General features: G+C 36.9%; 2 protein-coding genes and 1 pseudogene across 3 annotated transcripts; 1 reads left to right on the top strand and 2 right to left on the bottom strand.

The window, feature by feature from the left end:
- Window positions 1–7496: 7496 nt before the first annotated feature.
- Window positions 7497–30800, bottom strand: LOC143554075 (casein kinase 1-like protein HD16). Of its 2 annotated transcripts, XM_077043933.1 has the most exons (16): window positions 30678–30800; window positions 30467–30592; window positions 29818–29891; window positions 29656–29725; window positions 29516–29571; window positions 29354–29425; window positions 29140–29234; window positions 28609–28675; window positions 28397–28526; window positions 28089–28307; window positions 27857–27987; window positions 16018–16192; window positions 15843–15933; window positions 15589–15746; window positions 13137–13325; window positions 12637–13065 (listed from the first exon to the last, which is right to left on the bottom strand). In XM_077043933.1, the coding sequence occupies exons 1-16, from the start codon at window positions 30747–30749 to the stop codon at window positions 13006–13008; spliced, it is 1785 nt and encodes a 594-aa protein (XP_076900048.1). In that variant the 5' UTR covers window positions 30750–30800; the 3' UTR covers window positions 12637–13005. The 2 variants fall into 2 exon arrangements, with proteins under 2 accessions (XP_076900049.1, XP_076900048.1); XM_077043934.1 differs by lacking the exons at window positions 12637–13065; window positions 13137–13325; window positions 15589–15746; window positions 15843–15933 and adding exons at window positions 7497–7843; window positions 7944–8034.
- LOC143554049 (GDP-fucose transporter 1 pseudogene) lies at window positions 14817–15484 on the top strand (annotated as a pseudogene).
- LOC143554076 (casein kinase 1-like protein HD16) lies at window positions 24971–26752 on the bottom strand. Its single transcript, XM_077043935.1, has 4 exons — window positions 26671–26752; window positions 26430–26587; window positions 25435–25623; window positions 24971–25359 (listed from the first exon to the last, which is right to left on the bottom strand). Exons 1-4 carry the CDS (start codon window positions 26750–26752, stop codon window positions 25300–25302), a joined length of 489 nt encoding a protein of 162 aa, XP_076900050.1. The 3' UTR covers window positions 24971–25299.
- Window positions 30801–55131: the final 24331 nt, after the last annotated feature.

Here is a 55131-nt window from a genome sequence, read left to right as displayed (position 1 = left end):
GCAAGCAAAACTAAATAAAAAGTGGATTATGTACCTCTGGCTTAGGGTTTAAGCACACAATATGTAACCCTCTTTTGTATTCACAGGGAAATAAAACCTTCGGTTTTTATATTTATAAGATTTCGGTAAACTTTAAATTTCTATTTAGGAGTTTTGGGATTCTTTATTTTTATATTTTTAGGATTACTGGATTTAAATAATCCACCTCAGTTATTTTTCTCTGGCAGTCCCACCTTTTCCATTTTTTTGTTTTATGATCCCCGTTAAAAAAATTAATGGGGTTAAGTTTTTGTTGATGTGGCTAATGATTTTGCATTTTTATTTTCCTACATGGCTTTTACCTATATTTTTATTTTCCTACAAGGCTTTTATTTTCCTATATTATTTTCCCACTTTCCAATTTCAATCTTTCTTTCTCCTTCATCAATCAAACCCAGATTCACTCTTCAACTTATCCAATTTCAATCTTTCTTTCTTCTTCATCAATCAAATCCAGATTCGACCCGACCCGGTTCAGAACCCGGGCCGGGTTTGGTGTTCGAATTGGGTTTTTGACGGAGATTAAGGGCGTATGAGATATTGGTGTCAACCGGGTCGATTGTTGTATTGACGGTTTCGAATTGGATATTCGGGTCGTCAAATTTATCAGGTAAATCTAGGGTTTTTGATTTTTTATGTGGTCGCCAGTTATTGGCGATTGGTGTGATTACATGGGTTTTGGAATTCGGTTGATTAGGGTTTTTGACGGGTCGAATTCTGTGACGAATTCTTTGTTCGGAGAAGACGAGGATGGTGATGACGGTTGTTGGGTTTGAGGTTGAGGTTGTTTTAATTGAGGTTGTTTTGATTGTTTTGAGGATGAGAGTGAGAATGATAGTTTCATAGTACCTGAATTATGTGACGACGGTTGTCGGATGGGTTCACCGGATCTGTGTGTTTTTTGTGGGGTTTGATATTGAGCAAAGTCACGACGGTTGTCGGTGGGTTCACCGGATCTATGTGTTTTTGGTGGGGTTTGATATTGGAGCAAAGTCAAAGGAGAAAGAGAAAGAGAAGGAAGGATTATTGGAAAGTGGGTAAAAGCCATGTAGGAAAATAGAAAGACCAAGTCATTAGCCACATTATGAAAAACTTAACTCCGTTAATTTTTTTTAATAGATGATCATAAAACAAAAAACATGAAAAAGGCGGAGCTGCTAGAGGAAAATAACTAAGGTGGGATTATTACTGGCCAACACATTAAATGTGAGATTATTTAAATCCAATAATCCTTATTTTTACTGGCTTATGATTTATAACTAATGGAACTTTTTTACTCACATATTAAACAATCTCAAATATATTTTTAATTTTTCAATAAGTTATAAGAGCATTCTCAACCTATCTTTCATCCTCATCTCTATAATTACACTAAAAACGTTAAATTTCTATATGATGTTTAATTAAATAATACTATTTTTAATATTTTTATCATTATAGTTTTCTCTCACCCCAACTCACAACCAATTCAATAAATATTAAAAATAAATAGGGCCAAACAAAATTTTCCTGAATTTACAAAAATCACTACATTTTCTCTCTCCACACTGTAATTTACACTCACAACATCATCCTATAATTTGCAAAATCTCCTCACATAATTTTAAAGGATATGATAAGTAAGGAAAAATAAGGAATCCCAAAACGCCCCTAATACTGATCAAAACCTTATTTCTGCTTTCTACTTACGGAAACGAAAAGACGTGTTCAACTTTTGTGTGTAGGATGTTCATAAAATAATAAATAAAAATACAAAACGACATACATAAAACCATCCCTTGTTATTAGTTTAAAAAATCACACCGATTAAAGGGTCGTTGTAAATATGTAGTAAACACCGGTTAAAGGTATGCTGTAAGAGCATTTCCAACTCATTCCTTATATTGTTGTGAGAAGAGTTTGCAAAATATGAGGTGGAGTTTTGAGTTTAATTATAGGGTGGAGAGAGGAAAGGTAGTGACTTTTTATAAATTTGGGAAAACTTTGTTTGTCCCTATTTATTTTTTAATATTTGTTGAATTGGTTGTGAGTAGAGGAGAGAGAAAAATATAATGATAAAGTTATAAAGTAATATTATTTAATTGAACAAGAAAGAGAAATGTAGTGTTTTGTAGCGTATATATAAAGATGGGGATGAGGGTCCAGATGAGAATGCTCTAAGTATTTAGTAAACACCGTTTAGGAACCGTCTTAAATAGTGAATATCTTGGCAGTTATTACACCAGGCTGTAAACCGTATTAAATAATAGATCTTATGGTTTGCAAAGTGGTTTTTAAAACCGGTTTTGTAACCACTTTTAAAACTCAAATGAACGATTATATAAAAAACACTTTTACGTAAGTAATATTTGTACTTCCCTGTAAAACGCGTTTCATGCAATCAACCGGAAGGTATTCAACAACCCGATCAACAACATGCCAACTCCCATCACTATAAACGACGACGTTAACAAACATATTTTTTTTAAAAATGAGGATATTGTGATAAGAAAGTAAAGAAGTTTGAGAGTGTGAAGATGGTTTTATAAGATGGAGTGAATATGATTGTATAGTTTTATAAAAATGGTTGGTGAAAATTAAATTTGGGTAGGTAAATGTATTTATTTCTGATGGCTAAAACATGTCGGCTAGGAGAAAAAAACTGGCGGCTAAGCGAAACTGGCTAAATAATTAAGTGAGTAGGTAAAAATAATTAATTTTGGGAGCTAAATTTACACCGGCTAAGAAGACGGCTAAGTGAAGCCGGATAAATATTTAATAGAGTTGGTAAGATTGGTAAAATATTCAAATTTTGGCGGCTAAAATTAGACGGCTAAATGAAAAAAAGAAGGCGGCTAAGTGAAGTCTTAGCCTACAAGCCGAATTGGAGCCGGCTAAGAAGGAATATTTGGAGCCGACTAAGTAAATAGACACGTATCCCGAAGTCGGCTAAGAGTCAAAGATGCCGGCTAAATAACCATAGATGTAGGCTAAGTTTAGCCGCATTTGACACTTGTCGAATTTTTATTGACTAAAGGTGGGACCCGTTTACTTTTCATAAAATTCCGTGCCCATAAAGTGGCGGCTAAGGCTTAGCCGGCTTCGGTGACGTGTCAGTTGTTTATTGGTCAAAAAACTAATGATTAAAGAGATGTAGGCTAAAATATACATTTCTATTTTGGTAAAATTTTGATCAAACATGTCTATTTTGGTTATTTTCCCACCCCTTTTACGTAATAGAAGATAAAGAGCATATATGTCCTTTCTAAAAAAGGTAAATAAATACTTTTTAACTATACTTGTGATGACGCTCATATCAAAATAAAAGTGTCGTTTGAAATGTGACACTCAAACATGTCCAAAAAGCTTATAGGAAACTATAAGCTTCCAAGTTTTTAACGGAAGAAGCTCGTATCAAAATAAAAGATTAATTTGTTTGAATCACTTTTAGAAAAATAAGCTAAACTCTTAAAAGAAATACAATCTGAAGTTAAACTTTTATTAAACATCACCCGAGTCATGCTGATGTGGTCTAAAATATACATATTATTATATAAATATTTTCGACACTTTAAGTAATTTTGAGTCAAGTTTTTATTGAATATTGTTCTCAATTGATTCATATTTGGATTTTAAAGATTTGACGTAGATGTCGTACTCTAATAAAAAACAAATGTTTATGAAGCGTAAATACCTATAACTAGTACGGGTAAGTAAGTCATCTCCACAAGAATCAGTGGAAAGTGCAAGTAAATTTCATTACTATTAATTATTATTCTAAGCGGACAATCGATGTCAAGCAGTTTATAAAGATGATTATAAGAACACACGGTTACTTGGAAAAGTTTGTAAACAATAATGAGAAAACGATTCACTTCAGGTTCAGGTAATGTGATGACCGACTAATCACAGATTCAAAAGATTAATTGCGTAGTAATTACTAAACCTAACAGTTGGGTTGTGAGGACAAACGATACCCTAACCGAATTGTTGACACAACTGAACTCCGGTTTACCCAATTACCAGTTTAAAATATGAAAATCAATTATAAGCAATGACTAACAATGACATAAGAGCTAACCCTACATGTGATGAACACAACCAGAAAAGTGATGCAAAGTTTGATAATCAAAATCATAAACTGTTTAAACAATCAATTCATAATGTAAAACAAGATTAAAAACAATCAATCAAGTTCATACTCATTCAAAACATAGAATCTGATCAAAGTTAGTTTACACAAAACCCTAGCCTAAAGTGAATACAGTGGTTTAGCCTGACATCGGCATCACGAAGGATTCGCTTATCTGATGAGAGAATGAAAGCATGCGATGAACGGACGAACCGGAGGCTTCGGGATGGTGGAAAATCGTCCTAGGGCTTGTACTTGGTTGAAGGAATGAAGGATAGGTCGAATGGGGGCTGAAAACTCAATATAATAGTGTTAGGTTTTAATTTCCCGTCCGAGGACTTTAGCGCGGCGCTAAAGTCCAGGGGTGAGGCTAAAGTCTGTGTTCCTGATGTGAGTCTTTAGAGTATCTCTAAACTCCCTTAGCGCCGCGCTAAGGGTGTCTGGCAGAATTTTCTTCATTCATTTTGCATCAGAAAGCTTGCCAATCATCATGAGTCTTCTACATCTTCGTTCCAAGCCCGTAATTCATCCCGATAAGCGTCCTTAACGTCAAGTATCCTGAAACACATAAACACGCTTGAAGTACCAAAGTTCACATAATTTTTGAACTAAAATTAAACAACTAATATAATAATATACACGACTTTTGCCCGACCATCATGGGTTCGAGTGGAGATTGTTTTGGTTCAACGCCTACTCAACCAAGCATCATCACTATTTGGTTTGAATTTATTATTTTAATTATGAGCTTGATTGTTGAACTTAATTATTTTAGTTTCTTTGATTTTAAGATGCTAGGCTAAACTTATTAGACGGCCCAGGCTTGTGATGAACCATTGTTTAAAGTTTTATTTTATTTGGAATTTGCTTTTCGTTATGGTTTTATGATTCAGTAAATTGTTTGGTTTATTTGATTGATGCGTATGTGTACTTGGTTTTGGTTGTTCTAGTTTTATTATTCCACAAAATTCTTGGTGATTGTTTCATATGATAAGATTTTGTTAGGTCATCTACTCTGTGTTTTTGGCTAGTTTATGATTGAATTCGAATAAGATCACAGGAATAATATTATTAGTCAAACGAATAAAAGGTGCTGCTAACCTATAAAGCTGTAAGGTGATAGGTTATTGCTAAATCTTTGTTGATTAAGATTGCTAGATTTAGTTCTTCGTAAGGAGACCGTCTAGGTTTGATTAATTAATATTGTCTAGCGAGTCAATTAAGTTCGTCAAATTACCTTGATTTCCATGTTGTAAGGTAGGAGTTCGCTATAAAGGTACTCTATCGTAATTAATTAGATAACCATAAGGAAGTCTAATATTAAAATTGGTGTTTTCAAGAACTTAAAAGAAATCCATAGGTGTCTTCTTGAGAAGGATCAGGGGTCCTATTTGGGTTTTCTTTTAAGTGACTATTTTATAATCCCGGTTGCATAACAAGTATTTTCCGAATAATTGATAATTAAAACTTTAGGGATTCTAGCCTAGGTGGTTTTTCATCGTCATCTGATTTAAACTCTTAAAAATATTCTTTTCGTTTTTACTTGTTTAATTTATGAATCAGATTTTAATATTAGTTTAATTAATAGTATTATAATAAACCCCCTTATAATAATAATTAAATAGCCGTGTCAGTTAGTCGAGTCTAATTAGTTAATTCACGTAATTTAAAGAGTCTCGTGGGTTCGATATCCGGACTTACTTAGCTTTACTAGAGTCGATCGGTTCACTTGCCAGTTGGTAGTTTAGTCAAGTTTTAGAGAGTCTAAAGTATTACTTAGTGTCTAGATTAGCGTAATTTAGTTAATAATTATTAGACTACTTTTAGCACATCACATGCCAATCTTACACCTAATTTATGCGTACAAATTCAGCACAAGTTGCATTATACAAAATCCCATTACACCCGAGCTTGTCAATGATGTAACACCGCCATCACTTTTTGTTTCGGTTCGTTTGAACCGGGAAAGAATCATAAACCATAGTCCATAGCCCAGATTGAAAGCATGCTTTACTCATAAAACCAAACATAACAATGACAATCACAAAACACAAATAACAAAACATATTAGGAATAGTTGAACGATTTGAGTTTTGCCATCCCATTAATTATTTCGAGTACTTAAGTTATGAGCCAGACTACAAACCACATATTCTTAATTTATGGCACACATTTCTCTAGCTTCTACCGGTAAATGATTGACACTCGCCAGTCGCCACTTAACCGCCCATACAAAAAATGCAACCAAAATAAGCCTAACAACGTACGTCCACTTCAACAAATGATCGGACCATAACATAAGGACGCAATGTAAAGATTCTTCGACCATTTTTCCTACAAAATTTACATAAAACCGGTGTAGGTAAAATATGTACTTACAAAGATAGTTTATAATACAATTGTACCTCAATGCGAGTACTTGGAAAGTAGGATGTTTTCAAAGTTTCTTGGGTTTCATCTGTCACTTCGTGTTTCGGGATGCTGAGTACGCAAGCAGCCTGATCAGGTGTGGCAGCCATAGATGTTATCATGTACCCATTCTCCCATCTACACTGCATTCCTTCATTCGGGTACAGGAAATCGAGCTCCACCACCTGAGGCGTGAAATCAGTAGTGGGTCAAAAAGGTCGAGCGCTTTATTTTATTTTAAAAAATAAATAAATAATTCACTACTTATGATTACAATACTGATATAACTAGAGATGTGCATTTAACCGATAAAAGTAATCCGTAAACTGAACCAAAACATAAACCAACGATTTGATTTATGTTTTCACAAAACACCCGAACTTCGGTTTGGCTTAGGTTTTGCGTGTAACAAAACCGAAAATACAAACAAAATTTATGAATTTTCATTTTAATTTAAAAAATTAAAAGCAATTGACGATAATTTAAGAAACAGTGTAACCATAATATTTTATCCTAAATGTATAATAATCAATTAAGTATTATTTAACAAAAAGAATTAGCCCAAATTTTTAGCCCAAATGGTTAACTGAAACCAAAAACTTAAAATCCGAAACCAATGGATAACTCAATCATCAATGTGATGCGTTTAACCCACTTGACCCATTCCTTTTAGCAAAATTTTATCTTTTGAATTGACCCTTTTGATATTAATAATAATAGTATTAATAATAATAATAATAATAATAATAATAATAATAAATCGACACTTTTATAAGTAATCTATACCTATACTCTATAATAAAAGAATCGAACATCCGTCATGTGTCCTATCCCATCTTTTGGTTCTTTTTTTTCTCGCTCACGTCATGGGTTGTAGCGTTGATCTTAAGTTCCGTGTTATGCCTAGTTGCTTTCCTAACTTAATTTCATGTCACATATGACCTTTTACAACCCAATATTTCTTTAGACATCATTCGATTTCATCTCTTTCATTAGTAGCAACCGATTACAAACCCTAATATTCTATTGTTTTTAGCTATTTTATTTATTTTTTTCATCTAACAAGTTAAAAAAAATGATCAAATGCTAAAATGGTAAAAGTATAACAGTGAAGTCAAAGTCAAACCTGGTCAGAAAACCCGGAGTTTCTGGACAAAACAACGGCCCAACGACTGGCAGCTGTTGCCATAGAAGTCACATGAAAACCTTGTCTCCACTTTTTACTAATCCACCTCAACGGAAACGACTTGCTCACTTTATACGACTGTTGTGTGTAACGTGTTCCTGAAATAACGAAAACAGATACAAAATGACATATATAACGTGTCCCTTATTATGAATATATATATAAGAAATCACAAACTATTAAACACAAATTTCTAACCTCTAGACATAACAACCATTGAGTTTCCATTGGCAGCACCAGCAACCGAGCTGATGTAATAATAATTTTCCCATTGTTCTATAATCCACTTCTGATGAAAATATATATATTCTTACAAGTTATTTATTATTTTAAGTCGTTTAATATGAAAGATAAGGCGTTATAGTATCAACAAAACCTTGTTAAGGAAGACAGGTGATAGATTATAAACTTGGGAGCTAAAACCAGTTCCCGCATCCATAACTAGTGCCCACAGATTAGAAGCAGAAGCAACACAGCTTATGTATAAACCGTCTTCGTTAGCCTCTTCTACAAGTTGACATAGTCTCGAATCTGCAACATCGTAGTGATATCTGTGCAAAAAAGAAAATGAACATAAACAGATTTTATTGAATGAACATAAATGAACAAACGAGACACAAGTTCATGTTTGTTGTTTAACTTAATGAACAAAACAATTTGTTCGTTTATTGAATAACCGAGCCTACCTTTGCTTCATTGAGGGACGCTCATTGTAAACCGATACCCATTGTGAAGCAGGGCTACCTACACACACTTTCTTCTTTGGTTGCCCGTCTTCGTCTAAGTTTATAAGCAATCTACCTCGTTTTTGTATAACCTAGTAAAACTATACAATGTCAATACAAGTATAAGAAATGAATTACATATTTACATATTTACCCTACCTAAAACATATATATTACATATTTATCCATTTCATTAAACTTAATTTTAATGAAATGTATAAATATGTTTTAGCAAAGGGAAATATGTAAAAGTCCCTATTTACCATAAACTTAATTCTTCCAACATAGTCAGATTCTTGAGACGGATGACTTTAGTTGGAAGGTTATAGCTACTGATGATACAAAGGGCAGAAGAAATCCCGTTTTGTTCCATCAAACGCACAACCAAAGTCAGATTCTTGAGACGGATTACTTTAGTTGGAAGGTTATGCGGCATGCCACGTGCAGAGAAGTCTTTAACCGAATATGAAACTCAAAATTAGTAAACCCGATATTGTCATGTTATATGTACGTAATTAATCTTTTATCTAAAATATTACCCGCATATAGTAGCTTGAGATAACCAATGATTGAATCTTAGGCATACACCGTAAAAGATCAGCAAACATAAGCTTATTTCTTCCTGCTGCAAAGTCAACTTTTGAACGTCCATCGTGTCCCTGCATTAACATACCTATATATAAGATAATGTCACCATTCAAAAGAGGGTGGCGGGCAGCTTGTTGCCCGTTTGTCTGCCACTTTATTGTAATTGTTTTGAGTTCAATGAGAAGTCTATATTAAATGTATACTGAAGGAACTTCATAAATGATGCTTACCAAATAGAGAGACTCAAGCAACGGGCACTTGGAGAGAAACCGTTGAAGCATTTGAGCAGACGCCTCAACATTTATAAAAGTGATGCTTTTCAGCCGACTAAATACGTTACATGTCAATGGTGGTTCAAGAGTACAGTTTTGGAGATCTATACGTTCTACTCCTTGCAACGAAAAGAAAGAAACGGGAACCTTGTACAATCTATTATCATTACAAAATATCAGTTCTTTCAGTTTATTCCACCTTGCAAGATAACCCATTATCTGGAGAAACTCAGATTCCGTATGAAGATGACAGTTAAACTCTAGTATGCCCGGACCGTCATGTAATAACAAAACATTGAAGATGGCACTGGCCAGCTTACAATTCAACAGTTTGCAACCAGAATAAGATGGTACTCTGACCAGCTCGTTTGTAAATGCAAGTTTAGGCATGCTCCGCCAGCTATACCGCCATTTCTTTGACAAGATGCTAGTTCTCACTGCATCTCGAAGCGGAATTAGACTTAGAATACTGTCAGTTATGTTTTGAGGAAGGGTGGTGATTATATCCGAATTTAGGCATTCGCATCTTGTTGGGTTTTCGTACTCCATAATGCTGCAAGATAGAATTCAAAATCAAAATCGAAGAATATAAGTAAGCCTGCAAACAAACCAAACGAATATAAACAGTGGCATGTTCGTAACTGTAAACGAACACGACCACTTAAACGGACAAATATTTGTGCTCATGTTCGCTCATTTAAAAAGGGAGCACGTTCGTGTTTGTTCGTTTAAAATCTAAATTGTGTTTGTTTATGTTCAATCGTTTAAAATCTAAACAAAAATATATGAACGTAACTGAACAAAGATATATGAACATATATAAAAAAAAAAGAGCGTAAACGAATATAAACAAACATAAATGACTAAATGAGCACAAACGAACGAAACATGTGTTCATGTTCTTTTGTATAATTAAATGTAACACAAATTTTAAGTTCATGTTCGTTCGTTTATTAAATGGACAAACATAAACGCAACTCCCGGCCGAACGGTTCACAGACAGCTCAGGTCGCTCATTTACATGCCTAAATAAAAATATGGTCCACTTAAACCCTAATAACAGTTACGATGTGAAGATATATTACAACACATGCCAAGGAAGTCACAATTGTACGACTAATTAATATAATACGGATTACGTACTATGGTTTATACTTTATGCAATGCAGCCGAATGTTGTGAACTGTGATCGAGAGAATGCAAATAAATATGTATCTTTTTATTTTTTATATAAACAATAAGGTCTAATCCAATTAAAACCCATGTATAAATTCCAAGGCCCAAATAATATTAGAGTTAAACGACATATATATATGTTGAATTTTCACCGTAGTATATTACATGATACAAATATTAGAATAATAACAGTCTCAATGTATGTAACCGAAACATACATACATACATACGCGTTTACTAATCCAGATTTCACTTGACACAATGTTTTACTAACTTAGGAGCTTGTTTAAGCCACAACTTGCTAATTTATAAACCTTGTTAGGCATAACAAATTAGCCTTCAGGTTGTTTCATTTAAATCTCTTAATCTAGCTCAATATTCAAGAATGCAGTTTTAACATTCATTTGATGAATTAGTCACTCAATGACAAATTATACATATACATAAATCATTTGGCTCTCGCCATAAATTCACTTCTCACGACTCACATGAAGCATCATTGATAGCAAGATCACCGGTAACGGATATGTAATTTGATTCAAATATAAAACGGATAGATCAACGGCTCGTCTTCGGATATAGATACACCACAACCGAAGGGCTACGATAACCAACCGGAGATACAGATTCACCACCCCGCCTAAGAAATCGTGTCTAAAATCACCACTCGAGAAGCCAAAATCGAGCTAGCAAAGACAAATCAACTTTACTCAAAATCCATTGAGAAAAATTAACCAAAAAGTGTTTAAACATAAATCATCTCCCTTGTATTTCACATCCCTGATCTTTAAATAGTTACGATTACAAGAAAATAAAAACTACTCATGATCTCCACTAACCTAAATACCACTATATAAAAAAGTAAAATAAAAATAAATAAAAGATATAAGGGTATGTTTGGTTGGAGGTAATGAAATGAAGGAGGAATGGAATGGGAGAAGGAATGGAATGAACAAGGTAATGAAATAGATCATTACCAGTCCTTTGTATGTTTGGTTAAATATAGGAATGAAATGAATTATTAGTTAATGTTGTTTGGTATCCAAAAAAATTGTAGGAATAAAATAGAAATAATAAAAACATTCTTATCTCAAAGTAATTTTTTAACCAAAAAAAAAATAAAAAATAAAAAAAATAACTGTAATGGCGACGGTGGTGGTGGTAACTTCGGCGACGAAAATGGTGGTAGCGGCGGTGGTGGTAGTGGTTATCAGATGGCAAGGGCGGTGGTTGTGGTGGTAGGAGGGGTGACAATGGTCAAGAGATGGTAGCATTGGTAGTGATAGCGATGTTAGCATGGTGGAGGTCACGTGTAGGTGGCGGTGAAGGTCAGGCGGCGACAGAGACAATGGTTGTGGTGGTTATGGTGACAATGGTGGCGGCGACGGTGATAATGGTTGAAGTGACAATGGTTGTGATGTTACGGTGACAATGGTGGCGGCGGCGATGGCGGTGGTAGCGCTAGTGGTGGTGGCGGCAATGACGGTGGTGGTGGCGGCGACGACGGTGGTGGCGGAGGTGGTGGTGGAGACGACGACAGTGGCGGGGTGGTGGTGGTGGTGGTAGTAGTTGTGGTTGATGTTGTTAGGTGGTGGTGTTGTTGAGAAAGTAGAGTGAATGAGGAATGGAATGAAAAAAAAGAAGGGGGTAGGAAAGAATGGTTTTGATGGAATGGGATTCCATGTGTAATGGATGATTCCATTCCATGAAGCAACCAAACACTATTTTTTTCATTCCCAAGCAATGAATCATTTCATTCCTCCTATGATTACTGCATACCAAACGCTACCTAAGTATTATGGGTTACTTTATAAAGAATAAAAGTGACCTATATCCTACAGGATATAAGTGTTAGTTTTTATAAGAAGCTTATATCAAAATAAAAGTGCTATTTGAATGTGAGAAAGTCACTTCTTAAACATGACCAAAAAGCTTATAATAAGATACTAAAAGATTAATTGTTTCAATGTCACTTACAGAAAAGTAACCTAAAAACTCCTAAAACATAAAAAACTATCTGAAGTTGAAACTTTTATTAAGCATCACCCAAGTCATGCCAATCCCGCAACATTTTATGCTTGCAAGTTCAACACAAGCTGCGTTTTACCAAATCCCGATGGAATCGAGGAGTTTCTCGATGGTACAACGCCACTATAAGTTTTCATTCACGTTCAAACGAACCAGGAAAGGACTTTACTTATAAAACCAAACATAACAATCACAAAAACAAAACATTATGAATAGTCAAAACGATTTTAATTTCAACATCCCATTACTCCTTTCAAGTACAGAAGTTACGAACCAAACCAAGCCAGACGACAAACCGCATGTTCATAATTTATGGCACACATTTATCATTTCAAGTACAGAAGTTACGTCCAAACCAAGACAGACAGACAACAAACCGCATGTTCATAATTTATGGCACACGTTTCTCTAGCTTCTATTGGTATCCTTTCTTCCTTTAATTTCTTTCATTATCTCGCTTCAATGTCCATTTTACACGACGGTTGGACCATAACATATGGACGCGATGTAAAGATTCTTCGACCAATTTTCCTACAAAATTTATATAAAACCGGTGTTGGCAAAATTTGTACTTACAAGGAAAGTTTATAATACACCTGTACCTCAACATGAGTGCTTGGAAAGGAGGATGTTATTAAAGTTTCTTGGGTTTCATCTGCCAATTCGCTTCTCGGGGTGCTGAGTATGTAAGCAGCCTGATCAGGTGTGGCAGCCATAGATGTTATCCGGTATTTATTCTCCCATTTACACTGTATTCCTTCACTCGGGTACAGGAAATCGAGCTCCACAACCTGAGGTCGTGAAATCAGCAGTGGGTCAAAACGGTCAGGCTTTTAATTTTATTTTACAAATAAAAAAATTTATTAATTATGATTAAAATGCTGATACAACTAGGGATGTGCGTGTAACAAATATGACCAATCCGTAAACTGAACCCAAACCGACTATTTGGTTTTGCGTTTTCACAAAACCGAACTTTCGATTCGGTTTTGGTCTTCGTGTAACAAAAACCAAAAATACCAAACTAACTGCTATTTTCATTTTTTTTTTGTTAAAAGTGGCAGCAGCCATGGCTGCAGTAGCTTTGTTTCCTTTTTGTTGTTTGTAACATCATTCCAATTGCTAATTAGATAAAAACTAACTACTTATATGAACCTTTTAAATATTTTGAGATGCAATATTTACACTACTCAAAAAGACCAAACCGACTTTCTCTTACACTTCCCTTTCTTATGCTTTTATGATGTCTGTGATCTTTCTAACTAATTCCTTCTTCTGTTTCCTAAGTGTTCACATGATCTATTCACTCTTATGTTGACCCGACCCCTTTACACAGATGCGCCATAAAGACCCAGTTTTATATGTTATCTAGAACCTCGACCCATTTGCCCCAGTTAGAAGCATCTTACTTTTCAGTTGATTGTTTGTTTTTTTCCTTTTTCACCGCTCGCTGTCGTTTCTCACTTACAATTCAATCAGCGTACATAATCCAAAGTTGTTGGGAGTAAATTTGAGTTTAAAGAAGCTGCTTAAAGCCTTAAACAACAAAAGGTGGAAGAAAAGGCAAGTATTTTTCATTTATTGATAATTTCTTTTCTTTGAAATTAGACTATAGTTATAGGCTGGTTAACGGTGTGTGCACTATTTGAATAGCCTGTCTATGTTATATAATTACTGGTTAAATGCATCATTTGGCATTAATTTGTTCCCTTACTGAGATATATATCTATATTTATTTATCCCATTTTAAAGTAAAACATCTGTAGTATTGGGTAAGTAGATATCTTGGAGATAGTGTTGTAAAGCGTTATTTTTTCTATGTATTTTACTTATCTTATTTTCTTTTAAATGTGTTCACTAGGGTTGTTTACTGTTAATTCAAATGGGTCAAATTAAAAAAGTAGGCTAGAATAAATCAATTTGTTTACCGTTTATCATGCTTCCCTACCTACACACCACACGAGTTGACCATGAAAGTCAAACTGTAAATATGATTCCCGAACTTATGAATGTAAAATATTATTTAAGTTTGTAAACTAATTTGAATCTCCCTGTGAGTTGGGATCATATAGACTCTTGAGGCAGGATCCATATGCAAATTGAAGCACATATTTATAAAAACACTCAAAGTTATACTCCACCCTCATATTGATGATTGACATTTGACAAGCAAACCCCTGACGAGCTTTAAAAGTGCTATAGCGATCATTAAACAATACTTTCAAAGATTTATAAAATCAGTAACTAACTTTCCTTTTAGCTCTTTTTTCATTTGATTGGTTTGGACCCACAATATGTTCGTGTAGGCAACTGCTAACAAATTCTTACCAACGCCTTTCTTAATCTGGCAATTTTCACGAACACCCATATGTTGTGCCGTGCCAATGTTGACACATTTATAGTTTTTAGATCATTAACCCCTTTAGATAGCACTTGCTGATACAATATTAAGAAGGCAATCAATTTCATTAAACAAATACATTATTATCGATTTTAATAACACTGGGTGGTGGCGTTGGTTATGTTGTAATCGATTTGGGCTTTACTTTGACTGCATATCCAGGGGCTTTTCGCTTTCTGATCCCAGTTACTACTTAAATGGTTACAAATCTTGGGTTGAATACATGAGGTTTGTTTACACTTTACAGTATCAAGTTGTTATCTTTGATGATGGTTCCATTGTTTTGGGTTGTAACAGGTGAACACTCTGATGTATTTCCTGCCATTGCATATGATAATGGGAGTTTGTTTAAAACTGTAGTGTTTACTTGGGTTTCGTTGTCGTGTATTTGCACATATGATCACCTTTTTTAGGTTTGTGTGTGGGAAAGCTATATCCGCAACTGCATTTACGGTTACAGGTGTTGTGCATTAGTTTCTTACGGCGGGTAGGAATGTTTTGATTTGGGATAAACATGCTTTTTATGTTTTCCAGACGTTATTAGAATAATGATATAACATATGGAATACAGACATTCAATTCGTTTCCGTTTTTTCGACCCATTAAAATGATGATCAAATGCTAAAAGTGTAACAGTGAAGTCAAAGTCAAACCTGGTAAACAAATTCAGAGTTTCTGGACATAACAACGCCCCAACGACCGCCAGCTGTCGTCATAGAAGTCACACGAAAACCTTCTCTCCACTTTTTACTAATCCACTGGAACGGAAACGACTCGCTCACTTTATACGACTGTTGTACGTAAGGTGTTCCTACAATAATAATAAAAATACAAAACGGCATATAAAAAACCATTCCTTGTTATTAATATAAAACATCACAAATTATTATATACAAAATTTTCAAACCTTTAGACATAACAACTAAAGAGCTTCCATTTGCAGCACCGGCAATCGAGGTGATGTAATAATCATTTCCCCATTGTTCCATAATCCAGTCCTGAGAAAAATAGAAATCCTTATTACTTATTTATTATGTTAAGTCGTTTAATATGAAAAAAAGATCTGTAGAATCAACAAAAACCTTGTTAAGGAAGAAAGGTGATAGATTATAAACTTGAGAGCTAAAACCAGTTCCCGCATCCATAACTAGGGCCCACCAATTTAAAGCAGATGCAACACAGCTTATGTAAAAACCGTCTTTTTTACCATTTTCTACATGTTGACTTAGTCTCGAATCTGCAACATCGTAATGATATCTGTGCAATAAAGATAAAGAACAATTAAGGTGCTAATAAATACTTAAGTTACCAATATACATGAATATATAATTAGGCCTACAAAATAAACCGAACGAACACAAACAGAACGTGTTAGGGTTCATTCATTTAACTTTGACTGAACAAATAATTGAATACAAACAATTAAACACACGAGGTTCTCTTGTTCGTTTATGTCTGTTTGTTAACAGCATAAATGAAGGTTCACGTACAAAAAATGTCCGTGTTCGTTCGGTTAACTTTAACTGAACAAACGATCAAACACGAACAATTAAACGAACGGGGTTTTCTTGTCCGTGTTCTTTCGTTAAGAAAATGAATGTGCTGTGTTCTTGTTCGTTTGTTAACAATATAAATGAATGGTTCACGAATGTAAACAATCGAACATAGTTGAATATAGCTGAACAAACATGACTCGGCTAAAACCAATTTAAAGAAATGTTAACAACAATGTATTGGGCGCCAAATGTTAACAAAACAAAACTAGATTTTAAAAGGCTTAAAAAAAATTAAATGATATGTTAACAAACGAACATAAGTGAACGTAAACAACGGACATAAATGAACAAACGAGACACGTGTTCATGTTCGTTCGTTCGTTTAACTTAATAAACAAAACAATTTGTTCGCATTTGTTCGTTTATTAGAGAACCGAGCCTACCTTTGCTTCGTTGGGGGACGCGCATTGTAAACTGATACCCATTGTGAAGCAAGGCTACCTACACGCGCTTTCTTCTTCTTCGGCTGTTCGTCTTCTTCTAAATTTATAAGCAATTTACCACGTTTTTGTCCAACCTAGTAAAACAGAAACATGTCAATACAAGTATAAGGAACCGCCACTATAAATAACAACATAACTATTTACCATAAACTCAATATTCTCCAACATAGGGGCACTACTGATGATACAAAGAGCAGAAGAAATCTCGCTTTGTTCCATCAAACGCACAACCAAAGTCAGATTCTTGAGAAGGAAGACTTTAGTTGGAAGGTTATGTGGCATGCCACCTGCAGACAAGTCCTTTAACCGAATATAAAAGTCAAAATTAGTAAGCCCGATATTCTCACGTTAGATGTAATTAATCTTTTATCTAAAATATTACCCGCATATAATAGCTTGAGATAACCAATGACTGAATCTTAGGCATACACCGTAAAAGATCAGCAAACGTAAACTTGTTTCCTCCTGCTAAAGGCATAAACTCGTTTCCTCCTGCTATAGGCGCAAACTCGTCTCCTGCTACAAGGTCAACTTCTGAACGGACATCATGTCCCTGCATTTAAATACCTTTAATAAACTAATGTCACCATTAAATGAGAGAACTTCTAAATGAATGCTTACCAAATAGAGACTCTCAAGCAGCGGGCACTTGGAGAGGAACCGTTGAAGCATTTGAGGAGAAACCTCAACATTCCTAAAAGTGATGCTTTTCAGCCGACTAAATACGTTACATGTCAATGGTGGTTCAAGAGTACAGTTTTGGAGATCTATACGTTCTACTCCTTGCAACGAAAAGAAAGAAACGGGAACCTTGTACAATCTATTATCATTACAAAATATCAGTTCTTTCAGTTTATTCCACCTTGCAAGATAACCCATTATCTGGAGAAACTCAGATTCCGTATGAAGATGACAGTTAAACTCTAGTATGCCCGGACCGTCATGTAATAACAAAACATTGAAGATGGCACTGGCCAGCTTACAATTCAACAGTTTGCAACCAGAATAAGATGGTACTCTGACCAGCTCGTTTGTAAATGCAAGTTTAGGCATGCTCCGCCAGCTATACCGCCATTTCTTTGACAAGATGCTAGTTCTCACTGCATCTCGAAGCGGAATTAGACTTAGAATACTGTCAGTTATGTTTTGAGGAAGGGTGGTGATTATATCCGAATTTAGGCATTCGCATCTTGTTGGGTTTTCGTACTCCATAATGCTGCAAGATAGAATTCAAAATCAAAATCGAAGAATATAAGTAAGCCTGCAAACAAACCAAACGAATATAAACAATGGCATGTTCGTAACTGTAAACGAACATAGATAAACGAACATAAATGAGCACAAATGATAGGAATCATGCTCTAGTTCTAGTTTAAATGTAGTTTGTGTATTTTGAGAGGGGTCAAGTGCAACTTATAATTCTATAAACAGGTATTACTAGCTAATAGGGAGAGATAGAACAGATTTATGTTTAAGATGGCATTGCCATGGCTCCTGCTTATGCGGTGAGAGAGGGCTAGGCCCGGGAACCTTTTGTAATCTTTCTTTACTTTTTCAATAATATAACCGTCCTTCCTTATTATCCTTATTATCTTCTCTAAATTCAATCTATAACATATCAAACCCTAACAGTTCACGGACATAAATGAACAAAGATAAACGAACATATATGAACAAACGTAAACAAACGCAAACATAGATAAACGAACATAAATGAGCACAAACAATCAGAAACTAATAGCCGATATATCATACGTATAGAATAGATTGTGTTTGTATTAGAATATGATTCATTCCCTAAAATAGAGAAGAGATCCATGTATATATATATATTTAGGAATTACATCAATGAAATCATCAAACGTTATTTGCCTTCATGGTATCGCAGCCAGAATCGGTTCTCTAAATGCCAATCCCTAACCCTAGCCGTCAGCCTCCCTCCTCTGCTCCGATTAGCCATCTATTCTCTTCGATCACAATCCTTTTCTTTTTCAATGGATAAAACAGATCCCGCGGTTATGGTTACCAACATCAAGAACTTTATCCCCTTGCTCTTGAAATAGAAAGCTCCTAATACAACTCGTGGGCTGAGTTGTTCAGAATTCACTACAGAGCTTTTGAGGTCCCTGACCATATCAATCCTAAGGCCACCACTCCTACTGTTGCTACATCCTCATCTACGAACAAAGACGCTCTCAAAACTACCCAGCACTGTAGAATCAACTGGATGCTATCGTGCTCCAGTGGATTTATGCAAGCATCTCTCACGACCTATTGCATACCATCTTGAAACCACAGTCCACCGCCTGGACCACTCTGGACAATATTTTCCAAGAAAATCAAGCCACCGAAGCCGTTTACCTAGGCTGAAAGTTTGCCACTACCCGTTTGGATGATTTTCCAAACATGTCAGCGTATTACCAGGCTCTCAAAATGCTTTCAAATCAGCTTCCTAATGTGAATGCACCAGTGGATGAAGAAAGGCTTGTGATTCAACTGATCACGGGTCTCAACAAAACCTAGCACAGATTCTTAAAGGAACTGTCCCTTTGCCATCCTTCTATGAAACCCGCTCAAAGCTCATCAATGAAGAAAATTTGGAAACAACATCCGGCTACAATTAGCTCCCTTCAATCCAGTGGTATGGCTCTCCATGTTTCAAACCACAATTGTATAACTAAATTCATCTGCAACAGAAAACACCTTTGGTCTAGGGTTTAACTTTAAGCATGTGATTTGAAAACTTATCTTCACGAGTTCATAAAAGTACTCTCCAGGTTTCTGTTACGTGTATCTACTTCTAAACTCAGTAAGCATCATCACGATACCAGCACTTTATATAGTAATTGAAAGAGAAAACTCAAAAGTAAAGGGTTGTGAGGCAAGCGCTGAGCCACTACGTGTTGAGCCACTAAGAGGCCTGAATGGTTTAGAGACCAGTAAGTGCTGAATAACTGTGTAAAATGACTATTTACCCCTCTGAACTATTAGCAAACACTCAGTTTGAACAAGCAATCTACTGAATATGTTGAAACAAACTAGCAACAACAAAATACATATTGCAAAATAGCAAACCAACAATTTATGTTGAACCAAACTACCAAATCACGATCTAACAAATTAAACGACACATAAGAAGAAACAAATCAAATAAGTTAGTACATCATACTATAGTAATAAACTGATAAATATAGAAAAGAATAAAAAAATTAAAATAACTAAATAAGTTATATATTTCAAATCTTAAACTAATAGATAACATTAAATTTTAAAAAAGTAAATGTGTCTTCAGCAAGATTTTGGAGCTGAACCATTAAGAGGTGTATTGAACGATTAAGAGGTGGCGTTTAAGTCAACCAAACGCTATGAATCTGACCGAATCAGAGCTAACCTCTTAATGGTGTCTCATTCAAACCCAAACAAACAGCCCCCTAAAGTTTGTATCAATTTGGTTCGTTACCGGCACTCTATATAGCAACCAAAAGAGAAACCCCAAATACAATTGCCCGCTTCTTATGAGGATCTTGCTCTTATGGTAGGGATATAATTAAGCATAATCAACCGGATCCACCTAAACCTAGAATGTGAGGTGGATCGTTTTAGTAACTATTATTATTATTATTATTATTATTATTATTTTATGAAAATGATCAACCATTACTTTAGAAGCTTTCAAGTTGGAGTGATCATCGGTTCTGATAACATCGATACCGGTACTGGCACTCGTTATAGCTTAATTGAAATGAACAAACCCTAAATTTCCTACAATGCCTAATTGATAATAACAGTTTTGATGTCAAAACATGATTAATTGAATTGAATTGAATTGAATCGAATTGAATTGAAGCAAAGGTAAGAGTGAATATGGATTACGTACCTCTGGGCATCGGCGTAGCTTAAGCGGGGAAGACCAATATGGTTTCGACTAGTATTTAAATTTTAAATTTACAACCCAAAACCCAAACCCGGCCCAAATACCTTCTGAGTTTATTGGGTTTTGGGTATTTGACCCGGAAAACTTTTAAAATTAAATAAATATTTGACTCAATGTAGAGAACAGAAATGGATAGGATCGAATATAAACATGTAGAATTGAACAAAAACTATAGAATTATTAATTATACTGTAATGTAAACAAGAACCTTGGTGTCGCACTTGGCGACGCCATATTGTTCGATGAATTTTGTTTTTTAGTTAAGTTACCTTAACAAACGTAATGCGAACCGATCAATCGTTATTTTGTTTGCAGTTCCGATACCATAACAAACGTGAAAAAACTGACCGGGTTAGCGCAAACTCGCTACCTTATTTAGTGACCGATAACACTTGGGTTTTAACAACGCTCAAGTTTACATAACCCCCCCCCCCCCAAATAATAATAATAATAACAATAAAATAAAATTGGTCGTTGGTCCACCTCAAATATTATATTTTTTTCATTTTTTAGTTCCGGTACCGTCATGTACATAATCAAAACCGACCGAATTCGTGTCAAGTTACCGCATCATTGCTCGGGACCACGACGCTTGTGTTTTACCACCGCCCGGGTTTGCTAGCAAAATAAATATTGTCTTAAATATTTTGTTTTCTTATATGTTAATTCGACAAATTAATTTTTTGGATTTTAACGCTAAAATTTTACCAATGATATCTATATCGTAACAAATGCAGCCGATATTGATCGAATTTGTGTCGACTCATCGTCGTAACGTTCGAGTTTTACCAACGCCCGTGTTTTAACGCTGGGGTTTTGCTAGTTGTCCGGCGCAACGCGCCGGGGTAGAAGGACTGGTTAGTAGAATAAATAAGGAACTTGGAGGTGGAGTAGTCATATAACTTGAAATCGATGGAGTGTGAATAGGAAAGTCGAAAATATTTGTGGCGGAATAATACACGAATGAACGTGTACTATTTTGGTATGAAACGCGGAAGGGGGTTTTTCGGGTTGACCATAAACCTGGAAACGAGAAACCAGGAGCCAAACAGAATTAGTATCGGTTAGCGTAATTTTGGGAACTAGCCATGTCCGTCTACTTTCAAGACATATAATGAGGTTTACTTTGTTACGTGGCGTGGTATTCGGTCGATATCGGTTTGGTTTGTTATGTTATTGGTATAATACCGCTGCTTGATATAGCAGCCGAATGAGTAAACTAAAAAAGTAAAGTTTGTATCATTTTAGTTTGTCATGGCCCTCGAGATACCAACACTTGGTATAGCAACCAGAAAAATACCCAAAAATAGATTTGTGATATGCCAAAAAAGACATCATGTGTTCTTAATCGATCAAAAATCGAGTATTTACATGTATTTACATGAAAGCCAAACAATAGAAATTTCTGTTACGCGACAGTTTTTGCTAAATTGTAACATAATTTCCATGAACATTGGAACATTTCGTTTCCGAGCAGAAGAGCTGTTTTCAAGTACTATTTGATTGATTACATATTAATTCGTATTAGATTGATTGGTCTGAGGTTATCGACAAAAAAAAATTGTCTAAGTCACTTCATTTCTTTTTGTCCAAAAGTTGCTTCTTCTTTTGTCTAAGTCACTTCCTTTTTTGTTTGTCAGTTTCGGGAATATCCCCATTCATAGGTCCGAGATCTACATCTATGAATTGAAAGATCCGAACGATCCACAGTTTTTAGAATCAATAGGTCTTCAAATATTTCATTTGAAAAAATTAAAAACCTTCTTATTGGATGATCGTGAGACTTGCCAAAAATCGAAATTATTGATCAATGGAGGAACAATATTACCATTTTTGTTCAATAAGATACTAAAGTGGATGATTGACTCATTCCATAGTAGAAAGAATCGCTAGAAATCCTTTGATAACACAGATTCCTATTTCTCAATGATATTTCATGATCAATACAAATTGGCTGAATCACGTGAAATCATTTCATAGACGTTCATTAAGATCTTTTTTTTTAAAGAAAATAAACTTCGATTCTTGAACAATCCACATCACTTCGGCTTCTATTGTAACAAAAGATTCCCCTTTTATGTGGAAAAGACGCGCATCAATAATTATGATTTTACATGTGGACAATTCCTCAATATCTTGTTCATTCGCAACAAAATATTTTCTTTGTGCGTCAGTTAAAAAAGACATGTTTTTTGGGGGAGAGATACTATTTCAGCAATCCGGTCACAGGTAACTAACATATTCATACCTAAGGTCGTTTTCCACAAAGTGGTGATGATACGTATAACTTGTACAAATCTTTTCATTTTCCAACTCGATCCAATCCATTCGTTCGTAAAGCTATTTATTCAATCACAGACATTTCTGTAACACCTCTAACAGAGGGACAAATAGTCAATTTTGAAAGAACTTATTGTCAACCTCTTTCATATATGAATCTATCTGATTCAGTAGGGAAGAACTTGTATCAGTATCTCAATTTCAATTCAAACATGGGTTTGTATCACACTCCATGTTCTGAGAAATCTTTACCATCTGAAAAAAGGAAAAAACGAAGTCTTTGTCTAAAGAATGCGTTGAGAAATGGCAGATGTATAGAACTTTTCAACGATGTAGTGCTTATTCAACTCTCTTAAAATGGAATCTATTCCAAACATACATGTCATGGTTCCTTACTTCGACAAGGAACATATGTCTAAAGTTTTTATTTTTAAATACTTTTTTAGACCTATTGCCGGTACTAAGTAGCAACCAAATATTTGTATTCATTTTTTATGATATTATGCATGGATCATATATATAATGGCAAATTCTTCAGAAAAAAATATGTCTTCCACAATGGAATCTGACAAATGAGATTTCGAGTAAATGTTTCCATAATCTTCTTCTATCTGAAGATATGATTCATCAAAATATTGAGTCACCATCGATATCGACATGTCTGACAAATGTTCGGGAGTTCCTCTATGCAATCATTTTCCTTCTTGTTGCTGCATATCTCGTTTGTACACATCTTCTCTTTGTTTTCGGGGCCTCTAGTGAGTTACAGACTGAGTTGCGAAAACTTTTAGATAGGTTTCCTACATCTGAACCGAATTCTTTCTGGTTAAAGAATCTCTTTCTAGTAGCTCTGAAACCATTAGGAGCTTCTCTAGGAGGCAACATGCTATTGGGTGGTGGTCCCGCTTATGGGGTCAAATCGAGATGCTTTAAGAAAACAATATTTGAATATCAATCTCATTGATATCATCGATCTCATAAGTATAATATCAAATCTCATCAATCGAAACACTTTTTCGTGAAATACGAGACATCTAAGTCATACAAGTAAAGAGATCTATTCATTGATAAGAAAAAGAAAAAACATGAACGGGGACTGGATTGATGATTAAATAGAATCCTGTGTTGCAAACAGTGATTCGATTGATGATGAAAAAAGAGAATTCTTTGTTCATTTCTCCACCTTAACGACTAAAAAATTGATTGATCAAATTTTATTGAGTCTGATTCATAGTGATCGTTTATCAAAGAATGACTCTGGTTATCAAATGATTGAACAACCGGGAGCAATTTACTTACGGGACTTGGCTGACATTCATAAAAAGTAACTAATAAATTATGAGTTCAATACATCCTCTTTAGCATAAAGACAAATATTCATTGCTCATTATCAGACAATCACTTATTCACAAACTTCGTATGGGACTAATAGTTTTCATGTAAAATTTTGCCAAGTTCATGTAAAAGCTTATTTTAAGATTCGAGAAAGTCCTTTCTTTTAGTAGACATAATATATGGTGATGGTAGTGGTGGTTGGAGGCCAGTTCGAATGGGGTAGTAGAAGTGGTGTGATGGGTATTGTAACGGTGAAAAGCGGATTTATGATTAAGCATCCACCCTTTTCAAAAACCAAAAGTGCGCCGACTAAGCTAACCTCGTATTAAACATCACCCGCGTCATGCCAATCTTACACCTAATTTACGCATACAAGTTCAGCACAAGCTGCATATGGTGCAACACCGCCATCACTTTTTATTCAGGTTCAAGCGAACCAGGAAGGAATCATAAACCATAACCTAAATAAAAAAACATGCCTTAACCGTACAACCAAACATAACAATCACAATCACAATCACAAAAACAAGACATTATAAATAGTCGAACGATTTTAATTTCGCCATCCCATAAAGCATTTCAAGTACAGAAGTTATGAACCAAACCAAGCCAGGCTACAAACCACATATTCTTAATTTATGGCACACATATCTCTAGCTTCTATCGGTATCCTTTCTTCCTTTTCTTTCATCATTCCCACTTCAGTTATCAACTTTTCACACCATAGCTAATAAAATGATATACATTTGGCACTTAATCGCCCATACAACGATCCCATTAAAAAAAAGGCCCAATGAAGTGCACTTCCCACACCCTTCAACAAACGGTCGGACCGTAACATATGGAGGCGATGTAAAGATTCTTTGACCATTTTTCCTACAAAATAGTATAAAACCGGTGTTAGCAAAACTTACACCTATTTTGTAAGTTTATAATATAATACACTAGTACCTTAACATGAGTGCTTGGAAAGGAGGATGTCCTTAAAGTTTCTTGGGTTTCATCCATCACTTTGCGTCTCGGGATGCTGAGTATGAAAGCAGCCTTATCAGGTGTGGCAGCCATAGATGTTATCCTGAACCCATTCTCCCATCTACGGTGTATTCCTTCACTCGGGTACAAAAAATCGAGCTCTACAACCTGAGGTCAACGGCATTTGCAGCAGGTCAAAACGGGCAAATTTTTGTATTGGTAAAAATGATAACAGGTCAAATTGAGAAAAGGTCATATATTTTGTTTTACAAATATATAATTCATTATTTGTGATTTCAATACAAAAAGAAAACAAACAGAAATAATCTAACCCAAACAAAACGGTTTTGGTTTCACGTGTAATGAAAAGCAAAAAAAAAAAACAAACCAACCCGAATTTAAGTATTTTACGAGAACTTAATAAATAATGTTATCATAAAAAAAATTATCTTAAAAGTATAATAATCAATTAAGTATTAATTAACAAAGAGATTAAAGCACAAATTCACTAATTTGATCAAAAAATTTCAAGCACAGATGGTAAAACCGAACAAACGAGAGTGAACCCGAACGGAATGGAACCGAAACAGACTGTTTTAAAAAACTCAGAAACTAAATTTTCCGTTTTAGTTTCAGTTTGAGCCCAAAAGATATTGTTACAAAACACAGCTCAATGTGATGAGTCTGACACGTTCGACCCGTTCCCTTTTTAGCAGAATAAAACCTTTTTATTTGACACATCAGAAAAAAAAATTTAAACCAAAGCTTTCATAAATAAATAAGTCAAAACTTGTCAGCTCACGTTATTACAATAAGGATATAATCTATTGAATAAAGAATGACAATCCGTTTCCTTTTTAGTCAATTTATTTATTTTTCTCATTTGACATGTTAAAAAAATGAAGTACATGCACTTGAGAGTAGAAAATGACTTCAGAAACGCTAAAAGTATAATAACTAAATCATGATCAAACCTGGTCAGAGAATCCAGTGTTTCTGGACATAACAACGCCCCAACGACTGCCAGCTGTCGTCATAGAAGTCACGTGAAAACCTTCTTTCCACTTTTTACTAATCCACTTAAACGGAAAGGACTCGCTTACTTTATACGACTGTTGTGTGTAAGGTGTTCCTGAAATAACAAACAGATACAAAATGACATGTCCCTTATTATCAATATAAGAAATCACAAAATATTAAACAAAATTTTCTAACCTTTAGACATAACAACTAACGAGCTTCCATTGGCAGCACCAGCAATCGAACTGATGTAATAATTCTTTTCCCATTGTTCCATAAATATGTAAATTCTTATTAGTTATTTATTATTTGAAGTCGTTTAATATGAAAACATGAGCTATAGAATCAACAAAAAACCTTGTTGAGGAAAACAGGTGAGAGTTCATAAACTTGAGAGCAAAAACCAGTTCCCGCATCCATAATTAGGGCCCACAGATTTGAAGCAGATGCAACACAGCTTATGTATAAACCATCTTCGTTACCCTTCTCAACATGTTGACTTAATCTCAAATCTGCAACATTGTAATGATATCTGTGCAAAAAAGATTTAAAAAATAATTATCAAGGTGTTCTTAATTAATCAAATGACTACATTAAAATAATATCTACTAATAAAATCAATGACCTAAGTCAATTATCTTTCCTTGATTCTTTATAACTGTGTATTGCTATAAAGATTGCTTTCCTTTTTAAAATACTTAAGTTACCAGTATACATGAATATATAACTAGGCCTGTAAATAAACTAAATGAGCATGAACGAAGCGTGTTAGTTTTCGTTCATTTAACTTTGACTGAACAAATTATCGAACACAGACAATTAAACAAACAAGGTTCTCTTGTTCGTGTTCGTTCATTAAGAAAATGAAGGTGTCCGTTTATGTTTGTTCGTTTGTTAACAGCATAAATGAATGGTTCGCTAACAAAACATATTATTCATTGTTCGTTTAACTTTAAATGAACAAATAATCAAACACATGAATTAAACGAACATGGTTTTCTTGTTTGTGTCCGTTTGTTAAGAAAATGAGTGGTTCATGTTCGTTTGTTAATAATACAAATGAACAGTTCACGAATGTAAACAAACAAACATAGTTGAGCATGCATGAACAAAGATGACTCACCTAAAATCAACAAAAGAAATGTTAACAATGGAATGGGTAAAAAATGTTAGCAAAACAAAATTAAATTGTAAAAATTAAATGAACATGTTAACGAACGAACTTAAAAGAACGTAAACAAACAAACATAAACAAATTTTAATGGAAGAACATTAACAAACATTAATGAAAAAACGAGTCAAGCGTTCATATTTGTTCGTTTAACTTAATGAACAAAAAAATGTGTCCATGTTTGTTTGTTTATCAAACAAACAAGCCTACCTTTGCTTCATTGGGCGGCGCGCATTGTAAACTGATACCCATTGTGAAGCGGGGCTACCTACACGCACTTTCTTCTTCGGCTGTTCATCTTCTTCTAAATTTATTAGCAATCTACCTCGTTTTTGTCCAACCTAGTAAAACAGAAACATGTCAGGAAATAACTAAAAAAGTACAAGTGCATAATCATATATGAAACCGGATAAGCAATTTAAACAAAAGGAAAAAAAACAACCTTGAGAGCTCCATCAATCCGGATCGGTCTCAAAGATGTAACGGGTTCAATCAAGGAATCAAAGAAAGAAATAAGCTTAGCATAATTCGGTTCTTCATCAAATTTCATATTTGTAACCGCTTCAAGAAATTGTTTAAACGGGGCGGGACAAAAGCAACACATGAGTTCAGGCGAAGTCGCCATTTTCTTTTTACAAAGAAGGAAACTCTTATTGTTACCCTACAACATTCAGATTAATAATTATTAACACAATAATAATAATAATAATAATAATAATAATGTAGCCAAACGAGCCAACTTCAACTTACTTGGTAGCCTTGCCATGGTAACCTTCCTTTTATCAGAAATATTAATGTGTAAGCTAATGATTCCAGGTCATCCCTTCTACTACCCGTACGACCTAAATGTGCATGTACACTCGCGTATCTTATTGTACCCCTGTCAAATAAGTTAAATCAATAAATAAAACGGTCTTTTGGTTATTAAAACAAATATAAAACTGAATTCAAAATCCACAAACCTGAATATATCCGGCCGTTGATCATATTCAACATGCATATTAGATGATGACTCTCTCCACTTTGGAGCTGACACGACAAAAGATCATAAGTATTAATTATATGCTAATAACTAATAATACTCAAATAAAGCTCGTGGTCTAATTTAGGGTGTGTTTGGTATTCCATATCCCCCCCCCCCCCCCTCCTTGTGACTTATGAAGGTCTAATAAATCCTTTTTATGTTTATACAGTGTTTGGGAACACATAAGGACTTTTACCTTTTTCCTTATTAGAAAGGGTTTTCAATAAGTTTGGATTTGGTAACTTGTCAACTTATAGGTTTAAAATACCCATTACACCCTTTATTCCATCCAGCTCTCTTTAACCATTACACCCTTACATCAATAAGCTATAAAATCCAAACACTTTTTTGGAAACTCCTTCTTAGAAAGTCACAAGTCCTTTTCAACTTATCACAAAAAGGCCTTTTCAACTTAAATAAGGAATCCCAAACACACCCTTAGATTAGAACACTTAAAACAACACCGTACCTAAACCAAGATCAATAAGATATAGCTTCTTCTCATCAACTGATCCAGGTTGGCCAAGTAAAAAGTTTTCCGGTTTCACATCTCCATGCACAAACCTTTACATAAAACAATTATTTTGTTAAACAAAAAATGAAGTATATAAATATAAACTGTGTTTTAAGTTTTAACATGTAACATATAAATATAAGGCATGCAAATAAATCTTAAATCTTACCCTTTTGAGTGAAGTTTTTCAAGAATAGATATTGCCTCAACAGCAATGCAAGCTACCATATTTGGTGCCATCCTGTGAAAAAATTAAATAAAATTGATTAACAAATAGCAACAAAATAAAACTTTATGCACAGCAATGGAAGTAAAATATTATTCAGCTTACGATTGGCCTAGAGTATACCAAACATCCCAAAGACTCGGACCGAGCATGTCTATGACCTGATAAAGATTGAATTTTATCATGTTACACTTTCGGAAAATTACACGGGTCATTAAGGTGAAATGTTTAAAATCAAAACTCACCAGAATGTAGAAATCGCCTTGTCGGCCCTTGTAGTGGACACATGGAATCCCATAACATCCGTTTAATGAACTTTTTGCATTAAAAAATGTACATAAATTAGATCATAATCATAAACACTAAAGACCGCTTTTAAAGTAAAACAGTTAGGGTTTGACATGTACCTGTACACTTGCCACTCGTAAGGAGGCCCGTAATTGCAACCTTTACTATTACGATGCTCAAACTTCAATGCTACCTATAAAAGAAGTAAAAACAAGAAACAAAATAAACGTTAAATATCATCGGTTGTCATGAACAAACCAAAGCAAACGTTTAGTAAACCATTTGTGAGCTGTCCAACGGAAAACTTCTATTTAATAAACAAACGAACACGAACACATGCCCTGTACGTTCATTTACACTTATTTACAGTCGTTCATTTACGTTCATCTATGTTTGTTAGTTTACGTCTATTGAAGTTCGTATACATAATTCAGTTAAATTTTGTGGCCCCACTACAATTTAGTCTAGATTTATTAACTTGTTAGACCCGGCATACTGATTTTCACGCCTATTTTTAATTGGTATTCACTCAGTCATGAATGTTCATTTTGTATGTTCGTGTATGTATGTGAATCATTCGTTTATACTACTAACAAACAAACACAAACACTCTAATTTTCTTCACGAACAAGTTCACAAACACAAACAAGAAAACACCATTCACTTAATTGTTCGTCCAAAATAGTTTGTTTAGTTAAAGTTAAACGAACGAGCACGAGTATGGCCCGTTCGTGTTCATCCGGTTCATTTACAAGCTTAGTAGCATACCTCAACTGCATCCGGGCCCGTTCTACCACTGCCACCTGTCACCCTCCTACCAACATAGACCTGCCCAAAACCATCCTTCCCCAACTTCCTTTCCGTCTTATAAATAGGCGAATTTCCCACTTGTACCTACATCAAATTAAAAATAAATTGCATTTATAAGCCATACAAACGAATGTAAATAAAATATGCTTTATTAAGTATTAAATATTACCCTATCGGGAACAGGAGTTGCGTTTCCTTCTTCTTCAACTCCAACTATTCTATCCGCACTTTCACCCTCCATACCGATATTATTATCACCAACACCGTTAGCAACCGGTTCAACAACCGCGTTTGGAACGTCACAAGGTGGTTCAGCGTCTTAATCAATCAACTTAGCACCGCCTCTACCTCTACCGCCAGCAGGCCTCCCTTTCCCAACAGCTGCAGCATTACCCCTTCCTCGTCCTCTTCCACCACCGGTTTTCCTTCTCGTTGTTCGGTTTTGAGCAATGTTTTCAGTTTCTTCAACAGGTTGAGCTGCGCCTTGCTGAAGATCTCCAATCCGTTTTGATCTACGGGCCCCACTACGCAGTTGTGGAATCCTCACCCATGCAATTTATATCCACCTCATTTTCCCCATGCAACCCTACATAAACAAATATTCATTCAAATAAGTGAAAAGTTGCTTACTTTGAAAGCATAACATTATATGTGAAAACAAAAGTAGTATTTTTAGCAAAACCAGATATTTATGCAGATTCTACACTCAATGCTCTAGGGTTTTGATTCTATTGGGGACAGCACATCTATTCCATGGAGATAGTAAACAACAAAATACATCACATTTCAATCCAATCAAATTAAGCCTTCAAATCCTATCTTAATCATGCATAAATATAGAAACAAAATAAAAAATGAAACTAGTCTGAAACGAATTATGTAAATCCAGATAAAAACGATTTAAGGCTAGTTCATTCAATAATCAGACAATATCTACACTCGAAACATTCTCCGATTACCGTAAAAACTAACCACAACAGTTCAAAAATCAAAATAAAAACACACATAGCTAGTATCAAACATCTTTCTCCGGTTACTATAAAAACTAACCAAAGCTTTAAAAAACACAAATTATAAACACAGATATCCAGTTCATTCAATCATCAAACAACATCTACACGCGAAACATTTTCCGAATACTGTGAAAACTAACCACAACATTTGAAAACACAAATTAAAAACACGCATAGTTAGCTCAATCAATAATCAAACACTCGAGATATTCTCCAATTACTGTAAAAAAAGCAACCACAACATTTCGAAACACACATAGCTATGTTCAACCAATTACTGCCACTCAAAAGTAGAGAACATCAAGCATGCAACACATGTGGTCTTGTAAATGCTCATTTTTTTTAATAAAATAAAACTTAAGGGTGTTAAAATTGTTTGGGATGTGGTCTTGTAAATGCTCTTTAGATCTTTTGCAATCTCTAAAAATATTGATATTCCCATTGAACCGGTTTAATGATACGAAGCTGATAGTTAAGATTTTGAATTTTAGAAGTCTTAGGTTTGAAACTTAACTTAGTGGTGTTTTCTCACAATTATGAGTTTCCTTCTTTATTTATGATGTTTTTGGGTGAGGAAGTGTCAAAATCATTCGCCTTATATTGCTACTCTTTTACAGTAAGCGCTTTAAAAAAAGATACATTGCTACTCTTTTATAGTTGATTAACTTGCTTTAGTAGATTGTCATTATAATGATATCTAGATTAATGATATTTAAAAAAAACAAAAAAAAATAATATAAATGAAAGTATAGTGAGTGGAGTAGGAAACTTTAAAGTAGTTAGTTTGAGTTTAGTTAATTTAAGGGTGTATATAAATGATTTGGATAAGGTTTTATTTTTCTATCGGTATGGAGTGTTATGAAAAAAATGTGATTTAAGGATAGATTTGAAAATGTGTTAGATGTCTTTAAAAGAAAATCTAAAGCTTGAGTTTGGTTGATGGGTAATTGTTCTATTTTGGCCTTAACTTGTTTATTATTTTTGTATATATGAATTTATAATTAATTTGATATATATTTGTAATTACAATTTCATGTCATATACTATTTTTTTTCATATATGTTGGAAGTTTTAAAGTGTGAATGAAGGAAACGGTAAAATGTTTGTCCCACATCGGATTGGAAACAAAATGAGGAGGGGTATATAAGGTATAGCCTTCACCACTCATTTGAATATTTATGACATGTTTTACCACAAGTCCTATGCACGCGAGGGGGGGGGGGGTGCAAATTCTAGTTTCTGTACTAGAAATTCATCAAACTCGTGCATGCCCGCACGAATGCAGCTCCAAAAACCCGAGCTCGCGTGAGATGATTTTTTATGATTATTCAGTTTTCTATTCTGCACTAATGGTCATAAATCAGAATTGATTCTTGGTTATAAATACCATGACCATTCTTCAATTGTGACACACCAACCAAAAACACACTTCGTCGAGTACCCTGGGAACAGACCGCGAATCTGTTTAAGGGAATTGTGTTAAACACAAGCCCGATTTACTGTGTCGTTTATTGCTTTTAATTTTCTGGATATTATTAATACAAGATTTCTAACAAACTTAAACAGATTACTTATTATTTCTTGTATTTTCGCTTTCAGAATGGAATCCCAACCCATGAGTACTGTCGTTTCTGCAATCGTGACTTCCGCTGTTGCTGTCACAACCGGTTTGGTTGCCCTGCTGCCTAGTGCAGTCATGTCTGAGAAACCGAAGAAGTTCACCAGTGTGAATTTCAAACAGTGGCAATAAAAGATGTTCTTTTATTTGACCACTTTGAACCTTGCGAGGTTCTTGACTGAAACCGTTCCCCAAGTTGATGAAGGGGTAACGGACGTGCAGTCGGTGAGCGCGGTTCAGGCTTGGAATCATTCGGATTTCTTGTGCCGGAACTATGTCTTGAATGGCATGGTGGATGCACTTTATAACGTGTATTGTAAGGCCAAGACTGCCAAAGAATTATAGGAGTCTTTGGATCGCAAATACAAAACGGAAGATGCCAGTACTAAGAAATTCGTGGTGGCTAAATTCTTGGACTTTAAAATGATAGACTCAAAAACTGTTATGAGTCAAGTCCAAGATTTGCAAGTTATTCTTCATGATATTCATGCGGAAGGAATGTCGCTTAGTGAGACATTCCAAGTTGCTTATATTATTGAAAAGCTACCACCAAGTTGGGTCGATTTCAAGAACTATCTCAAGCATAAGCGAAAGGAGATGGCCATTGAAGATCTTGTTGTTCGTCTTCGTATTGAAGAAGATAACAAAATTGAACTAAAAAGAATTGACGGTCCCAGAACAACAAAGGCCTATGTGGTTGAACATGGCCAATCTTCAAAGGGTAAAAATGGTGGAAAGAAAAATCATGGGAAAGGCTTCAACCTTGGTCCTAAGGGGGGAGTTGGTAAGAAAAAGAAGTTCCAATGAACTTGTTATAATTATGGAAAGCAAGGCCATAGGGTCAATGAATGCAAGCTTCCAAAGAAAGAAAATGCTCGACAAGTGAACATGGTTCGAGAGGTTGAGAACCTTGTTGCGGTGGTCACGGACCTCTCGATTATGATCATCGAAGTTAACTTGGTTGGGCAAAATAACAAAGATTGGTGGGTCGATATGGAGGCTACCCGTCATGTGTGCTTTGACAAAAGTCTCTTTAGCACTTTCAAAGAGGTGACTAATAGAGAAAATGTGTTTATGGGAAAATCCGCTACGGCCGAATTCAAAGGTGAGGGAAATATGGTTTTGAAGATGACTTCGGGAAAGGAACTCACTTTGTCAAATGTGTTGTATGTTCCCGAAATTCGTAAGAATCTTGTGTTGGGGTGGCAGTTGAACAAGTTTGGGTTCAAAGTGGTGATTGAGTCTGATAAAGTCGTGTTTACCAAAAATGGTGTGTATGTTGGTAAGGGCTATGCCCTCAATGGTATGTTCAAGTTGAATGTAACCGTGTTTAATGAAATGAATGAGAATGCTACTAGTTCTGCTTATATGCTTGAGACTTCTAATGTTTGGCATGGTAGATTAGGTCATGTTAATTTTAATTCCATTCGGCGTTTGATTAAACTTAATTGCATATCAACATTCGATATCGAATAAATGTGAAACTTGCGTCGAGCAAAAAAAACGAGATCGTCATTCAAAAAGATTGAACGATTTACCCAACCTCTCGAAATGATTCACACCGATGTGTGTAATCTAAAAGCAATTCCTATTCATGGTGGGAACAAGTACTTCATCACGTTCATTGATGATAGTACAAGGTACTGATGTGTTTACTTACTTAAGAGTAAGGACGAGGCTATTGATAAGTTTATCTTATTTAAAGCCGAAGTTGAGAATCAACTAAATCGGAAAATCAAAAGAGTAAGGAGTGACCGAGGAGGTGAATATGTTTCACCTTTTATTGACTTGTGTGAAAAAGAAGGAATCATACATGAAGTCACGCCTCCTTACTCCCCTCAATAAAATGGCATAGCGGAACGTAAAAACCGAACCTTGAAAGAAATGATGAATGCCATGATGATAAGTTCTGGGGTAAGCCCAGACATGTGGGGGGGAAGAAATCTTATCGGTGAATTATGTCTTGAACATGATACCGAATAAGAAGAAAGATCTAATGCCATATGAGTTATGGACGGGAAATAAACCATCATATAAATACTTGCGAGTGTGGTGTGCCTAGCCAAGGTAGTGGTGACTCCACCAAAACGCCTACTAATATGACCAAAAACCGTGGATTGTGTATTTATATGATATACCCGTCCCGGTGGTGCATTTCGATTTCTTGTGCATGACTCCAAGAACCTCGAAATAAACAATGGCACCATAATAGAATCAAAGGATGCATCATGGTTTGAACATATGTTCCCATGTTTAGATAAAGAAAAAACGAGCTATTCTAGACCGGTTGAGGAAAGTATTCAAAACGAGAGTACTAGAGATGAACCTCGGGAACAATCTGAGACAGAGGAGGTTGAAATCAGGAAAAGTAAACGGCAAATGACTGAAAAATCCTTCGGCCATGATTTCCTTACCTACATGGTAGAAGAGGAACCTCAAACGTATCAACAAGCGGTGAATTCCACTGAAGGACCTCAGTGGAGGGAGGCCATCAAATGTGAGATAGATTCTATCTTACAAAATCATACATGGGAACCAGTGGATCTTCCTCAAGGGTGTAAACCACTAGGATATCGATGGATATTCAGGAAGAAGATGAAACCTTATGGCACCATCGATAAGTATAAGGCAAGGTTGGTGATCAAAGGATATAAACAACGAGAAGGTTTAGATTACTTTGATACGTATTCACCAGTTAGGTGAATAACTTCTATCAGGTTGGTGCTTGCCATTGCCACCATTAGAAATTTAGAAGTTCAGCAAATGGATGTAAAAACAGCTTTCTTAAATGGAAATCTGGAGGAAGAGATTTACATGGAACAACCTGAAGGCTTGTTAGCCGTTGGACAAGAAAAGAAAGTGTGTAAACTTGTGAAATCCTTGTATGGACTGAAACAAGCTCCTAAACAATGGCACCAAAAGTTTGATCATGTCATGCTTGATGCTGGGTTCAAAATCAATGAATGTGACAAATGTGTATACGTGAAGGACACATCCGATGGATATGTCATTTTGTGTCTATACGTAGATGATATGCTCATTGTTGGAAGTGATGACAAAATCATAACATCCACAAAGAACATGTTAAAAGCAAGGTTTGACATGAAGGACATGGGTTTTGTGGATGTGATTTTGGGAGTTAAAATCACACGAACCCAAAATGGACTTGTTTTAAGTCAACCCATTACGTGGGCAAAATTCTTGAGAAGTTTAATGCGAATGACTCTGATGTAGCTAGAACTCCCATTGACACAAATCAACATCTAGCTAAGAATAGAGGGGAACCCGTTAACCAATTGGAATACTCAAGAATTATTGGCAGCTTGATGTATCTTATGAGTTGCACTAGACCCGACTTAGCATATGTTGTAAGCAAGCTAAGTAGATACACAAGCAACCCAAGTTCAAGTCATTGGAACAGTGTGATTCGGTTACTTCGGTACCTAAGATACACTAGGGAATACATGTTACATTATAACAGATATCCAGCAGTTGTCGAAGGACATTGTGATGCAAATTGGATATCTGACACGAATGATTCCAGAGCAACAAATGGGTATGTATTCACACTTGGAGGTGCTGCTGTATCGTGGAAATCGTCAAAACAAACGGTTATAGCTAGATCCACGATGGAATCAGAATTTATCGCCCTAGATAAAGCGGGCGAAGAGGCAGAATGGTTACGTCAATTTGTTGAGGATATACCAAGATGGCCTAAGCCGGCATCGGCCATCTGTATACATTGTGATAGCCAATCGGCAATTGGCATAGCTCATAGCACAATGTATAATGGTAAGAATAGACATATTAGACATAGACATAATACGATACGACAACTAATATCTACTGGAATTATCATTGTTGACTACGTGAAGTCAAAGGATAATATTGCGGATCCGCTAACAAAAGGCCTAAGTAGAGAGTTAGTTCATAAGTCGTCCATGGGAATGGGACTGAAGCCCTTGAAAAATTAAAGTTCATACGAAGGAAACCTAACTCAACAGATTGGAGATCCCAAGAATTGAGTTCAATACGAAAACCTAATTGTATGAATTAGTGCGGTCACTGTGGGGGGGATAACCCTACAATTTTAAGAGGGAGTTTACCACATAGCTAGGTAACCTTCCTAGTCCATTCCTAATGTGACAAGTGTGAGGCTAAGCACATGGCTTTTAATGATTCGACTAAGGTAGTCATACATGGTGAATCACCTATGTGAGAGAGAAGTGGGGTCGCTTCTAAGGGTATTGTTGGGCACAATACTTAATAGCTCTTGCAGAACCAGGCGCATGTTCATGACCATAACGAACATAACTATGAGGACTTGACTTTGTCAGGGAGAGTCTTGTGTGAAGTGTATTGTCGTCAACACAAACGGCAGACGAGTTCAAAGACATCACTGTCTACTTAGAGTCAGTGGGCTAGTATGCTCCATAAGCAAAGGTTCAAAGGATAACACCTACCTATTGTATGTAAGATTCAACTGCTGAAATCTAATCAGAATAATGTTGTTTCGACCTCCATTCATGTGGGGGGATTGTTGGAAGTTTTAAAGTGTGAATGAAGGAAGTGGTAAAATGTTTGTCCCACATCGGATTGGGAACAAAATGAGGAGTGGTATATAAGGTATAGCCTTCACCACTCATTTAAATCTTTATGACATGTTTTACCACAAGTCCTACGCGCGCGCAGGGGGGGTGCAAATATGGGTTTTTGGACTAGAAATTCATCGAACTCGTGCGTGCCCGCACGTCCCGCGGACATGAATGCAGCTCCAAAAACCCGAGCCCGCGTGAGATTTAATGGTTATAAATCAGAATTGATTATCTGGTTATGATTCTTGGTTATAAATACCATGACCATTCTTCAATTGTGATACACCAACCAAAAACACACTTCATCTTCCTCTCTACTACAGCAATATTATTTTTGTTTTCATTTTCAGGCAAGTGATTAGTCCGGCAGAGCACCGATTTTGTTTCGAACCGAAGTATCCTGGGAACAGACCGCGAATCTGTTTAAAGAAATTGTGTTAAATACAAGCCCGGTTTACTGTGTCATTTATTGCTATTAATTTTCTAGATATTATTAATACAAGATTTCTAACAATATATATAATGTAACATTATTTGTTATATCATACAGAAGATGTTAGACTCAAGCTTGAATACAGTTTAGTTCGATTGGATTTAAACTATTAACAAGTTGATATTAAATAATTAGTTAATATCAAGTCGTGAAGTGTGGCTAATTTTGTTACATCAGAATATGAGTTAAAAAATTAATTCTAGTGAGCATATTTTATAAAAGATAAGTTACTTGAAGCGGTGTTTAATTATAAGTTTGGTTTTTTAACAATACAATTATTTACATGAAATTACATAATAATCATGCAGGTTAAAGTTAAAATACAGAGGGAGACAAAAATGAGAAGTGTGAGAAGGATTGTGGGCACACAAAAAAACCTCTTATTAAAAAATTCGAAAAAAATAATTAAAAACATTATAACTCAAAATATTAATAAAAACGAAAAAAAACTAAAATGTTTCCCCTGTCAATCTCGTTCCAAAAAAACGACGAAAAGACACAATGTCAAGAAAAAGACACAATGCCGAAAATGAACAAACAACACAGTGATAAATAAAAAAAGACACAATAGGTCGCAAAATTAACACAATGCCGAATAAAATATAACACAACGTTGAGTAATATAACACAATATCAAGAAAAAAGGACAAAATCAATTACAAAAATAAGCATAAAACACAATAATAAATAAAAACCACAATGATGTTTTTTCCTCAACATTGTGTCTTTTTTCAATTTTTTTTTAGAACGAGGAAGTCGGTGGAAACATTTATGTGTTTTTACATGTTTCATTTTTTTATTAAATTTTGAGTTATCAATTTTTTATTTTTTTTTCAGAGAGGTTTTTTTGTGGCTAGAAATCCTTATCATCTTTGTAATTTTTGTCATCTTTTGTAGAATAACTTGACTCTCATAACATTATATATTAAAAAGGAAGTGATAGTTATCTCATAAAATGTTACTATTCATAACAATAACCAATTGCATTTATACAACTTGGCACATGGTAGTTAAATTTTATTAGAGCATTCTCAACCCATCATCTATAATTATGTGAGGGGAACTGGTAAATTATAGGGTGGAGTTTTGAATGGTTGTGAGTGCAAATTATAGGATGAAGAGAGAAATATAGTGATTTTTTGTAAATTTGAGGAAACAAAGTTTGCCTCTATTTATTTTTTAATGTTTGTTGAATTGGTTGTAAGTAGAGGAGAGAGAAAACCGTAATGATAAAAGTATAAAAAATATTATTTAATTAAATAGGAAAGAGAATTATAGTGTTTTGTAGTGTAATTATAGGGATATAGATAAAGACGGGCTGTGAATGCTCTTATATTGAGTAAATTGTCATTTTCGTTCTTGTGGTTTGGAAAATAATGCAAATTTAGTCCAAAAAAAAATTATACATGGACCATCCACGTTTCCAGTTTTTTGCCAATTACATCCAAATCACTAACCCCGTTAAATTTAATCGTTAAGTCAGGGGTAGATATGTCTTTTCACTCTTTCTTTATTTTAATATTTATTTCAGTGAATTGTGGTTTTCGTTCTTGTGGTTTGTCTTAGTCCAGTAGTTTCAAATTTGCAATTTCTTCCCAATGGTTTCATTTCACTTGACCCTAATTCACAAATTTTGTTAAGTCTGGTCGTTAAACCCATCAGTATACTCTTCACGTGAAGGGCAGTTTTGTTCCCTCTTATTTTCTTTTTTCCCCAAATACACCCCAACCCCTCACTTGAGGGTGGTTGCGAATTAGGACTGAGGTTTATTTGGGGAGAAAAGCGACAAAACTGGTCGTCACGTGAGGGGCACGCATATGGGTTAACGACCAGACTTAACGAAGTTAATAAATTTGGGTTTAATTGCAAGTAAAATAAAACTACGAGGACGAAAATAGCAAACTTGAAACTATTGAACTAAAACCGCAGATTTGGATAAACCTCAAGGACGAAAACCGCAATTTACTAATATAGTATTATAATAAAGAAATAGTGAAACGACATGTAAAGAAATAGTGAAACGACATGTCTACCCCTAACTTAACGATTAAATTTAACGGGGTTAGTGATTTGGATGTAGCTAGCAAAAAAATGGAAAACGTGAATGGTTTATATGAAAAAAATAAACTTTTTGGACTAAATTCACGTTATTTTCCAAACCACAAGAACCTAATGGGCTTTCTTCGATCCTTAGGTTTTGCCAAAATTAACCCTAATGGGCCTTCCTCGATCCATTGGACTAGGGTTGTTTAAGGAAAGCACCTCTAGAACATGATAGTCTTTTTAAGCCTTAAAAGTAGAAACTAAACTTGAAAACATATGTAAGTCGATTTGGTCAACTTGAAATAAGGTCTGCAGTATGTAATAAATAATAGTCTTTCAACATTAAAATTAAATAATGTATACTAAAACAATATTCATTGAAACCACAATAACATTTTTTTATATATTGATTTCAACTTTCAAATACACAAAAACCTAATGACTAATTTCAATCTCATCATGGTAAAATTTTAGCAAACAAAAATCTCGAAGGCAGTTAATTTCACTCATAGTCAACATCAAAGTTCGGAAGAGACAGCAGGCAGTGGGGACGAGAGGTAATGAAGCGAGGTACAATAGGTTTATGCCTCTAGTGTGGGGTAGGGCTGTGGAGGGGCGACGCCGGTAGAGGAGCGAGGGGTGGTGACTAGGGTTGAGAGTCTGTGAATGAGAACAATGGTTTATGATGTTAGAAAGAGGTTGTGCCAGATATGTACTAAGAGGAGCATGTGTAGATGTTTTTTAATGAAACGTATGTGAGTAAACAAAAACCACCTAAGCAATTACACCGCTCCTTATTTCGGTTTCAAAATTTTACTTTACAAGTAAGGACTCGATCCCAAGTAAGAAACACTTTAAATATCTGAACTAAACTAGGCTTATGCCCAGGGTCTAAGCCGGACCAAATTCAGTATGTTAAAGATTATAAAACCCGATGACCGGACCATTGTTGACTGCAAGAACTTTTTCTAAAACTTAGTTGATTTACAACATTGATTAATAACTTCAACATGGTAATCATCTTATCATCAATTCGGTTCAAAAACTATAATTGTTGAAAATAAGGTCAAACTCCCTTAAAGTTATAAGAATAAGTGTCACACCATCAATTTTCGACTAACGGGGTTTTACCGTAAAGCGCGTGACATACCAGGATCTAGCCATGTGTCATAACTAACAACTAATTTATCATGGAAACTATTTAAATATTATTGCTCATCATAAATGAGGTAAGTACATTTACAATAAAGTTTTTACATTTGCGGAAGCGTATAATTTATGAAAACACTTAAAAACCCATAGTGCGTGTCAAGACGCCCAAATATAACATTTCATTAAAGACCCCCAGCATAATTCGATGCTTAGTGGGATCCATGCATCCTAGACTCATTTCAACTTTGCACGTGCACCTTAAACACCTGAGAAAGACATGCTAAAACGGGTCAACACAACTGTTGGTGAGTTCACAGGTTTGAGTTTAAAAACAAGTTTGTTAAACAAACCATTTAATAAGTAAACGTTGTAAGCAATAAAGCATGGATAATGTATGCATTAGTAATACCGCTAGTTAATTACGCTAGCAATCATGTTACATTAGTGTGAGTTCCATTGTGACCGAGGCTGACTTGTTAGTTTGTTTACCACCCACGGAGTCTAATATAAGACTAGTGCATATTGCGTTCATAGTAAATGAAACGACCGGCGACTCCCTCAACCGAGAGCCCCGAGGGGGTTCATCAAACCCAGTAGTACTACCTTTCATTACCGAGCCAATGTACAATTGTTAATGGTCCAATGTGCATGGGGGACTTCAGTTTAAGTGCACTATGTACCCATGAGGTATTAAAAAGTCTACATTTATCCAAAAGATGTATGTTGCATGCTTTCCCCCCAAAAGGAGTAAGTAAAAAGTGGGGTAGTGAAACTCACCTCGAATGCGGTTCAAATTGAAAGTCAACTGCTTAAGTCAAAGTTGTTCTAGTGCCTAAATCATAAAATCACTATAAGTATCTGCTAAGCGATTCCTAGAACCCTTAGTGCATATGTGAATTTCAATGGAACTTCATATCATGCTATATCTATTAGTCTATGTGTAGTGGAGGGACTACAAATAAGGACAAATTGTGACACGTGGCGTCTAGTCAGCAAGAAGTGGAAATTTGTTTTTGGGGTGTAATGGTGTAGGAGCTACAAGTTTAAACAAGTTTTTTTTCTAAGACTCGTTTTCATACACACACACATATATATATAATTATATATATTTATATATAAAGACCGGCTTCTTAATAATTTTTTCGCTCATATACATATATTTCTCTAAGACTCGTTTTCATACACACATATATATATATATAAATATATATATTTATATATAAAGATACTTAAAAACTAACGTTTAATGAATACGTATATATATCAAGTAATTTTCGTTATAAAACTAAAAACAATATTTTATTATGTTTTCCTTAATCAAAAATATAGTTTAATAATAAATCCTTATAAATAAAATATTAAAATAACATTTCTTTGTTATTAATTGTCTAGTTAGATCTCGTACTTAGCATGTCCGATTATTCTTTATTCTCTTAGGCTTTAACGTTTGCGTGTGATTCGTTTCCTCATTATCATCATCTTAATCATCCTCGTTCATCTTGAGGACATATGAGTACCACATTCCCCCTTTTTACTCGTTTTCATACTATTTTGGGGACATATGCGTAACTTATTGTATTTTCACATTAATCTATAAACAAAACTGCAATTGTTGTCTTATGTGTTAACTAATCTCATGCCATATTTGCTATATGTTTATGTGCTCAATTTGAACTGCATTCGGAGAGGTCTAGCATAATCTCAGAAAATAGTATGATCATACGCTAGTCGATTTAGCTTTGTGCTTTTCAACATCTCATTTTATTTGCTCATTGGTTGATTTGTTAATCTCATTTGACTCGTTGCAGCTACGTATTTTATTATATATGTAAACTGAACTGGTGTGTTGCTCACTCAACCTCGTGTTGACAAACTATATTATTTTCACGCATATGCAGGTTACCGTTTGATGTGAAGTGTGGACTTAGAAGAATTGTTTAAGGACTTAATGCTAGAAGAGTTTATTTGAGACTTTAAATTTTCATTTGAATTATTTGATGTTTTGTTTTACTTTGAATTTCTTTTTGTAACGAATTATGGTGTTATTTGAATTAAATAAATAGATATTTGAATTTTAATAATTGCGTGATAGTAACCTTACGAGCTGTGACAATCAGTCCACGCCCCGGCATTTCCGCCGTAGGTTGGGGTGTGACAGATTGGTATCAGAGCCGAAGGTTTAAGATAGGTCGTTAGAGATTGCCTTAGACACATGTTTAGGAGCCCTATACGTGCTTATTTGTTTACCTTACGTGTTATATTTGATTGTTACTACTTTCCCTTAGTTAATAATTTTTCTTATCATATTATTGTCATGCACACACGCACTGCTCCGAGGCTATGACTCAAAACCAAAAATTTTATTTAAATTAAAATTAATATTAGATTGCTTTTTAATGGCGGGAAATTCCTTAAGAATTCTCACATGTTGTTTTCACTCGTTCTCCTTAGGGCTAGGTTATATGGCATGTCCCTATCATAAGAAAAAGTGGAGAGAAACTGTGAGTTGGGCATTGGCAAAACGGTTCCGAGAACCAAAGGTAAGACGCTAATCCTTACCTGGGTGATAACCTGACCACAGTACTTAACCCTATGGACGCGAGCGAGACCCATGAATGCCATATGACCGACACCCTAAGCTGTCAACCGTGACCACATTAGTGGTTGCATTCCTTATAATACTTTTAAAACCGAATTCACGGTGGATCGTGGCTTAAATTCGGTAACCTTCCGATTATGGTTTTTACGTTATTTCAAGTGGTTAGTCAGGAATCCCGACTATCCATCTGTTAACTTGTTTCGTATTTTTTTCGGATACTCCGACTACCCATATTTTGTTTCGATAGTTCGTTATTTAGTTTGGTCGGTTAAAGACGCTTATCGGGCCGAAAAACTATATTGCATCGATAATTCGTTAATTAGTTGGGACAACCAAATTGCCATGTAACGCATAATGGGCTGTCCAACTCACATGTGTTTTCGTTAATTTTTGTTGGGCCATTCAAATTGCCATGTAAAGCTCATGGGAGGCCAACGTCCCTAGATGCATTCGTTATATTTTTGTGAAACTAACATAACAGAAACTCAATGTTTTCAACTAACTGTGTTTTTCCCCATAAATATTTACACATATGATCCCCCAACTCACAAATCTTTACTTTTATTTTCCCGTAGAATGTCGTCACTCAGAAATCACCGTCGTCATCAACGTTCATCTGGCTCAGGCGACCGCCGCCTGGCTGCTAGAATCACGAGAGAATTTGCTGCTGCTATGCCTGAAATTGTCGCCCAAATCCAGAGCCTCAACTCAAACGGTTCAGCCACCTCGGCTGCACCCAATAACTATGATTTCCGTAACTTCTTAGCCACCAAACCTCCGTCCTTCCATGGGGAGGAAAATGCTACCACCTTGCTCCAATGGTTTGAAGAAATGGAAAACAAATTTATCCACTGTGAATGTCCGGATGTCAAACGGACAAAATTTGCTTCAAGCTGCTTTATGGATCGAGCTGTTGTATGGTGGAATGCCGTGAGAAACGACCAGGGGTCGGATTTGGCCGTGGCTATGCCTTGGGAGGAACTGAAGGAGGCGATGAAAAAGGAATTTTGCCCAGAACATGAACTGCATAAGTTGGAAGCGGAGTTTTGGGATCTTAAGCAAATCGGTGGCGATAACTCCACTTATTCTAGCCGATTTCGCGAATTAAGCCGTATTGTGCCGCATCTGGTAACTCCCGAGACCCGCGGAATTCAGAAATATATTTGCGGTCTCCCGCTCGCTTTCCGTGATGCCGTAATGAGTCGTAACCCATCCACCATCGGTGAGGCAATGGACCTAGCCGCCTCCCTCACTGATAGTCACGTTCGAGATGGAGCCTTGTCTCGCAAGGATTCCAAGCCCACCCCCGACAAGACAAAAACCGACTCCTCTACCGATGCCAAAGCTGAGGCCAAACCATCCAACAACAACAACTGCTTCAACAAGAACCACCAAAAACGTAAGCCCAACTACCAAAACTACTCTGTCAACCAATCCAACAACTAAGCCCCAAATGACCCTAATGCCCCAAACAAGAAAGCTTACTTTGGCCCACACCCCCTTTGTGCCAAATGTAACCGCCATCACCCGGTTCAATCCCGTTGTCGGTTGTGCACTCGATGCAACCGTTACGGACACCTTGCCGATACTTGTCGTGCACCGCCTGGTTCTCAAGTTGTCCAAACCCGGTCTGCAACCCCCTACTGCTAGACTTGCTGCTAACCCTGCTCAGCCCGGTGTCCCTAATACCCGAGCTTGCTACCACTGCGGAGACCCTAATCATTTCCGCAATGCCTGCCCATTACTTGTGACAACTGCCCGATCCGACCCGACCCAGGTACCCGTTTTCGAATCCGATTCTTTTTATGATTTATAATTTGTTTATTAATCTTTGTAAATTTTATATATATATATATATTTTTATATTACTTACTAATAATAATAATTTCCTTTTCTCCTTTGTCGCCGTCCCGCCCCTCTGCTTAACCCTTGAGTCTGAACCCCCCTTTTTCTCTTAACTCTTTGCTTGTCCTTTGGTTCTTCCCGCCTAAGGACGTCTGCGCAGCTCCACGCGCCAGACTCCTTACAAGGAAGCCTGCGCGAAGACCAGTTGTTCCTGCGATACGCGAGGCGAACCGTTCTCGCAGCGCGCTAAGAATTGTAGTTCTTCTCGCAGCGCGCTAAGAACGGTAGTTCTTCCCGCGACGCGCTAAGATTTGTAGTTCTTCTCGTAGCGCGCTAAGAACGGTAGTTCTTCCCGCGACGCGCTAAGAATTGTAGTTCTTCTCGCAGCGCGCTAAGAATGGTAATTCTTCCCGCGGCGCGCTAAGGATAATAGTTCTTCCCGCGGCGCGCTAAGAATTGTCCTCTGTCTGCCTTCGCCCTCGCGCGTGCGCTCGAGTCTTCTCGCGCTAGACCTTAAGTCTTTTCTTCTGTTTAGGTCAGCCTGTATTCTTTTGAGATCTTATCTTATCTTTTGAGCTCTTTAGGTCAGTTCCAACATCTGTCCGAAAAGCCACTTTCGGCGCAGCATGCGCACCAATCCTATTGGTTGACAGAAAAAGTGACTGACATTATCTTTTGAAATTTTCTTTTGCATGCCTTGACCAGTGTTTATCTGACTCCTCCCATGCTTTATTCTGTACCCTGTCAGCCCTTTTTCATGTTCCCCTGCAGCTGCCGGCATATCTTTTAATATCTTTTGCTTTTGTCTTTTTGTACTTTTTATATCTTTTGCCTGTTCTGAGAAGATCTTTTCCTCCTTTTTAGGGATTGTGTTCCCTAGGGTTTCCCTATATATAATACTATTTTCTTGTTATTTAACACTACACACACAAACACTTAAACTCTCCTTTGCTCTCTTCTCCTTGCCCTCTGCCGTTGTTCCTCAGCCGCCTCCTCTCTCTGCCTTCGTCTTTTCCCTTGTCCTGCCCAGATTTCCGGTAATATATAATATATAATAATTTGTTAAAGATACATTTTACTATGCTAACATATATTCAAGACATAAAATCAATTGTTAAACCAATAAACTTTTATTTATAGGTTAACTTGTGCTTGTTTCTTGCATTATCTTTCAACACACCTTTTTCAGGTGAGTAATCTCGTACCTAATCCCTTTTTATTTTTAATGTTTTGGGATGTTCATGTGTTCGTACAAACTTGAGTCTTAAACTTGTTTATTAACTTTTGTCGCGCAAAACCCCATGTGTTATGGACGTAGACTTGGCTGTTTATTTGTATGTGTGGATCATTAACCGTCTTGTCGGCCCATTCCGCAGTTTTCATGGATCCATTAGATGAACACGGGAGAACTATCGTTTATGATTTCTCTTTTGTTTACACTTGCACAGTTTTCTTGTTTTTGTGCTCAATTGGGAGCACGGATTGAACTATGAGCTATGATCTAAGGCTTGATCCCGATCTGATTACACCCTTGTTGAACACCAGTTATACACATGATGCGCGCAGATATTGTTATCTATTTATATGTATTAAACTTGATTTCTCACCGACACGCAAGTGTTGACGTTTTATTTTAACACATGTTCAGGTTTGCTGTAGCTGTTTCTGGAAGCTTGAGGACACATAGGATGTTTTGTTTTCTTTTGGACCTAGTTTAAAATGTAACAAGACAAGTTTATGTTATTTGAATATTTTAAGTTATGATATGATTTATGTTACTTTATGTCATGTTCTGCGCGTGCGCAAGGAAATGTATTTATTAAATATTGACACCCAAATAGTGTCGCGAGTAATGAAACAATACGTGGCGCCCTGATGTATAATCCGCCATCGGTCGGGGTGTTACAGATTGGTATCAGAGCTCCGTGACTTTAGGATAGGTGGTTAGACGTAACGATCTAGAATACCTAAGAGTCCCTTCTCGCGCATGAGAAATATCTCATGTTTGCGCGCTAATTGTTAATTACTCGATATTTATAAATTATGCTTGCGCATATGCAGCGCATGATTTCATGTTTTGATCGCGATCTTTCGATTTTTATTGTTGAATTTCAGTTTATTTCTTTACTTACGTATTCGTTTGTTGTGGGGATTGAAAATCCGAGAAGTCATGGTGGTACATGAATAGTTGATTTTCAATTACCATTAACTTTATGTTTTATATTGAAGATTTGAAAAGTCATGGTGATACATGAATTGTCAATCTCCAATATTCATTTGCTCGATATTTTAAATTGAAGATTTGAAAAGTCATGGTGATACATGAATTGTCAATCTCCAATATTCATTTACTCGATATTTTAAATTGAGAATTCGGAAAGTCATGGTGATGCATGAATTGTCGATTTTCAATTCGAATTCTTTACCTGTGTTAAGTTTGCATTTAAATTCATATTTTACTTCGAAGTTTAATAGCATTTAACTCCGCGAAACAAGCTTTACGACGATATAACTTGCGCTAAAACGATTTCCCATACCAAGATATTAATAAAAATTAAAACTTTTATAGAATGCCTCCGCTATCTCGCCGATTTCAGAGGAGAGAAGCAGCGCGCAGGCGTAGACAGCAACGTCCCAGGAAATGGCCGCCGCGATAGCCCAAGCCTTAAACCAAAAAAATCCCAGCTCCTCCGGATACAATATTAAATCCTTCAATGCGGGTAACCCTCCGAAATTCACCGGACTTGAAGGAGCCACCGTAATGCTCCAGTGGCTCGAGAAAATTGAAAACACTTTCCTCCATACCCAATGCCCTCCAGACCGACGAACCTTATACGCCTCAAGTGTCCTAGAATCAAGGGCGCTTACTTGGTGGAATGGAGTAGCTCATGCGCGTGGCGCAAAGGCTGCTTCTAGCATGCTCTGGGAGGAATTCAAGGAAATCTTGACGCGAGAGTTCTGCCCTCCCAACGAAGTAAAGCGCCTGGAGGAAGAGTTTTGGAACCTGAAACAGTACAGTGGCGAAGCGCGCGAGTACGCGACGCGCTTCCATGAATTAAGCTTGCTTGTCCCGCACCTAGTTACCCCTTCCCGCCGAGCCATCGAGAAGTTCCTTGGGGGTCTCCCCATGGAAATTCAAGATTCTGTATGGGCCAGGAACCCAGCAACCCTCTCTGACGCCATCGAGTTGGCCGCTGTGCTCAGCGACAACCATGTCAGGGCAGGAACTCTGTTCCTGCGGGGAGCCGAAAAGACCAAACCCACCAAGACTGTCCCAGAACCAACAGAAACCAAACCAGAACCCTCAAACCGTAACAACCTCAAGCGCAGGCGCAAAGCCTATGCGCTTACCAACCCGCCCATTGTCCAGCAACCCGCCTACCAACCTCCAGTACACGCTCCTAACCCACTGTCAACTTACCCAACACCTCCTGTAGTCCACAACTATGCCTTAACCAATCCAGCACTCCCTGCCCCGCCAACTAAGAAACCCTATACAGGAAACCAATCCTTTTGCCCAACCTGTAGACTTCACCACCCACCTCAAGTCCCGTGTCGACTTTGTCACCGATGTGGCCGCGCTGGTCACAATGCGGAAAACTGTAGAGTCCTTCCCTCCAACCCAATTGCGCAAACACCACCAACCTACCTGCAGAATCCACAACCAACATACCCTAATCCGCGACCCAGGTCGTGCTATAACTGCGGTGATCCCAGTCATTTCCGGAACGCGTGCCCGAGACTACAAGTTCAGATTACGCAAGCGAACCCAGTTAACCAAATTTCGAACCAAGTGACGCGCGGCCGAGCTTTTAATATAACCGCGCACCAAGCGCAAGCGAATAATGACGTGGTTAATGGTACATTTTTACTTAACGGACAATATGCATCTATACTTTTTGATACTGGCGCCGATAGAAGTTTTATTTCTCGCGCATTTGAGCAGAAACTTGCGCGACCGCGCATAAACTTAAACGAAAACTTTTCAGTTGAATTGGCTAATGGTAAAACTATTATAATAAACTCTGTGATCAAAGATTGCACGCTTAACCTTAATGAACACGATTTTCTAATCTACCTCATTCCTATGCCGCTTGGAAGCTTTGATGTTATTATCGGTATGGACTGGCTCTCGTAAAATCGCGCCGAAGTTATTTGCGCCAAAAAGATGATTTGCATTCCTCGAGAAAATGGTGGAAATCTTCATATCTACGGCGAGAAACCATCTAACGGTCTTAAACTAATGTCATGCTCTGAAGCCCGAAGACTTTTGTGGAAGAAATGTGTCGCTTTCTTAGCCCATGTGGTCAAACCCGATGAAGGAAAGAAGAAACTTTCTGAAATCCCCATCGTGCGTGACTTTCCTGATGTCTTTCCCGATGATCTTTCTGGTTTACCTCCCGCTCGGGAAGTCGAGTTTCGTGTTGATCTTGTTCCTGGTGCTTCCCCCGTAGCCAAATCTCTTTATCGACTTGCACCCGCTGAGATGCAAGAATTGGCAAGTCAACTTCAAGAGTTGACCGATAAAGGATTCATTCGCCCTAGCTCTTCGCCATGGGGTGCTCCGGTGTTGTTCGTTAAAAAGAAAGACGGTTCGTTTCGCATGTGTATCGATTACCGCGAGCTGAACAAGCTCACCATTAAGAACCGGTATCCCTTACCGCGTATTGACGACCTCTTTGACCAACTCCAAGGTGCCTCTTGTTTTTCCAAGATCGATCTCCGTTCTGGCTATCACCAGTTGCGTATCCGCGAAGAGGATATTCCCAAGACTGCTTTTCGAACCCGCTATGGCCATTTTGAATTCTTGGTCATGCCCTTCGGTTTAACCAACGCACCCACTGTTTTCATGGATCTAATGAACCGGGTGTCTAGGCCTTTCTTGGACCGATTCGTGATCGTGTTCATCGATGATGTTCTGGTGTATTCTAAAACCAAGGCCGAGCATGAGCAACATCTTCGATTGGTGTTGCAAAAGCTTCGAACCGAGCAACTCTTTGCCAAACTCTCCAAGTGTGAGTTCTGGTCGGATGAAGTACAGTTTCTTGGTCATGTTGTAAACAAGATGGGTATTCATGTTGACCCATCCAAGAATGAAGCAATTGAAGAACTGGATTACGCCATCCACTCCTACCGAAATCCGTTCCTTTTTGGGCTTAGCTGGTTACTACCGGCGATTCATTGCGAACTTCTCAAAGATCGCCTTGCCTTTAACAGCTTTAACGCACAAAGGCAAACCGTATGTTTGGGGCTCTAAGCAAGAAGAAGCCTTCCAAAAGCTTAAGCAATTGTTGTGTGAAGCTCCTGTTCTAGCGTTACCTGAGGGTACTGATGATTTTGTCGTGTATTGTGATGCCTCCAACCAAGGTCTCGGTTGTGTACTTATGCAACGAGGCAAGGTTATCGCTTATGCATCAAGGCAACTCAAAATTCATGAAAAGAATTATACGACTCACGACCTCGAACTTGGTGCAGTTGTATTTGCCTTGAAAATCTGGAGACACTACCTCTATGGGACTAAGTGTATCATCTACACCGACCATAAAAGCCTTCAGCACATTTTTGATCAAAAGGAACTTAACATGAGACAACGCCGATGGAACGAACTCATCAGCGATTACGATTGTGAGATCCGGTATCACCCTGGTAACGCTAATGTGGTAGCCGATGCGCTCAGCCGGAAACCCAGCCAACTTAACTGTATCTTGCCGCGCACGCAGCTTCACTTCGCGCCGATTCAAAGCAATCTTGAATCACGCATTCGTGACGCGCAGCGCGCATCGATCAGCAATGGCAACCTTCGCGCCGAGTTAGCGTGTGGCGCGGAAGCGCATTTTGTCCCTAATCTGAGTGGAATTCTCTGCTATCTCAATCGCATCTGGATCCCCAATGATGAGAATCTTCGCTCTGTCATACTGAGTGAAGCGCACAAATCTCGGTATTCTGTTCATCCTGGTGCTGACAAAATGTACAAAGATTTGCGCCTTTCCTTTTGGTGGCCTGGTATGAAAAAGGATATTGATGTGTTCGTAGCTAAATGCCTAACTTGTTCTAAGGTAAAAGCTGAACATCAACGCCCATCTGGTTTGCTCGAACAACCTGAAATTCCTACGTGGAAGTGGGAAAGTATAGCAATGGACTTTACCACCAAGTTACCCTTGACCGCAAGCAAACATGATAGCATTTGGGTAATAGTGGATCGATTGACCAAGTCTGCCCACTTTCTGCCCATTCGTGAAACCTACCGTATTGAACAACTTGCGCATCTTTATGTCAAGGAAATTGTCTGCCGTCATGGTACTCCTTTGAGCATCATATCCGATCGCGATGGCCGTTTTATATCTCGCTTTTGGAAATCTCTCCAATCTGCGTTAGGAACTCGTTTGGACATGAGTACTGCATATCATCCTCAGACTGACGGACAGTCTGAGCGAATCATTCAAACCCTTGAGGATATGCTTCGATCTTGTGTTCTTGATTTTGGAGGTAATTGGGATTCACACCTACCTCTGATCGAGTTCTCTTATAATAACAGCTATCATTCCAGTATCGGTATGGCCCCATTTGAAGCACTTTACGGTCGAAAGTGCCGTTCACCGATTTGTTGGAACGAAGTGGGTGAAGTTCAAATCACAGGACCCGAACTAGTTCAAGAGACAACCGATAAAATCGCCAAGATCCGTGATCATCTGCTGACTGCCAGAAGCCGACAGAAGAGTTACGCAGATCGCAGGCGGAAGCCTCTCGAATTTCTAGTTGGTGATCTTGTTCTCCTCAAAGTGTCGCCCTGGAAGGGTGTTGTCCGCTTTGGGAAGAAAGGTAAGCTTGCACCTCGTTATGTTGGTCCATTCAAGATTCTTGCGAGGGTGGGAAAAGTTGCCTACAAACTGGACCTGCCGCCCGCGCTCAGCAATGTGCACCCAACTTTCCATGTATCCAATCTCAAGAAATGTTTAGCTGACGAGAACCTCCACATACCACTTGATGAAGTTCAAGTTGATGAGTCTATGCATTTCGTTGAGAAGCCTGTAGAGATTATGGATCGCGAGGTAAAGCAAACCAAGCGCAGTCGCATCCCTATTGTTAAAGTTCGTTGGCAGTCCAAGCGCGGAGCCGAGTTCACTTGGGAAAGGGAAGATCAGATGAAGATCAAGTACCCGCACCTTTTCTCTGCGCAACCTACTTCGAGATAAATTTCGGGACGAAATTTCTTAAAGTAGGGGAGACTGTGACAACTGCCCGATCCGACCCGACCCAGGTACCCGTTTTCGAATCCGATTCTTTTTATGATTTATAATTTGTTTATTAATCTTTGTAAATTTTATATATATATATATATATATATTTTTATATTACTTACTAATAATAATAATTTCCTTTTCTCCTTTGTCGCCGTCCCGCCCCTCTGCTTAACCCTTGAGTCTGAACCCCCCTTTTTCTCTTAACTCTTTGCTTGTCCTTTGGTTCTTCCCGCCTAAGGACGTCTGCGCAGCTCCACGCGCCAGACTCCTTACAAGGAAGCCTGCGCGAAGACCAGTTGTTCCTGCGATACGCGAGGCGAACCGTTCTCGCAGCGCGCTAAGAATTGTAGTTCTTCTCGCAGCGCGCTAAGAACGGTAGTTCTTCCCGCGACGCGCTAAGATTTGTAGTTCTTCTCGTAGCGCGCTAAGAACGGTAGTTCTTCCCGCGACGCGCTAAGAATTGTAGTTCTTCTCGCAGCGCGCTAAGAATGGTAATTCTTCCCGCGGCGCGCTAAGGATAATAGTTCTTCCCGCGGCGCGCTAAGAATTGTCCTCTGTCTGCCTTCGCCCTCGCGCGTGCGCTCGAGTCTTCTCGCGCTAGACCTTAAGTCTTTTCTTCTGTTTAGGTCAGCCTGTATTCTTTTGAGATCTTATCTTATCTTTTGAGCTCTTTAGGTCAGTTCCAACATCTGTCCGAAAAGCCACTTTCGGCGCAGCATGCGCACCAATCCTATTGGTTGACAGAAAAAGTGACTGACATTATCTTTTGAAATTTTCTTTTGCATGCCTTGACCAGTGTTTATCTGACTCCTCCCATGCTTTATTCTGTACCCTGTCAGCCCTTTTTCATGTTCCCCTGCAGCTGCCGGCATATCTTTTAATATCTTTTGCTTTTGTCTTTTTGTACTTTTTATATCTTTTGCCTGTTCTGAGAAGATCTTTTCCTCCTTTTTAGGGATTGTGTTCCCTAGGGTTTCCCTATATATAATACTATTTTCTTGTTATTTAACACTACACACACAAACACTTAAACTCTCCTTTGCTCTCTTCTCCTTGCCCTCTGCCGTTGTTCCTCAGCCGCCTCCTCTCTCTGCCTTCGTCTTTTCCCTTGTCCTGCCCAGATTTCCGGTAATATATAATATATAATAATTTGTTAAAGATACATTTTACTATGCTAACATATATTCAAGACATAAAATCAATTGTTAAACCAATAAACTTTTATTTATAGGTTAACTTGTGCTTGTTTCTTGCATTATCTTTCAACACACCTTTTTCAGGTGAGTAATCTCGTACCTAATCCCTTTTTATTTTTAATGTTTTGGGATGTTCATGTGTTCGTACAAACTTGAGTCTTAAACTTGTTTATTAACTTTTGTCGCGCAAAACCCCATGTGTTATGGACGTAGACTTGGCTGTTTATTTGTATGTGTGGATCATTAACCGTCTTGTCGGCCCATTCCGCAGTTTTCATGGATCCATTAGATGAACACGGGAGAACTATCGTTTATGATTTCTCTTTTGTTTACACTTGCACAGTTTTCTTGTTTTTGTGCTCAATTGGGAGCACGGATTGAACTATGAGCTATGATCTAAGGCTTGATCCCGATCTGATTACACCCTTGTTGAACACCAGTTATACACATGATGCGCGCAGATATTGTTATCTATTTATATGTATTAAACTTGATTTCTCACCGACACGCAAGTGTTGACGTTTTATTTTAACACATGTTCAGGTTTGCTGTAGCTGTTTCTGGAAGCTTGAGGACACATAGGATGTTTTGTTTTCTTTTGGACCTAGTTTAAAATGTAACAAGACAAGTTTATGTTATTTGAATATTTTAAGTTATGATATGATTTATGTTACTTTATGTCATGTTCTGCGCGTGCGCAAGGAAATGTATTTATTAAATATTGACACCCAAATAGTGTCGCGAGTAATGAAACAATACGTGGCGCCCCGATGTATAATCCGCCATCGGTCGGGGTGTTACATTACTCACCCATGCCAACCAATCCCA

This window comes from Bidens hawaiensis, unplaced genomic scaffold (assembly GCF_021521415.1).
Source record: "Bidens hawaiensis isolate Kalapana, Puna unplaced genomic scaffold, B.hawaiensis_p1.1 tig00017490_1, whole genome shotgun sequence".
NCBI lineage: Eukaryota > Viridiplantae > Streptophyta > Magnoliopsida > Asterales > Asteraceae > Bidens > Bidens hawaiensis.
This window is presented reverse-complemented; position numbering and strand designations above follow the sequence as displayed.

Bases quoted from the DNA above. Each gene is read 5' to 3' on its own strand.
- LOC143554076 (XM_077043935.1), bottom strand. From the start codon at position 26,752: ATGGAACAATGGGAAAAGAATTATTACATCAGTTCGATTGCTGGTGCT. The intron at 26,588-26,670 runs GTTAGAAAATTT...TTGTTATTTCAG, and splicing joins GTTAGTTGTTATGTCTAAAG to GAACACCTTACACACAACAG. The intron at 25,624-26,429 runs GTTTGATCATGA...CGTTGACCTCAG, and splicing joins ACACTGGATTCTCTGACCAG to GTTGTAGAGCTCGATTTTTT.
- LOC143554075 (XM_077043933.1), bottom strand. From the start codon at position 30,749: ATGGAGGGTGAAAGTGCGGATAGAATAGTTGGAGTTGAAGAAGAAGGA. The intron at 30,593-30,677 runs GTAATATTTAAT...AATTTGATGTAG, and splicing joins CAACTCCTGTTCCCGATAGG to GTACAAGTGGGAAATTCGCC. The intron at 29,892-30,466 runs GTATGCTACTAA...CTTCTTTTATAG, and splicing joins CGGGCCCGGATGCAGTTGAG to GTAGCATTGAAGTTTGAGCA.